A 55507-nucleotide genomic window follows, 5' to 3' on the forward strand; every position below is an offset into this window, starting at 1 on the left:
GGGAATCAGTTCCTTTGTGTACGTTCTAAGTTTGGTTCGAATGGGAGTCAGGACTGGCCTTGAAGCCTTGTTGCACCACAACTTATCGAAAGTCTTTTTGCTCATTATGGACTGGCTCGCGCCCGTGTCCAGCTCCCTGGACACCGGGAGCCCATTTAATTCAACCTTCAGCATTATCGGGGGACACTTTGTGGTAAATGTGTGCACCCCATATACCTCTGCCTCCTCGGTCTGAGGCTCTGGTTCATCGTGTTCCACCGTGGATCTGTCCTCCTCTGCAACAATGTGGTTTGCAGGAGTAGCAGGGTTTGCAGCTCGCCTGCACATACGTTGGAGGTGTCCCATTGTTACACAGCCCTTGCAAACGTACCCTTTGAAGCGGCATGAATGGAATCGATGATCACCAAGATCACCCCAACCTCTGTCGTCGAGCTACAGTACCCGGACGACGCCTGAGTCTGCGCACATTCAGAGGCTGAACTCCAGGATATAGTCAACGTATTTACTGAGGCGTACGAAAGCACTGGCCTTACACTAAACATCATTAAGACAAAGGTCCTCCATCAACCTGTCCTCGCCGCATAGCACTGTCCCCCAGTCAACAAGGTCCACGGAATGGCCCTGGACACCGGGGACCATTTCCCTCCTCATTCTTCAAACACACAGCACTAACTGGGGAATGACCCACAACCCAACTCAGGTGGATCCATAGCTCAGGGGTAAGAGCACTGGTCTAGTAAACCAACGGTTGTGAGTTCAAATCTCACTAGGGCCTACTGAAAATTAGCAAAGTCTTTAAATTCACTGTCAATTAACAAGGGCTTTAATTAAAATATTAAACAGCTCCCAGACTGACTGTGGAACTATTGGCTTGATCTTGACCACATTTAAAAAGTACTTAAAGTGCTGTAACCCACAGACCTCGAGCTGGAAAGTGGGATGAGGCTGGGTTGCTCTTGGCTGGTCGGCGTGGATACGATGGGCCGAATGGGATTATGCCTCTCCCTTACTCTTTTTCCTTCTCACTCAATCTCTCAACCTGACTTTCTCTTTCTCTCTCACTCTTTGTCTCTAACAGCATCAGCATAGGTGTGATATATTCACAGGGCACAGCACACACAGCTTCCTAACATGGCGCGCAGCTCGCTCGGAAGTCTCCGGAAACCCGCCGAATTCTGTTTATTATTAACTCTGCACTTGCAGTACACAATACGTCCACATCCTCAATGTGGAGCTACAAACATTACAAGCTGACAGACATTGCAAGAGGCAGTCCCTCAGAATCGAGGAAGACTTGCTTTCTCTCTTAAAATGAGTTCCCCTTTATCCACCCTGTTGGTTACATCCTCAAAGAATTCCAGCAAATTAGTCAAACATGACTTCCCCTTCATATATCCATGCTGACTTTGCCTGACCAAATTATGCTTTTACCAATGGCCTGCTCCTGAAGGAGTGAGGGGGGAGGGGAGACTGCGAGGAGGAAAGATGGGCAGAGAAGAGAGAGGGAGGAAGGGGAAAGAGAAGTTAAGGGGAGAGAGGGAAGGAGTGAGAAAGAGAGGGGACGGAAAGTAAGAGCGAGGAGAAGGGAAGAGAGAGAGAGGGGGAGAATCTGAAAGGAAAGGGAAAAGAGAGAGAGACAGATATTTAAATACAGAGCTAATTTTGAGTAGGCTCCAGCGAGATTTAAACCCACGATCCCTGGTTTACTTGACCAGTGCTCTAACCCCTGAGCTATAGAGCCACCTACTCTCAGGCTATGTGTTTGAAGAAAGAGGAGGGGTCTGTGAAACGCTCAGATTGTGTCTCATCCCCCAGACTCCTGCCTCCGTCTCTTCAATATTCGCCTCTCAACATCGATATATCGGGTCTTTCACGGAGTAAAACATCCCAAGGCAACTCAGTCACACATTGCCCCAATCTCTCTGTCTCTCTGTCACTCTGTCACTCTGTCTCTCTCTCTCTTTCTCTCTCAATCTCTCTGTCTCTCCATCTCCCTGTCTCTCTCATTCTCTGTCTGTTTCTTTGTCTCTCACTCTCTCTCTCTCTCTGTGTCTCTCTCACCTGTAAGGGTACACCTATTTTTCTTGGAACAAGGCACAGGAAGGGACCACGAACAAACTGTTTTAAAGTAAAAACGTTTGGACTACCTGGGAGGGGGAAGGCAAGTGGTGACACATCACCCATTATAAGCAATGGTTGAGGTCAAGGACTGTACTTGGTTACACATACAGACAAAGAGATTGATACTGTCTATCCGGGGAGTCCCACAGTTGATTGGCCACAGGGGGTAACACAGTTCCCCCCAGAGACTACAGGTCTGCAAGAAAACAGGACTATAAAGGACCCAAGGAAAGGCACATTTTTGGATAACAGGGCATTAAGGATAAGGAGTTATCTTTTGCACTGTCGACTCCGTGTGCAAATTAGTAGCCAGTCAAACTCCTCAGCACAGCCAGTTAAACAAATCACTGCATCGATCCAGATGCATTCATCGGACACCAGCCCAGCAGGGAACTTATTCTTACTGTGGATATAAATATCACCATCATCGGCAGTCCCTCGGAATCGAGTAAGACTTGCTTCAACTCTAAAAGTGAGTTCTCAGGTGGTTGAACAGTCTAATACTGGAATTACCGTCCCTGTCACAGGTGGGACAGATAGTTGTTGAGGGAAGGGGAGGGTGGGACTGGTTTGCCGCACGCTCCTTCCGCTGCCTGCGCTTGGTTTCTGCACGCTCTTGGCGATGAGACTTGTGGTGCTCTGCACCCTCCCTGATGCACTTCCTCCACTTCGGGCGGGACTGGTCTTTGGCCAGGGACTCCCAGGTGTCAGTGGGGATGTTGCACTTTATCAAGGGAGGCTTTGAGGGTGGTCCCTGTAACGTTTCCTCTGCCCACCTTTGTCTCGCTTGCCGTGTGGGAGTTCCGATTCGAGCGCTTGCTTTGGGGAGTCTCGTGTCTGGGGACCATGCGGACAATGTGGCCCTGCCCAGCGGAGCTGGTCAAGCAGGAAGGAGCAGGAAGGTACAGAAGCAGGAGGTGGAAAGATGAAGCAAAAGGACAAACAGAGAGACAGAAGGAGACGAAAGGAAGAGGTGCTGCAGAGAACGGATAGAAGGAGAACCGACTGATCACGGAACCAACAACCACAAACCTACAATAACTACAGCCAGGAATGGCGATTGTATGTCTTCAGTCGATTTCTCTCAGCAGTCTCGTCCTGTAGTTTTTAGTCGGTTTTTTGTTGTGTAAGAAAACGGACCCGGGTTAAGCCTAAAATGTTGTTCCATGTGTTGTCCTCTCCCCAATAGAAGTTCCGAGGTCTAACAATCAGTGAACAACACACACCCCGACACACTCTCTCTCTGTCTCTCAAGGGGGAAGGGCAGAGAGAGAGAGGAGGGAGGGGAGAGAGAGGAAGAATGGCAGAGGGTGAAAAGGGTAAAGGGAAAGTGAGAACGAGAGATGGGTAGAGATAGAGGGGGAAAGGAAAGACAGAGGAAGTGGAGAGTGGGAAGGGTGAGAAAGACAGTGCAAGGGATGAACCGGGACTGGGAGAGAGAAAGGGGAAGGAGAGTGAATGGAACGAGAGAGAAATATAAAGGGCAGTGATGGGGAAGGCAGAGAGAGAGGAATCGAGAGCATGCAGTTCCAGGGTCTGTCTTGGAGCTGTTTAATATTTATAATTGAAGTCCTTGTTAATTGACAGTGAATTTAAATACTGAGTAGGCCCTAGTGAGATTTGAACCCACAACCCCTGGTTTACCAGACCCATGCTCTAACCCTTTAGCTATGGAACCACCTGCCCTGGGATGTGGGTCATTCCCCAGTTAGTGCTGTGTGTTTGAAGAATGAGGAGGGGTCACTGAAACGCTCAGATTGTGTCTCATCCCCCAGACTCCTGCCTCCGTCTCTTCAATATTCACTTCTCAACATCGATATATCGGGTCTTTCACGTAGTAAAACATCCCAAGGCAACTCAGTCACACTCTGCCTCAATCTCTCTGTCTCTCTGTCTCTCTCTCATTCTCTGCCTCTCTCTCTCTCTCTCCGTGTCTCCCTCACTTTTTCTCTGCTTCTGGATGGGGAAGGGGAGAGAGAAAAGGAGAGGGGAAGAGATAGAGGGGGAGGGGGGAGAGAGGGGAAGGAGTGAGAGAGATAGGGGGAAGGGGAAAGAGAAAAAAGGAACCTGTTGTTCCAGGGTCGGTTTTGGAGCTGGTTAATATTTATAATTAAAGCCCTTGTTAATTGACCATGAATTTAAATACTGAGCTAATTTTGAGTCGGCCCTAGTGAGATTTAAACCCACGACTGCTGGTTTAACAAGACCATAGCTCTTACCCCCGAGTTATGGAGCCACCTGCCTTGGCCTGGCTCTCTGTGTCTCTCTCTCTCGTTCTCTCTGTCTCTCACTTTCTCTCTGTCTCTCGAGAGGGAAGGGGAGAGAGGAGGAAAGGGAGAAAGAGAGGGGTTAAGGGAGAGACGGAGGGGAGAGATAGAGGGGGAAGGCGAGAGAGAATGGTACGGTGAGGGAGTGGGGGAAAGAGAGGGGGAAGGGAAACATAGAAACATAGACACATAGAAAATAGGTGCAGGAGTAGGCCATTCGGCCCTTCGAGCCTGCACCACCATTCAATGAGTTCATGGCTGATCATGCAACTTCAGTACCCCATTCCTGCTTTCTCGCCATACCCCTTGATCCCCCGAGTAGTAAGGACTACATCTAACTCCTTTTTGAATATATTTAGTGAATTGGCCTCAACTACTTTCTGTGGTAGAGAATTCCACAGGTTCACCACTCTCTGGGTGAGGAAGTTTCTCCTCATCTCGGTCCTAAATGGCTTACCCCTTATCCTTAGACTGTGACCCCTGGTTCTGGACTTCCCCAACATTGGGAACATTCTTCCTGCATCTAACCTGTCTAAACCCGTCAGAATTTTAAACGTTTCTATGAGGTCCCCTCTCATTCTTCTGAACTCCAGTGAATACAAGCCCAGTTGATCCAGTATTTCTTGATATGTCAGTCCCACCATCCCGGGAATCAGTCTGGTGAACCTTTGCTGCATTCCCTCAATAGCAAGAATATCCTTCCTCAAGTTAGGAGACCAAAACTGTACACAATACTCCAGGTGTGGCCTCACCAAGGCCCTGTACAACTGTAGCAACACCTCCCTGCCCCTGTACTCAAATCCCCTCGCTATGAAGGCCAACATGCCATTTGCTTTCTTAACCACCTGCTGTACCTGCATGCCAACCTTCAATGACTGATGTACCATGACACCCAGGTCTCGTTGCACCTCCCCTTTTCCTAATCTGTCACCATTCAGATAATAGTCTGTCTCTCTATTTTTAACCACCAAAGTGGATAACCTCACATTTATCCACATTATACTTCATCTGCCATGCATTTGCTCACTCACCTAACCTATCCAAGTCACTCTGCAGCCTCATAGCATCCTCCTCGCAGCTCACACTGCCACCCAACTTAGTGTCATCCGCAAATCTGGAGATACTACATTTAATCCCCTGGTCTAAATCATTAATGTACAATGTAAACAGCTGGGGCCCCAGCACAGAACCTTGCGGTACCCCACTAGTCACTGCCTGCCATTCTGAAAAGTACCCATTTACTCCTACTCTTTGCTTCCTGTCTGACAACCGGTTCTCAATCCATGTCAGCACACTACCCCCAATCTCATGTGCTTTAACTTTGCACATGGGACTGGGGTAGTGTGCTGAGAGGGGAAACGGGAGATAGACAGAGAGGGGAGTGGAGAGTGAGAAGGGAGGGGCGAAGGGGAGAGCGAGAGGGGGTCGTGAGAGGGGAAGGAGTGACAGAGAGAGAGGGTGAAGAGAGAGTGAAGGATAAGGAAGGGAGAGGGGAGAGAGAAGGAGGGGGTTGGAGAGAGATAGAGGTGGAAGGAAAGGGAGAGGAAGGGGAGGGGAGGAAGGGGGAGAGAAAGGGGGAGTGAGAAAGGGGGAAGGAGAGTGAGTGGAGGAGAGAGAGAGAGAGAGAGAGCGGGACACAGGAGAGACAGAGGAGGAAAGAAATGGAGCGGGGGAACGGGAGAGGATGGGTACAGAGGGACGGAAATAGAGAGGGGGAAGGGGAGAGAGAGGAAGTGGAGAGTGGGAAGGGAGGGAGAGAGACAGGGGAAGGGGGGAAAGGGAGACAGGGAGAGGGGGGAAAGGGGGACAGGGAGAGGGGGGAAGGAGAGCGAGAGAAGAAAAATAAAAGGCAGCAATGGGGAAGGCAGAGAGAGAGATCAAGAGTTTGAGGGTTGGTCTTGGAGCTGTTTAATATTTATAATTTATCCCCTTGTTAATTGATGGCGAATTTAAATACTGAGTGAACTTTGAGTAGGCCCCAGTCAGATTTGAACTCATGATGCCTGGTTTAGTAGACCAGTGCTCTAACCCCTGAGCTATGGAGCCAGCTCCGCTAGAAAAGACCGGGGAAGGAGCAGGAAAGAGAGTGGAAGGGAAAAGAGAGAGTGGAAGGAATGAGAGAGAGTGGAAGGATGAGAGAGAGGGGAAGGAATGAGAGAGAGGGGAAGGAATGAGAGAGAGGGGAAGGAATGAGAGAGAGGGGAAGGAATGAGAGAGAGTGGAAGGAATGAGAGAGAGTGGAAGGATGAGAGAGAGGGGAAGGAATGAGAGAGAGGGGAAGGGGAGAGAGAGAGGGGGAAGGGGAGAGCGAGAGGGGAGAGAGAGGGGGGGAAGTGGGGAGAGAGGGGGAAGGGGAGAGAGAGAGGGGAGAGAGAGGGAAAGGAAAGAGAGGCAGGGGAAGGGGTGAGAGAGAGAGGGGGGAAGGGGAGAGAGAGAGGGAAGAAGAGAGAGGGGAAGGGGAGAAAGAGAGGGGAGAGAGAGGGGGAAGGGGAAAGAGGGAGGGGAAGAGCAGGATTGTTTCGTCGCGCCTTCTCGTCTCGCACCATCTCGGTAACGTTGACGGAAGGGTGCGTTTGTCTGGTCGATCACCCCAATGAGAAGGGGAGAGAGAGTGTGGAAGGGAGGAAGAGGGAGGAAGGCGTGAGAGAGGGAAGGGGAGAGAGGGGAAGGGGAGAGAGGGGGGGAAGGAGAGAGAGGAAGGACGCAGGGGAGAGAGAGGGAGATGGGGAGAATCTGAAAGGAAAGAGAAGAGAGGGAGAGGGAGAGGAGAGAGGGGGAATGGGAAAGGGAGGAGGGAGAGGGAGAGTGAAAAGGGAGAGGTGGAAGGGGAGAGAGGGTGGAGAGAGAGAGAAAGGAAGAGAGGGGGAAGGAGAGAGGGTGAGGCGATAGGCGGGGAATGAGTGAGAGACGGGGAAAGCGAGATAGTGGGAAAAAAGATGTCGAAGTGGGAGAGAGTGTCTCAGAGAGACAAGCCTGCTGTTCCAGGGTCGGTCTCGGAGCTGGTTAATATTTATAATTAAACGCTTGTTAATTAATGGTGAATTTAAATATTAAGCTAATTTTGAGCAGACCCCAGTGAGATTAAGCCTAAAATTGAGATCCATGTGTTGTCCTCTCCCGACTCTAAGTTCCGAGGTCTAACAATCAGTGAACAACACACACCCTTACATACACACTCTCTCTGTCTCTCAAGAGGGAAGGGTAGCAAGAGAGAGGGGAGAGAGAGGAAGAAAGGAAGGGAAAAGAGAGAGGGGGAAGGGGAGAGAGAGGGGAAGGGGAGAGAGTGAGGAAGGGGAGAGAGAGGGAGAAGGGGAAGAGAGGGAGAAGAGCAGAGTCTAAAAGGAACGGGAAAAGAAAGAAGGGGTGGAGGGGAGAGATGAGAGGGGAGAGTGAAAAGGCAGAAGGGGAGAGAGGGAGGAGAGGAGGAAGGGTCGGGGAAAGAGCTGGGGGGAAGGTGGAAGGGAGAATGGGAGCAGAGAGCGACAGCCACATTCCAGGATCGAATCTAAAACAAATATTTGTGCTCTCAGACTGGATATGAAGAAGACTTGTAATATATCCTTATTATACAGTATAAATGCACTAGAGGCCCATACTTAAGAGAAGGTCACTCTGTGACCAGTTCCCTTTATTACCAACACCTCAAGTGATGAAGGTGGGTGGAACTTCCCCTTTTATACCTGAAAGTCCAGGTTAGGAGTGTCTCCCACAAGCTCACCCCCTTGTGGTCAATGTTCTCAAGGTGTACAACTTAGGTCAGCTTATACATGGGTTACAATGATAGTTGAATACATGACATCACCTCCCCACCAAAATCTTATTGGGATCACAGGTTAAGTCTCTCTGGTGATTTACACTCCCTTGTAGAGTGAGGAGGATCACCCTTCATTTGGCAGTGTTCGCTTCTTCTTCCAGCTCATTGGCCACGAAGTATTGGTCAAGTCGTTCCACGAAGGTTTTCCAATCTTCACCCTCCGAAAATTTCTCCAGGATGCTCACAGTTCTCCGCATTGTTGCATTGGGGTTCGTCATCTGTACCTCGTCGCCTGCTGTTATGTCTTGAACAAAGAGTCAGACTAGATGCTGCGAGCTCAAAGTAAGTGTGACCGCAGTCCTGTATTGCAGATCTCAGAGTGCCTCTCCAGCCTGTGAGGCCTCTTTATATACAGGTGCTCCCAAGGGATTGTGGGATCACTTTGGACTCCAAGCCCTCTGGTGGTTAGACATGGTAGTTACAGGTTTACATACATAACAGAAGGAGTGAGAGAGAGGCGGAAGGGGAGAGAGTGGGGAAGAGGAGAGAGTGGGGAAGGAGTGAGAGAGAGGGGGAAGGGGAAAGAGTGGGGAAGGATCGAGAGAGGGAGGAAGAGAGAGGGAATGGGGAGCGAGAGAGGGGAGGCGAAAGAGAGGGAGGAGAAGGGGAGAGAGTGGGGAAGGGGAGAGAGGGGGAGGAAGAGAGAGGGAAAGGGGAAATAGAGGGAGGGGATGGGGAGAGAGAGAGAGAGTGGAAGGGGGAGCGAGAGGGGAAGGTGTGAGTGAGGGAAGGGGAGAGAGTGGCAAAGAAAAGAGGGTGAGGCGAGGGAGGGGGAAGGGGGAGAGGGGAATGAGTGAGAGACGGGGAAAGCGAGATCGCAGGAAAGGGAGAGAGGGGTAAAAAGATATAGAGCGGGTCGTGATGGGGAAGGGAGAGAGAGATTTGGAAGGGGAGAGAGAGTATATAAGAGAGACGAGAAGAGGAGAGGGGAAAGGGAGAGAGAAAAGTGAAGGAGTGAGAGAGAGGGGGGAAGGAGCGAGAGAGAGGGTAACGAGTTTGTAAGAGCGGGAAGGGGTTAGAGAGAGGGAGGAGAAAGAGGAGAAAGCAGAGGGTGAGAGAGGGGAATGAGTGAGAGATGGGGAAAGCGAGATAAAAATGTAGAACAGGTTGTGCAGATGTGGAGGGCAGAGAAAGATTTGGAGCCTGTTGTTCCAAAGTCCACCTCGGAGCTGTTTAATATCTATAATTAAACCCCTTGTTAATTAATGGTGAATTTAAGTACTGAGGCAATTTTGAATAGATCCAAGTGAGATTGGAACCCACGACCCCTGGTTTACTAGATCAGTGCTCTAACCCCTGAGCTATGGAACCACTTGCCCTGGGCTGTGGGTCATTCCTCAGTTAGTGCTGTGTGTTTGAAGAATGAAGAGGGGTCAGTGAAACGCTCAGATTGTGTCTCATCCCCCAGACTCCTCAACATCGATATATCGGGTCTTTCACGTAGTAAAACATCCCAAGGCAACTCAGTCACACTCTGCCTCAATCTCTCTGTCTCTCTCACTCTCTCTCTGTCTCTCTGTCTCTCCGTCACTCTCTCTCTGGCTCTCTGTCGCTCTCAATCTCACTCTCTAACTTTCTCTCGCTCCTATTTATTATGTGATTATGTTTGCCGCACGCTCCTTCCGCTGCCTGCGCTTGGTCTCTGCACGCTCTCGGCGATGAGACTCGAGGTGCTCAGCGCCCTCCCGGATGCACTTCCTCCACTCCAGGCGGACTGGTCTTTGGCCCAGGGACTCCCAGGTGTAGGTGGGGATGTTGAACTTTATCAGGGAGGCTTTGAGGGTGGTCCTTGTAACGTTTCCTCTGTCCACCTTTGTCTCGCTTGCCGTGTGGGAGTTCCGATTCGAGCGCTTGCTTTGGGGAGTCTCGTGTCTGGGGACCATGCGGACAATGTGGCCCTGCCCAGCGGAGCTGGTCAAGCAGGAAGGAGCAGGAAGGTACACAAGCAGGAGGTGGAAAGATGAAGCAAAAGGACAAACAGAGAGACAGAAGGAGACGAAAGGAAGAGGTGCTGCAGAGAACGGACAGAAGGAGAACCGAACGGTCACGGAACCAACAACCACAAACCTACAATAACTACAGCCAGGAATGGCGATTGTATGTCTTCAGTCGATTTCTCTCAGCAGTCTCGTCCTGTAGTTTTTAGTCGGTTTTTTGTTGTGTAATACAACGGACCCTGGGTTTAGCCTAAAATGTTGTTCCATGTGTTGTCCTCTCCCCACTAGAAGTTCCGAGGTCTAACAATCAGTGAACAACACACACCCCGACACACTCTCTCTCTGTCTCTCAAGGGGGAAGGGCAGAGAGAGAGAGGAGGGAGGGGAGAGAGAGGAAGAATGGCAGAGGGTGAAAAGGGTAAAGGGAAAGTGAGAAAGAGAGATGGGTAGAGATAGAGGGGGAAAGGAAAGACAGAGGAAGTGGAGAGTGGGAAGGGTGAGAAAGACAGTGTAAGGGAGGAAAGGGGACTGGGAGAGAGAAAGGGGAAGGAGAGTGAACGGAACGGAGAGAGACTGGAGAGCACCAGTTCCCACTGTCACAGGACGGGAGAGTGGAGAGCACCAGTTCCCACTGTCACAGGACATAGAGTGGAGAACACCAGTTCCCACTGTCACAGGACGGGAGAGTGGAGAGCACCAGTTCCCACTGTCACAGGACAGAGAGTGGAGAACACCAGTTCCCACTGTCACAGGACAGAGAGTGGAGAACACCAGTTCCCACTGTCACAGGACAGAGAGTGGAGAGCACCAGTTCCCACTGTCACAGGACGGGAGAGTGGAGAACACCAGTTCCCACTGTCACAGGATGGGAGAGTGGAGAGCACCAGTTCCCACTGTCACAGGACAGAGAGTGGAGAGCACCAGTTCCCACTGTCACAGGACAGAGAGTGGAGAGCACCAGTTCCCACTGTCACAGGACAGAGAGTGGAGAGCACCAGTTCCCACTGTCACAGGACAGAGAGTGGAGAACACCAGTTCCCACTGTCACATGAACATCCGGTAGTGCCCACAAAGGAAGTGGAGTTGGGAAATTGCACTCTGCTTCTATTGAAGGGTGGTAAGGCCAATTCTGCGTCGGGAGCAGGACTTCCATGCTGGGGTGGGCTACAATTCCCAGCCCAAGAAGGTTACCACCCCCCAAGGTGGGGGCCTGTGCTGGGTGATGAATGGAGAATGGGGCATGGGATTGAGGGGCCACATTGCAGCAAAGGTGTGGGAGGGGCAGGGGGCAAAGTGTGTTGGACGGTCGGGCCTGGGGGCTCTGTGCCTCAGTGCTGGGAGTGTTCGGGACTCTGCACAGATGGCTATTGGTGGATGTGGTGTGGTTGTCTTCGCGGGGGCTGGGTGCTCGACATCCGAGTGTGTTCGGCATTTGGGAAGGATTCTGACGGGACGGGCCGTGTTGGGTGCAGGGGGGAGCGGTCCCAGTGTTGGATGGGTCCGGAGCCGGGGGGCACGCTCTTGGGATGGGGGTGGGCTGTTTGGGAGAGACGTCTTTATTCAGGGAGTTGTTGGCCTGTGGGGTTCCCTGCCGCGGAGAGTTATTGATGCCAGTTCATTGGATATGTGCAGGAGGGAGTTGGATGTGATATTTTTCAGTTGGGGAGAGTCGGGGGGTGATCAGCCAGGTATTTAAACACTAAACTAATTTTGAGTAGGCCTCAGTGAGATTTGAACCCATGACCTATGATTTACTAAACCAGTGCTCGAACCCCTGAGCTATGGAACCACCTGCTCTGGGAAAGTCAGCGGAAGGAGCAGGAAAGAGAGGGGAAGGGTAAAGAGAGAGTGGAAGGAGTGAGAGAGAGGGGGAAGAGGAGACTGGGAAGAAGTGACAGTGGAAGGGGAGAGAGAGAGAGGGGAAGGGGAGAGAGAGAGTGGCAGGGGAGAAATGGGGAAGGAGAGCGGTTGATACGAGTGAGGGAAAGGAGGGCGAGACGGGGAAAGCGAAATAGCGGGAAAAAGAGCTGTGATGGGGAAGGGAAGAATCTGTAGGAAATGGAGAGGTATTTAAATACTGAGCTAATTTTGAGTAGGCCCCAGTGAGATTTGAACTCACGACCCCTGGTTTACTAGACCAGTGCTCTAACCCCTGAGCTATGGAACCACCTGCTCTGGTAAATTCAGGGGCAGGAGCAGGAAAGAGAGGGACAGGGAAAAGAGAGAGTGGAAGGTGTTCTGTCTTGAATCAAGAGTCAGATGAGATACTGCAAGCTCAAAGTAAGGTGTGACCTTAGTCCTTTATCACAGGTCTCCAGAGTGCCTCTCCAGCCTGTGAGGTCTCCTTAAGTACAGGTGCTCCCAAGGGATTGTGGGATCCCTTGGGACTCCAGGAGATAAGCCCTCTGGTGGTCAGACATGATAATTACAGGTTTACATTCGTAACAACACTTCCCCCCCGCCCCCTGCCCCAAAGTCAATAGTGTAACTGTATACAATGTGAGTCGATCTGGGGCCTTCCTTGCCCTGGTTGATCGTCTCGGTGCAAATGCTGGTGTTGGTGAATCATTTGTTGGGCCCTCGCTGGGCTGCTGTGCAGCTGGCCTTGCTGGACTGCTGGGGGGTGATGGGTTCTGCTTCGTGGTCAACCGCTGGGTCGGTTGCTACGTCTGTGTGTTGGACGGACGGTAGAGTGTGTTGTGGGTTGTTCTGGATAGTCTGTAAATCTGAGTTTGATTTGGTCCAAGTGTTTTCTGCAGGTGAGTCCATTTGCGAGTTTGACCACTAACACCTTGCTCCCCTCTTTGGCCAAAACAGTGCCAGCAATCCACTTGGGACCTTGTCCATAGTTCAACACAAATACAGGATCGTTTACTTCAATTTCACGTGACACATTTGTGCGATCACGTTATGTATTCTGTTGAAGCCGCCTGCTCTCTACCTGTTCGTGTAGATCAGGGTGGACTAACGAGAGCCTTGTCTGAAGTGCCCTTTTCATCAGCAGTTCAGTGGAAGGGACCCCGGTAAGTGAGTGGGGTCTTGTGCGGTAACTGAGCAGGACTCGGGACAAGCGAGTCTGCAGTGAGCCTTCAGTTACCCTTTTCAAGCTCTGCTTGATTGTGTGAACTGCTCGTTCTGCCTGACCGTCGGACGCTGGCTTAAACGGGGCAGGCGTGACATGTTTGACCCCATTGCGGGTCATGAATTCCTTGAACTCGGCACCAGTAAAGCACGGCCCATTGTCGCTTACAAGGACATCAGGCAGGCCGTGCGTGGCAAACACGGCCCGTAGGCTTTCGATGGTGGCAGCGGACGTGCTTGCCGGCATTATCACACATTCGATCCATTTGGAGTACATATCTACAACCACTAAAAACATTTTTCCCCAAGAATGGGCCTGCATAGTCGACATGAACCCCAGACCACGGTTTGGAGGGCCAAGACCATAAACATAGGGGCGCCTCCCTGGGTGCGTTGCTTAACTGGGAACATGTATTACAGTTGTGCACACAGGACTCTAAGTCTGCATCGATACCGGGCCACCACCCGTGGGATCTGGCTATCGCTTTCATCATTACAATGCCTGGGTGGGTACTGTGGAGATCACGAATGAAAGTGCCCCTGCCCTTTTTTGGCATACCTACCCAAATGCCCCATAGGAGGCAATCTGCCTGTCTAAACATTTCATCTTTGTGTCGCTGGTATGGCTTTATTTCTTCGTTCATCTCTAACGGGACACTAGACCAACTCCCGTGGAGCACACGGCTTTTTACTGAGGACAGTAAGGGGCCCTGGCTCATCCAGGTTCTAATCTGTCGGGCGGTGACAGGTGATTGCTCACTCTCGAATGCTTCCATTACCATAACTAAATCTGCGGGCTGTGTCATCTCCACCCCGGTGGTGGGCAATGGCAGCCTACTGAGAGCATCGGCACAGTTTTCTGTGCCTGGCCTGTGGCGGATGGCGGAGTTGTATGTGGACAACGTGAGCGCCCATCTCTGGATGCGGGCCGGTGCGTTCGTATTTATCCCCTAATTTTCAGAAAGGAGGGATATAAGTGGCTTGTGGTCGATTTCCAATTCGAATTTGAGCCCGAACAGATATTGATACATTTACTTTACCCCGTAAACACACACTAACGCTTCTCTCTCGATCATACTGTAGGTCCTCTCGGCCTTCGACAGACTTCTGGTTGCATAAGCAACCGGTTGCAATTTCCCAAATTCATTAGCTTGTTACAACACACACCCGACCCCGTACGACGACGCATCACATGCTCGTACCAAACGTTTACATGGATCGTACAACACAAGCAATTTGTTTGAACATGACAGCTTCCTAGCTTTCTCAAAGGCATTTTCTTGGCTTTTACCCCAGACCCATTCATCTCCCTTACGCAGTGGAGGGTGCAGGGGTTCTAACAATGTGCCGAGACCCGGTAAGAAGTTACCAACATAGTTCAGGAGTCCTAGAAACGACCGCAGCTCCGTCACGTTCCGTGGTCTCGGTGCCTTCTCGATTGCCCCCGTCTTCGAATCGGTGGGCCTGATGCCGTCCGCCGCGATTCTTCTCCCCGGGAACTCCACTTCAGGCACCGGGAAAACGCACTGCGAGCATTTCAGCCCGAGCCCCACACGATTAAGCCGACTAAGGACCTCCTCCACGTTCTGCAAATGCTCGACGGTGTCCCGACCTGTAACCAAGATGTCGTCCTGGAAGACCACGGTGCACGGGACCCACTTCAGCAAGCTTTCCGTGTTCCTCTGGAATATCGCCGTGGCCGATCGAATCCCAAACGGGCATCTGTTGTAAACGAAAAGACCTTTGTGCGTGTTGAGGCAGGTGAGACCTTTCGAAGATTCCACCAGCTCCTGCGTCATGTAGGCCGAGGTCAAGTCCAGCTTCGTGAATGTTTTCCCCCCCAACCAGCGTGACAAATAGGTCATCAGCCTTTGGTAGCGGGTATTGATCCTGCAGGGAGAAACGATTGATAGTTACTTTGTAATCACCACAGATTCTGACGGTGCCGTCTCCCTTGAGGATTGGAACGATCAGACTGGCCCACTCATTGAATTCGATCGGCGAAATGATGTCCTCTCGTTGCAGCCTGTCCAGCTCAATGTCCACCCTCTCTCTCACCATGTAAGGTACCGCTCTCACCTTATGATGGATGGGTCGCGCCCCCGGAATTAAATAGATCTGCACTTTTGCTCCTTGGAACTTCCCGACGCCTGGTTCGAACAGCGAGGGGAACTTGCTTAGGACCTGGGCACATGAGGTGTCGTCGATGGATGTATCTTTCCCAGCCAGCTCCTGCCGAACAGCGTGGGGCCATCGCCCGGTACCACCCACAGTGGTAAATCATGCACCGCTCCATCGTAGGAGATCTTTCCGGAAGCACTGCCGATTACGGGAATCAGTTCCTTTGTGTACGTTCTAAGTTTGGTTCGAATGGGAGTCAGGACTGGCCTTGAAGCCTTGTTGCACCACAACTTATCGAAAGTCTTTTTGCTCATTATGGACTGGCTCGCGCCCGTGTCCAGCTCCATGGACACCGGGAGTCCATTTAATTCAACCTTCAGCATTATCGGGGGACACTTTGTGGTAAATGTGTGCACCCCATATACCTCTGCCTCCTCGGTCTGAGGCTCTGGTTCATCGTGTTTCGCCGTGGATCTGTCCTCCTCTGCAACAATGTGGTTTGCAGGATTAGCAGGATTTGCAGCTCGCCTGCACATACGTTGGAGGTGTCCCATTGTTCCACAGCCCTTGCAAACGTACCCTTTGAAGCGGCATGAATGGAATCGATGATCACCAAGATCACCCCAACCTCTGTCGTCGAGCTACAGTACGCGGACGACGCCTGAATCTGCGCACATTCAGAGGCTGAACTCCAGGATATAGTCAAAGTATTTACGGAGGCGTACGAAAGCACGGGCCTTACACTAAACATCCGTAAGACAAAGGTCCTCCACCAACCTGTCCTCGCCGCATAGCACTGCCCCCAGTCATCAAGATCCACTGCGTGGCCCTGGACACCGGGGACCATTTACCTCCTCATTCTTCAAACACACAGCACTAACTGGGGAATGACCCACAGCCCAGGGCAGGTGGCTCCATAGCTCAGGGGTTAGAGCACAGTCTAGTAAACCAGGGGTTGTGGGTTCAAATCTCACTGGGGCCTACTCAAAATTAGCTCAGTATTTAAATTCACTGTCAATTAACAAGGGCTTTAATTATAAATATTGAACAGCTCCCAGACTGACCGTGGAATGATGGGCTTGTTCTTGACTACATTTAAAAAGTACTTGAAGTGCTACAACTAACAGACCTCAAGCTGGAAAGTTGGATGAGGCTGGGTTGCTCTTGGCCGGTCGGTGTGGATACGATGGGCCGAATGGGATTCTGCCTCTCCCTTACTCTTTTTCCTCCTCAACCTGACTTTCTCTTTCTCTCTCACTCTTTGTCTCTAACATCATCAGCATAGGTGTGATATATTCACAGGGCACAGCACACACAGCTTCCTAACATGGCGCGCAGCTCTCTCGGAAGTCTCCGGAAACCCGCCGAATTCTGTTTATTATTAACTCTGCACTTGCAGTACACAATACGTCCACATCCTCAATGTGGAGCTACAAACATTACAAGCTGACAGACATTGCAAGAGGCAGTCCCTCGGAATCGAGGAAGACTTGCTTCCGCTCTTAAAATGAGTTCCCCTTTATCCACCCTGTTGGTTACATCCTCAAAGAATTCCAGCAAATTAGTCAAACATGACTTCCCCTTCATAAATCCATGCTGACTCTGCCTGACCAAATTATGCTTTTCCCAATGGCCTGCTCCTGAAGGAGTGAGAGGAGAGAGGGGGGAGGGGAGACTGCGAGGAGGAAAGATGGGCAGAGAAGAGAGAGGGAGGAAGGGGAAAGAAAAGTTAAGGGGAGAGAGGGAAGGAGTGATGAAGAGAGGGGACAGAAAGTAAGAGCTAGGAGAAAGGAAGAGAGAGAGAGAATCTGAAAGGAAAGGAAGAAGAAAGAGAGACAGATATTTAGATACTGAGCTAATTTTGAGTAGGCCCCAGTGAGATTTGAACGCACGACCCCTGTGTTACTAGACCAGTGCTCTAACCCCTGAGCTATGGAGCCACCTGCTCTGTGCAAGACAGGGGAAGGAGCAGGAAAGAGAGGGGAAGGGAAAAGAGAGAGTGGAAGGAGTGAGAAAAAGATATCGAACGGGTCGTGATGGGGAAGGGAGAGAGAGAGGGGGAGGAGTGAGAGAGAGAGGGGGAGAATCTGTCGGAAAGGGAAAAGAGAAAGAGGTATTTAAATACTGAGCTAATTTTAGGTAGGCTTCAGTGAGATTTGAACCCATAACCCCTGGTTTACTAGACCAGTGCTCTAACCCCTGAGCTATGAAGCCACCTACACTGGGCTGTGGGTCATTCCCCAGTTAGTGCTGTGTGTTTGAAGAATGAGGAGGGGTCAATGAAACGCTCAGATTGTGTCTCATCCCCCAGACACTTGCCTCCGTCTCTTCTAATATTCGCCTCTCAACATCGATATATCGGGTCTTTCACATAGTAAAACATCCCAAGGCAACTCAGTCACACTCTGCCCCAATCTCTCTGTCTCTCTGTCTCTCTCTCTCTTTCTCTCTCAATCTCTCTGTCTCTCCATCTCCCTGTCTCTCTCATTCTCTGTCTGTTTCTTTGTCTCTCACTCTCTCTCTCTCTCTGTGTCTCTCTCACCTGTAAGGGTACACCTATTTTTCTTGGAACAAGGCACAGGAAGAGACCACGGTAAAACTGTTTTAAAGTAAAAACGTTTGGACTACCTGGGAGGGGGAAGGCAAGTGGTGACACATCACCCATTAAAAGCAATGGCTGAGGTCAAGGACTGAACTTGGTTATACATACAGACAAAGAGATTGATACTGTCTATCCGGGAAGTCCCAGAGTTGATTGGCCACAGGGGTTAACACAGTGCCCCCCAGAGACTACAGGTCTGCAAGAAAACAGGACTATAAAGGACCCAAGGAAAGGCACATTTTTGGATAACAGGGCATTAAGGATAAGGAGTTATCTTTTGCACTGTCGACTCCGTGTGCAAATTAGTAGCCAGTCAAACTCCTCAGCACAGCCAGTTAAACAAATCACTGCATCGATCCAGATGCATTCATCAGACACCAGCCCAGCAGGGAACTTATTCTTACTGTGGATATAAATATCACCATCATCGGCAGTCCCTCGGAATCGAGTAAGACTTGCTTCAACTCTAAAAGTGAGTTCTCAGGTGGTTGAACAGTCTAATACTGGAATTACCGTCCCTGTCACAGGTGGGACAGATAGTTGTTGAGGGAAGGGGAGGGTGGGACTGGTTTGCCGCACGCTCCTTCCGCTGCCTGCGCTTGGTCTCTGCACGCTCTCGGCGATGAGACTTGTGGTGCTCAGCACCCTCCCGGATGCACTTCCTCCACTTAGGGCGGGACTGGTCTTTGGCCAGGGACTCCCAGGTGTCGGTGGGGATGTTGCATTTTATCAAGGGAGGCTTTGAGGGTGTCCCTGTAACGTTTCCTCTGCCCACCTTTGTCTCGCTTGCCGTGTGGGAGTTCCGATTCGAGCGCTTGCTTTGGGGAGTCTCGTGTCTGGGGACCATGCGGTCAATGTGGCCCTGCCCAGCAGAGCTGGTCAAGCAGGAAGGAGCAGGAAGGTACACAAGCAGGAGGTGGAAAGATGAAGCAAAAGGACAAACAGAGAGACAGAAGGAGACGAAAGGAAGAGGCGCTGCAGAGAACGGATAGAAGGAGAACCGACCGGTCACGGAACCAACAACCACAAACCTACAATAACTACAGCCAGGAATGGCGATTGTATGTCTTCAGTCGATTTCTCTCAGCAGTCTCGTCCTGTAGTTTTTAGTCGTTTTTTTGTTGTGTAATAAAACGGACCCTGGGTTAAGCCTAAAATGTTGTTCCATGTGTTGTCCTCTCCCCACTAGAAGTTCCGAGGTCTAACAATCAGTGAACAACACACACCCCGACACACTCTCTCTCTGTCTCTCAAGGGGGAAGGGCAGAGAGAGAGAGGAGGGAGGGGAGAGAGAGGAAGAAAGGCAGAGGGTGAAAAGGGTAAAGGGAAAGTGAGAACGAGAGGGGACGGGGAGAGGGAGGGGGAATGGGAGAGAAAGGGAGAAAGGCAGAGAAAGAGGGGGAAGGAAAGACAGAGGAAGTGGAGAGTGGGAAGGGTGAGAAAGACAGTGCAAGGGATGAACCGGGACTGGGAGAGAGAAAGGGGAAGGAGAGTGAATGGAACGAGAGAGAAATATAGAGGGCAGTGATGGGGAAGGCAGAGAGAGAGGAATCGAGAGCATGCAGTTCCAGGGTCTGTCTTGGAGCTGTTTAATATTTATAATTAAAGTCCCTGTTAATTGACAGTGAATTTAAATACTGAGTAGGCCCCAGTGAGATTTGAACCCATGACCCCTGGTTTACTAGACCCATGCTCTAACCCTTTAGCTATGGAACCACCTGCCTTGGGATGTGGGTCATTCCCCAGTTAGTGCTGTGTGTTTGAAGAATGAGGAGGGGTCAGTGAAACGCTCAGATTGTGTCTCATCCCCCAGACTCCTGCCTCCGTCTCTTCAATATTCACTTCTCAACATCGATATATCGGGTCTTTCACGTGGTAAAACATCCCAAGGCAACTCAGTCACACTCTGCCTCAATCTCTCTGTCTCTCTGTCTCTCTCTCATTCTCTGCCTCTCTCTCTCTCTCTCCGTGTCTCCCTCACTTTTTCTCTGCTTCTGGATGGGGAAGGGGAGAGAGAAAAGGAGAGGGGAAGAGATAGAGGGGGAGGGGGGAGAGAGGGGAAGGAGTGAGAGAGATAGGGGGAAGGGGAAAGAGAAAAAAGGAACCTGTTGTTCCAGGGTCGGTTTTGGAGCTGGTTAATATTTATAATTAAAGCCCTTGTTAATTGACCATGAATTTAAATACTGAGCTAATTTTGAGTGGGCCCTCGGGATATTTGAACCCACGACTGCTGGTTTAACAAGACCATAGCTCTAACCCCCGAGTTATGGAGCCACCTGCCTTGGCCTGGCTCTCTGTGTCTCTCTCTCTCGTTCTCTCTGTCTCTCACTTTCTCTCTGTCTCTCGAGAGGGAAGGGGAGAGAGGAGGAAAGGGAGAAAGAGAAGGGTTAAGGGAGAGAGGGAGGGGAGAGATAGAGGGGGAAGGCGAGAGAGAATGGTACGGTGAGGGAGTGGGGGAAAGAGAGGGGGAAGGGAAACATAGAAACATAGACACATAGAAAATAGGTGCAGGAGTAGGCCATTCGGCCCTTCGAGCCTGCACCACCATTCAATGAGTTCATGGCTGATCATGCAACTTCAGTACCCCATTCCTGCTTTCTCGCCATACCCCTTGATCCCCCGAGTAGTAAGGACTACATCTAACTCCTTTTTGAATATATTTAGTGAATTGGCCTCAACTACTTTCTGTGGTAGAGAATTCCACAGGTTCACCACTCTCTGGGTGAGGAAGTTTCTCCTCATCTCGGTCCTAAATGGCTTACCCCTTATCCTTAGACTGTGACCCCTGGTTCTGGACTTCCCCAACATTGGGAACATTCTTCCTGCATCTAACATGTCTAAACCCGTCAGAATTTTAAACGTTTCTATGAGGTCCCCTCTCATTCTTCTGAACTCCAGTGAATACAAGCCCAGTTGATCCAGTATTTCTTGATATGTCAGTCCCGCCATCCCGGGAATCAGTCTGGTGAACCTTCGCTGCATTCCCTCAATAGCAAGAATATCCTTCCTCAAGTTAGGAGACCAAAACTGTACACAATACTCCAGGTGTGGCCTCACCAAGGCCCTGTACAACTGTAGCAACACCTCCCTGCCCCTGTACTCAAATCCCCTCGCTATGAAGGCCAACATGCCATTTGCTTTCTTAACCACCTGCTGTACCTGCATGCCAACCTTCAATGACTGATGTACCATGACACCCAGGTCTCGTTGCACCTCCCCTTTTCCGAATCTGTCACCATTCAGATAATAGTCTGTCTCTCTGTTTTTACCACCAAAGTGGATAACCTCACATTTATCCACATTATACTTCATCTGCCATGCATTTGCTCACTCACCTAACCTATCCAAGTCGCTCTGCAGCCTCATAGCATCCTCCTCGCAGCTCACACTGCCACCCAACTTAGTGTCATTCGCAAATTTGGAGATACGACATTTAAACCCCTGGTTTAAATCATTAATGTACAATGTAAACAGCTGGGGCCCCAGCACAGAACCTTGCGGTACCCCACTAGTCACTGCCTGCCATTCTGAAAAGTACCCATTTACTCCTACTCTTTGCTTCCTGTCTGACAACCAGTTCTCAATCCACGTCAGCACACTACCCCCAATCTCATGTGCTTTAACTTTGCACATGGGACTGGGGTAGTGTGCTGAGAGGGGAAAGGGGTGATAGACAGAGAGGGAAGTGGAGAGTGAGAAGGGAGGGGCGAAGGGGAGAGCGAGAGGGGGTCGTGAGAGGGGAAGGAGTGACAGAGAGAGAGGGTGAAGAGAGAGTGAAGGGTAAGGAAGGGAGAGGGGAGAGAGAAGGAGGGGGTTGGAGAGAGATAGAGGTGGAAGGAAAGGGAGAGGAAGGGGAGGGGAGGAAGGGGGAGAGAAAGGGGGAGTGAGAAAGGGGGAAGGAGAGTGAGTGGAGGAGAGAGAGAGAGAGAGAGAGCGGGACACAGGAGAGACAGAGGAGGAAAGAAATGGAGCGGGGGAACGGGAGAGGATGGGTACAGAGGGACGGAAATAGAGAGGGGGAAGGGGAGAGAGAGGAAGTGGAGAGTGGGAAGGGAGGGAGAGAGACAGGGGAAGGGGTGAAAGGGAGACAGGGAGAGGGGGGAAAGGGGGACAGGGAGAGGGGGGGAAGGAGAGCGAGAGAAGAAAAATAAAAGGCAGTAATGGGGAAGGCAGGGAGAGAGATCAAGAGCCTGCATTTTGAGGGTTGGTCTTGGAGCTGCTAATATTTATAATTTAACTCCTTGTTAATTGATGGTGAATTTAAATACTGAGTGAACTTTGAGTCGGCCCCAGTCAGATTTGAACTCATAACCCCTAGTTTAGTCGACCAGTGCTCTAACCCCTGAGCTATGGAGCCAGCTCCGCTAGAAAAGACCGGGGAAGGAGCAGGAAAGAGAGTGGAAGGGAAAAGAGAGAGTGGAAGGAATGAGAGAGAGTGGAAGGATGAGAGAGAGGGGAAGGAATGAGAGAGAGGGGAAGGATTGAGAGAGAGTGGAAGGAATGAGAGAGAGTGGAAGGAATGAGAGAGAGGGGAAGGAATGAGAGAGAGGGGAAGGAATGAGAGAGAGGGGAAGGAATGAGAGAGAGGGGAAGGAATGAGAGAGAGGGGGAAAGGGGAGAGCGAGAGGGGAGAGAGAGGGGGGTAAGTGGGGAGAGAGGTGGAAGGGGAGAGAGAGAGGGGAGAGAGAGGGAAAGGAAAGAGAGGCAGGGGAAGGGGTGAGAGAGAGAGGGGGAAGGGGAGAGAGAGAGGGAAGAAGAGAAAGAGAGGGGAGAGAGAGGGGGAAGGGGAAAGAGGGAGGGGAAGAGCAGGATTGTTTCGTCGCGCCTTCTCGTCTCGCACCATCTCGGTAACGTTGACGGAAGGGTGCGTTTGTCTGGTCGATCGCCCCAATGAGAAGGGGAGAGAGAGTGTGGAAGGGAGGAAGAGGGAGGAAGGCGTGAGAGAGGGAAGGGGAGAGAGGGGGGGAAGGAGAGAGAGGAAGGATGCAGGGGAGAGAGAGGGAGAAGGGGAGAATCTGAAAGAAAAGAGAAGAGAGGGAGAGGGAGAGGAGAGAGGGGGAATGGGAAAGGGAGGAGGGAGAGGGAGAGTGGAAAGGCAGAGGTGGAAGGGGAGAGAGGGTGGAGAGAGAGAGAAAGGAATAGAGGGGGAAGGAGAGAGGGTGAGGCGATAGGCGGGGAATGAGTGAGAGATGGGGAAAGCGAGATAGTGGGAAAAAAGATGTAGAAGTGGGAGAGAGTGTCTCAGAGAGACAAGCCTGCTGTTCCAGGGTCGGTCTCGGAGCTGGTTAATATTTATAATTAAACGCTTGTTAATTAATGGTGAATTTAAATATTAAGCTAATTTTGAGCAGACCCCAGTGAGATTAAGCCTAAAATTGAGATCCATGTGTTGTCCTCTCCCGACTCTAAGTTCCGAGGTCTAACAATCAGTGAACAACACACACCCTTACATACACACTCTCTCTGTCTCTCAAGAGGGAAGGGTAGCAAGAGAGAGGGGAGAGAGAGGAAGAAAGGAAGGGAAAAGAGAGAGGGGGAAGGGGAGAGAGAGGGGAAGGGGAGAGAGTGAGGAAGGGGAGAGAGAGGGAGAAGGGGAAGAGAGGGAGAAGAGCAGAGTCTAAAAGGGAACGGGAAAAGAAAGAGGAGGTGGAGGGGAGAGATGAGAGGGGAGAGTGAAAAGGCAGAAGGGGAGAGAGGGAGGAGAGGAGGAAGGGTCGGGGAAAGAGCTGGGGGGAAGGTGGAAGGGAGAGTGGGAGCAGAGAGCGACAGCCACATTCCAGGATCGAATCTAAAACAAATATTTGTGCTCTCAGACTGGATATGAAGAAGACTTGTAATATATCCTTATTATACAGTATAAATGCACTAGAGGCCCATACTTAAGAGAAGGTCACTCTGTGACCAGTTCCCTTTATTACCAACACCTCAAGTGATGAAGGTGGGTGGAACTTCCCCTTTTATACCTGAAAGTCCAGGTTAGGAGTGTCTCCCACAAGCTCACCCCCTTGTGGTCAATGTTCTCAAGGTGTACAACTTAGGTCAGCTTATACATGGGTTACAATGATAGTTGAATACATGACATCACCTCCCCCCCAAAATCTTATTGGGATCAGAGGTTAAGTCTCTCTGGTGATTTACACTCCCTTGTAGAGTGAGGAGGATCACCCTTCATTTGGCAGTGTTCGCTTCTTCTTCCAGCTCGTTGGCCACGAAGTATTGCTCAAGTCGTTCCACGAAGGTTTTCCAATCTTCACCCTCCGAAAATTTCTCCAGGATGCTCACAGTTCTCCGCATTGTTGCATTGGGGTCCGTCATCTGTACCTCGTCGCCTGTTGTTATGTCGTGAACAACGAGTCAGACTAGATGCTGCGAGCTCAAAGTAAGTGTGACCGTAGTCCTGTATTGCAGATCTCAGAGTGCCTCTCCAGCCTGTGAGGCCTCCTTATATACAGCTGCTCCCAAGGGATTGTGGGATCACTTTGGACTCTGGTAAGCCCTCTGGTGGTTAGACATGGTAATTACAGGTTTACATACATAACAGAAGGAGTGAGAGAGAGGCGGAAGGGGAGAGAGTGGGGAAGAGGAGAGAGTGGGGAAGGAGTGAGAGAGAGGGGGAAGAGGAAAGAGTGGGGAAGGATCGAGAGAGGGAGGAAGAGAGAGGGAATGGGGAGCGAGAGAGTGGAGGCGAAAGAGAGGGAGGAGAAGGGGAGAGAGTGGGGAAGGGGAGAGAGGGGGAGGAAGAGAGAGGGAAAGGGGAAATAGAGGGAGGGGATGGGGAGAGAGAGTGGAAGGGGGAGCGAGAGGGGAAGGTGTGAGTGAGGGAAGGGGAGAGAGTGGCAAAGAAAAGAGGGTGAGGCGAGGGAGGGGGAAGGGGGAGAGGGGAATGAGTGAGAGACGGGGAAAGCGAGATCGCAGGAAAGGGAGAGAGGGGTAAAAAGATATAGAGCGGGTCGTGATGGGGAAGGGAGAGAGAGATTTGGAAGGGAAGAGAGAGTATAAGAGAGACGAGAAGAGGAGAGGGGAAAGGGAGAGAGAAAAGTGAAGGAGTGAGAGAGAGGGGGGAAGGAGCGAGAGAGAGGGTAACAAGTGTGTAAGAGCGGGAAGGGGATAGAGAGAGGGAGGAGAAAGAGGAGAAAGCAGAGGGTGGGAGAGGGGAATGAGTGAGAGATGGGGAAAGCGAGATAAAAATGTAGAACAGATTGTGCAGATGTGGAGGGCAGAGAAAGATTTGGAGCCTGTTGTTCCAGAGTCCATCTCGGAGCTGTTTAATATTTATAATTAAACCCATTGTTAATTAATGGTGAATTTAAATACTGAGGGTTCGTCATCTGTACCTCGTCGCCTGTTGTTATGTCTTGAACAAAGAGTCAGACTCGATGCTGCAAGCTCAAAGTAAGTGTGACCGTAGATCTCAGAGTGCCTCTCCAGCCTGTGAGGCCTCCTTATATATAGCTGCTCCCAAGGGATTGTGGGCTCCCTTTGGACTCCACGGGATAAGCCCTCTGGTGGTTAGACACGGTAATTACAGGTTTACATACATAACAGAAGGAGTGAGAGAGAGACGGAAGGGGAGAGAGCGGGGAAGAGGAGAGAGTGGGGAAGGAGTGAGAGAGAGGGGGAAGCGGAAAAAGTGGGAAAGGAGTGAGAGAGAGAGAGGAAGAGAGAGGGAAAGGGGAGCGAGAGAGGGGAGGGGAAAGAGAGGGAGGAGAAGGGGATAGAGTGGAGAAGGGGAGAGGGGGAGGAAGAGAGAGGGAAAGGGGAAATAGAGGAAGGGGATGGGGAGAGAGAGAGAGTGGAAGGGGGAGCGAGAGGGGCAGGTGTGAGTGACGGAATGGGAGAGAGGGGGAAGGAGAGAGGGTGAGGCGAGGAAGGGGGAAGGGGGGAGAGGGGAATGAGTGAGAGACGGGGAAAGCGAGATAGTGGGAAAGGGAGAGAGGGATGAAACGATGTCGAAAGGGTCGTGATGGGGAAGGGAGAGAGAGATTTGGAAGGGCAGAGAGAGTGTAAGAGAGATGAGAAGAGGAGAGGGGAAAGGGAGAGAGAAAAGTGAAGGAGTGAGAGAGAGGGGGGAAGGAGCGAGAGAGAGGATAACGAGTGTGTAAGAGCGGGAAGGGGAGAGAGAGAGGGAGGAGAAAGAGGAGAAGGCAGAGGGGAATGAGTGAGAGATGGGGAAAGAGAGATAAAAATGTACAACAGGTTGTGTGGATGGGGAGGGCAGAGAAAGATTTGGAGCCTGTAGTCCCAGGGTCTGTCTCGGAGCTGTTTAATATTTATAATTAAAGCCCTTGTTAATTGACGGTGAATTTAAATACTGAACTCATTTTGAATAGGCCCCAGGGAGATTTGAACCCACGACCCCTGGTTTATTAGACCATTGCTCTAACGCCTGAGCTATGGAACCACCTGCCCTGGGATGTGGGTCATTCCCCAGTTAGTGCTGTGTGTTTGAAGAATGAGGAGGGGTCAGTGAAACGCTCAGATTGTGTCTCATCCCCCAGACTCCTGCCTCCGTCTCTTCAATATTCGCCTCTCAACATCGATATATCGGGTCTTTCACGTAGTAAAACGTCCCAAGGCAACTCAGTCACACTCTGCCTCAATCTCTCTTTCTCCCTCAGTCTCTCTGTCTCTCCGTCTCTCTCTCTTTCTCACATGGTGTTGGGGGTAATGTACTGACGTGGATAGAGAACTGGTTGGCAGACAGGAAGCAGAGAGTCGGGATAAACAGGTCCTTTTCAGAATGGCAGGCAGTGACTAGTGGGGTGCCACAAAGTTCAGTGCTGGGACCCCAGCTATGTACTATATACATCAATGATTTAGACAAAGGAATTGAATGTAATATCGGAAAGTTTTCAGCTGACACTAAGCTGGGTGGCAGTGTGAGCTGTGAGGAGGATGCTAAGAGGCTGCAGGGTGACTTGGACATGTTAGGTGAGTGGGCAAATGCATGGCAGATGCAGTATAATGTGGATAAATGTGAGGTTATCCACTTTGGTGGCAAAAACAGGAAGGCAGAATATTATCTGAATGGTGACGGATTAGGAAAAGGGGAGGTGCAACGAGACCTGGGTGTCATGGTTCATCAGTTATTGAAAGTTGGCATGCAGGTACAGCAGGTGGTGAAGAAGGCAAATGGCATGTTGGCCTTCACAGCGATATGATTTGAGTATAGGAGCAGGGAGGTCTTACTGCAGTTGTACAGGGCCTTGGTGAGACCACACCTTGAATACTGTGTATTGTTTTGGTCTCCTAATCTGAGGAAGGACATTCTTGGTATTGAGGGAGTGCAGCGAAGGTTCACCAGACTGATTCCCGGGATGGCAGGACCGAGATATGAAGAAAGATTGGATCGACTAGGCTTATATACACTGGAATTTAGAAGAATGAGAGGGGATCTCATAGAAACATATAAAATTCTGACGGGTTTAGACAGGTTAGATGCAGGAAGAATGTTGCTGATGTTGGGGAAGGCCAGAACCAGGGGTCACAGTCTAAGGATAAGGGGTAAGCCATTTAAGACCGAGATGAGGAGAAACTTCTTCACTCAGAAATTTGTGAACCTGTGGAATTCTCTACCACAGAGAGTTGTTGAGGCCAGTTTGTTAGATATATTCAAAAGGGAGTTAGATGTGGCCCTTACGGCTAAAGGGATCAAGCGGGTATGGAGAGAAAGCAGGAATGAGGTACTGAAGTTACACGATCAGCCATGATCATATTGAATGGTGGTGCAGGCTCGAAGGGCCGAATGGCCTACTCCTGCACCTAGTTTCTATGTTTCTGTGATTCTATGTCCGTTGTACCCCGTAGGGGACCAAACCCGCACTGTGACTCCGGGAGGAGCTCCTCGGCCACAGGGAGAAGACGGTTGAGGAGGACTCTAGCGACGACTTTCGCAGGGGATGATAACAGGGTGGTCTTGGACCTGGCCTGGAGACGACGAAGGTTGAACAGGTTCCCGCTGGGTCTGTAGTTTAGTTCCACTCCAGCGGGGAGCTTGTTGACTGTGAGGTGGAGCACGGCAGCGAGGAATATTGAGACCCACGGCAATGTGGGTTTGACTCTTAACTGCCCCGTGTGAAATGGTCAAGTGAGGCCCTCAGTTGTGTTCAAGAAGGCTGCTCACCACGACCTTCTCCAGGGGCAATTAGGGATGGGCAATAAATGCCGGCCTTGCTATCGACGGACATATCCCGCAACGAATCTAAAACAAATATCGGTGGCTCTCAGACTGGATATGAAGAAGACTCGGTTACAGACTGGTCACAGAAAGTGAAAGTGCTGTGGGCTGTATTTAAACTGCGAAGTGAGTCGGTTCCTGTTGATGGTGTCGGCCTGTCGCCGATTGACAGCGAGTTCAGGAACAGAAGCCAAAATTGAGTCGGCCCCAGTGAGATTTGAACTCACGACCCCTGGTTTACAAGACCAGTGCTCTAACCCCTGAGCTATGGAGCCACCTGCAACACCAGCTCATGTTTGCTTCTTACTATTGTTAACAAGGAGGTGGGGCCCGAATATAATCATTCTCGGTGATTCATCCCTGAACAATCATTGGAACATGATTGTTTCTCTGTCTCTCGAGAGGGAAGGGGAGAGAGGAGGAAAAGGAGAGAGAGAGGGGTTAAGGGAGAGAGGGAGGGGAGAGATAGAGGGGGAAGGCGAGAGAGAATGGTACGGTGAGGGAGTGGGGGAAAGGGAGAGGGAAGGGAAGAGAGGGGAAAGGGGAGATAGACAGAGAGGAAAGTGGAGAGTGAGAACAGAGGGGCGATGGGTAGAGCGAAAGAGGTGGGAGTGAGAGGGGAAGGAGTGAGAGAGAGAGAGGGTGAAGAGAGAGTGAAGGGTAAGGAAGGGAGAGGGGAGAGAAGGAGGCGGATGGACAGAGATAGAGGTGGAAGGAAAGGAAGAGGAAGGGGAGGGGAGGAAGGGGGAGAGAAAGGGGGAGTGAGAAAGGGGAAGGAGAGTGAGGCACAGGAGGGACAGAGGAGGAAAGAAATGGAGCGGGGGAAAGGGAGAGGATGGGTACAGAGGGACGGAAATAGAGAGGGGGAAGGGGAGAGAGAGGAAGTGGAGAGTGGGAAGGGAGAGAGAGAGACAGGAGAAGGGGGACAGGGAGAGGGGGGAAAAGGGGGCAGGGAGAGGGGGGAAAGGGGGCCAGGGAGAGGGGGGAAGGAGAGCGAGAGATTTCCAATTCGAATTTGAGCCCGAACAGATATTGATGCATTTTCTTTACCCCGTAAACACACGCTAATGCTTCTCTCTCGATCATACTGTAGGTCCTCTCAGCCTTAGACAGACTTCTGGTTGCATAAGCAACCGGTTGCAATTTCCCAAATTCATTAGCTTGTTACAATACACACCCGACCCCGTACGACGACGCATCACATGCTCGTACCAAACGTTTACATGGATCGTACAACACAAGCAATTTGTTTGAACATGACAGCTTCCTAGCTTTCTCAAAGGCATTTTCTTGGCTTTTACCCCAGACCCATTCATCTCCCTTACGCAGTGGAGGGTGCAGGGGTTCTAACAATGTGACAAGACCCGGTAAGAAGTTACCAACATAGTTCAGGAGTCCTAGAAACGACCACAGCTCCGTCACGTTCCGTGGTCTCGGTGCCTTCTCGATTGCCCCCGTCTTCGAATCGGTGGGCCTGATGCCGTCCGCCGCGATTCTTCTCCCCGGGAACTCCACTTCAGGCACCGGGAAAACGCACTGCGAGCATTTCAGCCTGAGCCCCACACGATTAAGCCGACTAAGGAGCTCCTCCACGTTCTGCAAATGCTCGACGGTGTCCCGACCTGTAACCAAGATGTCGTCCTGGAAGACCACGGTGCACGGGACCCACTTCAGCAAGCTTTCCGTGTTCCTCTGGAATATCGCCGTGGCTGATCGAATCCCAAACGGGCATCTGTCGTAAACGAAAAGACCTTTGTGCGTGTTGAGGCAGGTGAGGCCTTTCGAAGATTCCACCAGCTCCTGCGTCATGTAGGCCAAGGTCAAGTCCAGCTTCGTGAATGTTTTCCTCCCCAACCAGCGTGACAAATAGGTCATCAGCCTTTGGTAGCGGGTATTGATCCTGCAGGGAGAAACGATTGATAGTTACTTTGTAATCACCACAGATTCTGACGGTGCCGTCTCCCTTGAGGATTGGAACGATCAGACTGGCCCACTCATTGAATTCGATCGGCGAAATGATGTCCTCTCGTTGCAGCCTGTCCAGCTCAATGTCCACCCTCTCTCTCACCATGTAAGATACCGCTCTCACCTTGTGATGGATGGGTCACGCCCCCGGAATTAAATGGATCTGCACTTTTGCTCCTTGGAACTTCCCGACGCCTGGTTCGAACAGCGAGGGGAACTTGCTTAGGACCTGGGCACATGAGGTGTCGTCGACGGATGTATCTTTCCCAGCCAGCTCCTGCCGAACAGCGTGGGGCCATCGCCCGGTACCACCCACAGTGGTAAATCGTGCACCGCTCCATCGTAGGAGATCTTTCCGGTAGCACTGCCGATTACGGGAATCAGTTCCTTTGTGTACGTTCTAAGTTTGGTTCGAATGGGAGTCAGGACTGGCCTTGAAGCCTTGTTGCACCACAACTTATCGAAAGTCTTTTTGCTCATTATGGACTGGCTCGCGCCCGTGTCCAGCTCCATGGACACTGGGAGCCCATTTAATTCAACCTTCAGCATTATCGGGGGACACTTTGAGGTAAATGTGTGCACCCCATATACCTCTGCCTCCTCGGTCTGAAGCTCTGGTTCATCGTGTTCCGCTGTGGATCTGTCCTCCTCTGCAACAAGGTGGTTTGCAGGATTAGCAGGATTTGCAGCTCGCCTGCACATACGTTGGAGGTGTCCCATTGTTCCACAGCCCTTGCAAACGTATCCTTTGAAGCGGCATGAATGGAATCGATGATCACCAAGATCACCCCAACCTCTGTCGTCGAGCTACAGTACGCGGACGACGCCTGAATCTGCGCACATTCAGAGGCTGAACTCCAGGATATAGTCAATGTATTTACTGAGGCGTACGAAAGCACTGGCCTTACACTAAACATCCGTAAGACAAAGGTCCTCCACCAACCTGTCCTCGCCGCATAGCACTGCCCCCCAGTCATCAAGATCCACGGCGTGGCCCTGGACACCGTGGACCATTTCCCTCCTCATTCTTCAAACACACAGCACTAACTGGAGAATGACCCACAACCCAGCTCAGGTGGCTCCATAGCTCAGGGGTTAGAGCACTGGTCTGGTAAACCAAGGTTTGTGGGTTCAAATCTCACTGGGGCCTACTCAAAATTAGCTCAGTATCTAAATTCACTGTCAATTAACAAGAGCTTCAATTATAAATATTGAACAGCTCCCAGACTGACTGTGGAATGATGGGCTTGTTCTTGACCACATTTAAAAAGTACTTAAAGTGCTGCAACTAACAGACCTCAAGCTAGAAAGTGGAATGAGGCTGGGTTGCTCTTGGCCGGCTGGCATGGGCCCAATGGGATTATGCCTCTCCCTTACTCTTTTTCCTTCTCACTCAATCTCTCAACCTGACTTTCTCTTTCTCTCTCACTATTTGTCTCTAACATCATCAGCATAGGTGTGATATATTCACAGGGCACAGCACACACAGCTTCCTAACATGGCGCGCAGCTCTCTCGGAAGTCTCCGGAAACCCGCCGAATTCTGTTTATTATTAACTCTGCACTTGCAGTACACAATACGTCCACATCCTCAATGTGGAGCTACAAACATTACAAGCTGACAGACATTGCAAGAGGCAGTCCCTCGGAATCGAGGAAGACTTGCTTTCTCTCTTAAAATGAGTTCCCCTTTATCCACCCTGTTGGTTCCATCCTCAAAGAATTCCAGCAAATTAGTCAAACATGACTTCCCCTTCATAAATCCATGCTGACGCTGCCTGACCCAATTATGCTTTTCCCAATGGCCTGCTCCTGAAGGAGTGAGAGGAGAGAGTAGTGAGGGGAGAATGCGAGGAGGAAAGAGTGGCAGAGGAGAGAGAGGGAGGAAGGGGAAAGAGAAGTTAAGGAGAGAGAGGGAAGGAGTGAGAAAGAGAGGGGACGGAAAGTAAGAGCGAGGAGAAGGGAAGAGAGAGAGAGGGGGAGAATCTGAAAGGAAAGGGAAAAGAGAGAGAGAGAGACAGATATTTAGATACTGAGCTAATTTTGAGTAGGCCCCAGTGAGATTTGAACCCACGACCCCTGGTTTACTAGACCAGTGCTCTAACCCCTGAGCTATGGAGCCACCTGCTCTGTGCACGACAGGGGAAGGAGCAGGAAAGAGAGGGGAAGGGAAAAGAGAGAGTGGAAGGAGTGAGAAAAAGATATCGAACGGGTCGTGATGGGGAAGGGAGAGAGAGAGAGGGGGGAGGAGTGAGAGAGAGAGGGGGAGAATCTGTCGGAAAAGGAAAAGAGAGAGAGGTATTTAAATACCAAGCTAATTGTAGGTAGGCCCCAGTGAGATTTGAACCCACGACCCCTGGTTTACTGGACCAGTGCTCTAACCCCTGAGCTATGGAGCCACCTGCTCTGGGTTGTGGGTCATTCCCCAGTTAGTGCTGTGTGTTTGAAGAATGAGGAGGGGTCAATGAAACGCTCAGATTGTGTCTCATCCCCCAGACACTTGCCTCCGTCTCTTCTAATATTTGCCTCTCAACATCGATATATCGGGTCTTTCACATAGTAAAACATCCCAAGGCAACTCAGTCACACTCTGCCCCAATCTCTCTGTCTCTCTCTCTCTCTCTCTCTTTCTCTCTCAATCTCTCTGTCTCTCCTTCTCCCTGTCTCTCTCATTCTCTGTCTGTTTCTTTGTCTCTCACTCTCTCTCTCTCTCTGTGTCTCTCTCACCTGTAAGGGTACACCTATTTTTCTTGGAACAAGGCACAGGAAGAGACCACGAACAAACTGTTTTAAAGTAAAAACGTTTGGACTACCTGGGAGGGGGAAGGAAAGTGGTGACACATCACCCATTAAAAGCAATGGTTGAGGTCAAGGACTGAACTTGATTATACATACAAACAAAGAGATTGATACTGTCTATCCGGGGAGTCCCACAGTTGATTGGCCACAGGGGGTAACACAGTTCCCCCCAGAGACTACAGGTCTGCAAGAAAACAGGACTATAAAGGACCCAAGGAAAGGCACATTTTTGGATAACAGGGCATTAAGGATAAGGAGTTATCTTTTGCACTGTCGACTCCGTGTGCAAATTAGTAGCCAGTCAAACTCCTCAGCACAGCCAGTTAAACAAATCACTGCATCGATCCAGATGCATTCATCGGACACCAGCCCAGCAGGGAACTTATTCTTACTGTGGATATAAATATCACCATCATCGGCAGTCCCTCGGAATCGAGTAAGACTTGCTTCAACTCTAAAAGTGAGTTCTCAGGTGGCTGAACAGTCCAATACGGGAACCACAGTCCCTGTCACAGGTGGGACAGATAGTTGTTGAGGGAAGGGGAGGGTGGGACTGGTTTGCCGCACGCTCCTTCCGCTGCCTGCGCTTGGTCTCTGCACGCTCTCGGCAATGAGACTTGTGGTGCTCAGCACCCTCCCTGATGCACTTCCTCCACTTCGGGTGGACTGGTCTTTGGCCCAGGGACTCCCAGGTGTAGGTGAGGATGTTGCACTTTATCAGGGAGGCTTTGAGGGTGGTCCCTGTAACGTTTCCTCTGTCCACCTTTGTCTCGCTTGCCGTGTGGGAGTTCCGATTCGAGCGCTTGCTTTGGGGAGTCTCGTGTCTGGGGACCATGCGGACAATGTGGCCCTGCCCAGCGGAGCTGGTCAAGCAGGAAGGAGCAGGAAGGTACACAAGCAGGAGGTAGAAAGATGAAGCAAAAGGACAAACAGAGAGACAGAAGGAGACGAAAGGAAGAGGCGCTGCAGAGAACGGACAGAAGGAGAACCGACCGGTCACGGAACCAAAGACCACAAACCTACAATAACTACAGCCAGGAATGGCGATTGTATGTCTTCAGTCGATTTCTCTCAGCAGTCTCGTCCTGTAGTTTTTAGTCGGTTTTTTGTTGTGTAATAAAACGGACCCTGGGTTAAGCCTAAAATGTTGTTCCATGTGTTGTCCTCTCCCCACTAGAAGTTCCGAGGTCTAACAATCAGTGAACAACACACACCCCGACACACTCTCTCTCTGTCTCTCAAGGGGGAAGGGCAGAGAGAGAGAGGAGGGAGGGGAGAGAGAGGAAGAAAGACAGAGAGTGAAAAGGGGAAAGGGAAAGTGAGAACGAGAGGGGACGGGGAGAGGGAGGGGGAATGGGAGAGAAAGAAAGAGAGAAAGAGGAGGAAAGGGAGAAAGGCAGAGAGGATGGGTAGAGAAAGAGGCGGAAGGAAAGACGGAGGAAGTGGAGAGTGGGAAGGGTGAGAAAGACAGTGCAAGGGATGAAACGGGACTGGGAGAGAGAAAGGGGAAGGAGAGTGAATGGAACGAGAGAGAAATATAAAGGGTAGTGACGGGGAAGGCAGAGAGAGAGGAATCGAGAGCCTGCACTTCCAGGGTCTGTCTTGGAGCTGTTTAATATTTATAATTAAAGTCCTTGCTAATTGACAGTGAATTTAAATACTGAGCAGGCCCCAGTGAGATTTGACCCCACGACCCCTGGTTTACTAGACCCGTGCTCTAACCCCTTAGCTATGGAACCACCTGCCCTGGGATGTGGGTCATTCCCCAGTTAGTGCTGTGTGTTTGAAGAATGAGGAGGGGTCAGTAAAACGCTCAGATTGTGTCTCATCCCCCAGACTCCTGCCTCCGTCTCTTCAATATTCACCTCTCAACATCGATATATCGGGTCTTTCACGTAGTAAAACATCCCAAGGCAACTCAGTCACACTCTGTCCCAATCTCTCTGTCTCTCTGTCTCTCTCTCATTCTCTGCCTCTCTCTCTCTCTCTCCGTGTCTCCCTCACTTTTTCTCTGCTTCTGGATGGGGAAGGGGAGAGAGAAAAGGAGAGGGGAAGAGATAGAGGGGGAGGGGGGAGAGAGGGGAAGGAGTGAGAGAGATAGGGGGAAGGGGAAAGAGAAAAAAGGAACCTGTTGTTCCAGGGTCGGTTTTGGAGCTGGTTAATATTTATAATTAAAGCCCTTGTTAATTGACCATGAATTTAAATACTGAGCTAATTTTGAGTAGGCCCTAGTGAGATTTGAACTCACGACCCCTGGTTTACTAGATCAGTGCTCTAACCCCTGAGCTATGGAGCCACCTGCTCTGGAACAGACAGGGGAAGGAGCAGGAAAGAGAGGGGAAGGAAAAAGAGAGCGTGGAAGGAGTGAGAGAGAGAGGAAAGGGAAAGAGAGGGTGGGAAAGGTGAGAGAGAGAGGGGAAGGGGAGAGGGAGCGTGGAAGGGGAGAGCGAGACGAGAAGGATTGAGAAAGGGAAGGGTAGAGAGAGGGGGGGATGGGAGTGAGTGTAAGGGGAGAGAAAGAGAGGGGAAGGGGAGAGAAGGGAAGGGGAGCGAGATGGGAAGGCGAGCGAGGGAGCAGGCAGGGTAGAGATGGGGAGAAGGGGAAAATCTGAATAGAAGGGGAAGGAAAAGAGAGAGGCGGAGAGAGAGGGGAGTGAAGAGGTAAAGGGAAAGGGGGAATGAGAGCGAGGGGGAAGAGAGTGGGTCAGGGAAAGAGGAGGAGGGGAGAGAGGGGGAGGGGAGAGATGGGGAAGTTATAGGAGGAAGGAGAGAGAGGGGAAGGAATGGGGAGAGAATGAAAGTAGAGAGGGAAGAGGAGAGAGGGGAAGGGGAGAGACAGAGCAAGGGGAAGGGTAACCTGGGAGGGGAAGGGGAGAGAGCGAGAGTGAAAAGGGCGAGGAGAGAGGGGGGAAGGAGTGAGAGAGGGAAGGGGAGAGATGAGGAACGGGAGAATCTGAAAAGAAAGGGAGAAGAGAGAGAGAAGTGGTAGAGGAGAGAGGGGGAGGGGACACGGTGAGAGGGGGGAATGAGTATGAGACGGGGAAAGCGAGATAGCAGGAAAGGGAGAGAGAGGGGAAGGAATGGGGAGAGAATAAAAGTAGAGAGGGAAGGGGAGAGAGAGGAAGGGGAGAGAGAGAGCAAGGGGAGAGTTCCATCTCCTCCCTCTCTTTCCCCTTCCCCTCACTCTCTCTCCCCTTCCATGCTCCCTCTCCCCTTCCCCCTTCTCTCTCTCTCCTTCCCCTCCCTCTCTTTCCCTTTCCTCTCTCTCTCTCTCCTTCCCCTCTCTCTCACTCCATCCACTCTCTCTTTTCCCTTCCCCTCTCTTTCCTGCTCCTTCCCCTCTCTTTCCCAGAGCGGGTGGCTCCATAGCTCAGGGGATAGAGCACTGGTCTTGTAAATCAGGGATAGTGGGTTCAAATCTCACGGGGGCCTACTCAAAATTAGCTCAGTATTTAAATTTACTTTCAATTAACAAGGGCTTTAATTATAAATATTAAACAGCTCCCAGACTGACCCTGGAACAACAGGCTCCTTCTTGTCCACATTAAAAGGTTAACATATTTAAAAAGTACTTGGATGAACACTTGAAGTGCCGTAACCTACAGGGCTACGGACCGAGAGCTGGAAAGTGGGATTAGGCTGGGGAGCTCTTGGTCAGCCGGCACGGATACAATAGGCCGAATGGGATTATTTCCTTTCCCGACTCTCTCACTCTCTGTTTCTAACATCATCATAGGCAGTCCCTCGGAATCGAGGAAGACTTGCTTCCACTCTTAACATGATTCCCCCTTTATCCACCCTGTTCGTTACATCCTTAAAGAATTCCAACAAATTAGTCAAACATGACTTCCCCTTCATAAATCCATGCTGACTCTGTCTGACCGAATTATGCTTTTCCCAATGGCCTGCTCCTGAAGGAGTGAGGGAGAGGGAGCGGGGAAGGAGTGTGAGAGAGGGGGAAGGGGAGACTGCGAGGAAGAAAGAGGGAAGAAGTGAGAAAGATTGGAAAGGGCAGGGGGGGAAGAGAGAGAGAGAGAGAGAAAAAGCAGAAGAGAGTGGGCAAGAATGAGTGACAGGTATTTAAATACTAAACTAAGTTAGAGTAGGCCCCAATTAGATTTGAACCTACGACCCCTGGTTGACAAGACCAGTGCTCGAACCCCTGAGCTATGGAGCCACCTGCTCTGGGAAAGACACTGGAAGGAGCTGGAAGGAGAGAGAGGGATGGGAAAAGAGAGAGTGGGGGAAGAAGAGAGAGTGGAAGCGGGTAAGGGGAGGGGAAAGACTTGGAGGGGAAGGGGAGAGAGAGAGGGGAAAGGGAGAGCCGGGGAATGAGAGCGGTTGAGGCGAGGGAGGGGGAAGGAGGAGAGGGGAATGAGTGAGAGAGGGGTAAGCGAGATTGTGGGAAAGGGAGAGAGGGGTAAAAAGATGTAGAATGGGTCGTGAGAGAGAGAGGGGGAAGGGGAGAAGGTATAGGAAAGGGAAAAGTATTGAAACCCTGAGCTAATTTTGAGCATGCCCCAGTGAGATTTGAACTCACAACCCCTAGTTTACAAGACCAGTGCTCTAACCCTTGAGGTATGGAGCCACCTGCTCTGGGAAAGACAGGGGAAGGAGCAGAAAAGAGAGGGGAAGGGAAAAGAGCGAGTGGAAAGAGTGAAAGAGATGGGGAAGGAGAGAGAGAGGAGCAAAGGGAAAGAGAGGGAGGGAAAGGAGAGAGAGAGAGAGGGGGGAAGGGGAGAGGGAGCATGGAAGGGGAGAGAGAGGGAGGGGAAGGAGAGAGAGAGGGAGGGGAAGGGGAAAGAGAGGGAGGGGAAGGAGCAAGAGAGAGGGGAAGGGGAGAGGGAGCGTGGGAGGGGAGAGCGAGACGAGAAGGATTGAGAAAGGGAAGGGTGGAGAGAGGGGGGGAATGGGAGCGAGTGTAAGGGGATAGAAAGAGAGGGGAAGGGGAGAGAGGGGAAGGGGAGCGAGGTGGGAAGGAGAGCGAGGGGGAGGCAGGGGAGAGAGGGGGAAAAGAGGAGAATCTGAATAGAAGGGGAAGGAAAAGAGAGAGGAGGGGAGAGAGGGGAGTGGAGAGGGAAAGGGAAAGGGGGAAAGAGAGCGAGGGGGAAGAGAGTGGGTCAGGGAAAGAGGGGGAGGTGACAGAAGGGGAGGGGAGAGATAGGGAAAACAAAGGAGGAAGGAGAGAGAGGGGAAGGAATGGGGAGAGAATGAAAGTAGAGAGAGAAGGGGAGAGAGGGGAAGGGGAGAGAGAGAGAGCAAGGGGAAGGGTAACGTGGGAGGGGAAGGGGAGAGAGAGAGAGTGAAAAGGGCGAAGAGAGAGGGGGGAAGGAGTGAGAGAGGGAAGGGGAGAGATGAGGAAGGGGAGAATCTGAAAAGAAAGGGAGAAGAGAGAAAGAAGTTGATAGAGGAGAGAGGGGGAGGGGACAGGGTGAGATGGGGGAATGAGTGAGAGACTGGGAAAGCGAGATAGCGGGAAAGGGAGAGAGGGGTAAAGAGATGTAGAACGGGTCGTGATGGGGAAGGGAGAGAGAGATTTGGAAGGGGAGAGAGAGTGTAAGAGAGACGAGAAGAGGAGAGGGGGAAGGGTGTGAGGGGAGCCTGTTTAGAAATTTACAATTCAGCAGAGGAGGACAAAGGGTTTAATTAGGAGGGGGAAAATAGAGTATGAGAGGAAGCTTGCAGGGAAAACAAAAACTGACTGCAAAAGCTTCGACAGATATGTGAAGAGAAAAAGATTAGTGAAGACAAATGTAGGTCCTGTGCAGTCAGAATTTATAATGGGGAACAAAGAAATGGCAGACCAATTGAACAAATACTTTGGTTCTGTCTTCACTAAGGAAGACACAAATAAACTTCCGGAAATACTGGGGGCTCGAGGGTCTAGCAAGAAGGAGGAACTGAAGGAAATCCTTATTCGTCACGAAATTGTGTTAGGGAAATTGATGGGATTGAAGGCCGATAAATCCCCGGGGCCTGATAGTCTGCATCCCAGAGTACTTAAGGAAGCGTGCCCTAGATATAGTGCACGCATTGGTGATCATTTTCCAACAGTCTATCGACTCTGGATCAGTTCCTATGGACTGGAGGGTAGCTCATGTAATAACACTTTTTAAAAAAGGAGGGAGAGAGAAAACAGGGAATTATAGACCGGTTAGCCTGACATCGGCAGTGGGGAAAATGTTGGAATCAATCATTAAAGATGTAAAAGCAGCGCATTTGGAAAGCAGTGACAGGATCGGTCCAAGTCAGCATGGATTTATGAAAGGCAAATCATGCTCGACAAATCTTCTGGAATTTTTTGAGGATGTAACTGGTAGAGTGGACAAGGGAGAACCAGTGGATGTGGTGTATTTGGACTTTCAAAAGGCTTTTAACAAGGTCCCACACAAGAGATTAGTGTGCAAAATTAAAGCACATGGTACTGGGGGTAATTACTGACGTGGATAGAGAACTGGTTGGCAGACAGGAAGCAGAGAGTCGGGCCCCTTGGATCGGAGACATAGCTTGCCACTTCCTGGCCTTCAGACCTCTTGTACGTGTAGAACCGGTACCTCGCCATCAGAACGCTTTCCTTTGTATTTAGATGCTCGCGGACCAGTGTGCACAACTCATTGTACGACGTGTCTGTGGGTTTTGTTGTAGCGAGCATGTTTTTCATGAGGCCATATGTTGATGCCCCACAAACGGTGAGGAGGATCGCCCTTGGTTTGGCAGTGCTCGCTTCTTCTTCCAGCTCCTTGGCCACAAAGTATTGCTCAAGTCGTTCCACGAAGGTTTCCCAATCATCTCCCTTCGAAAATTTCTCCAGGATGCCCACAGTTCTCCGCATTGTTGCATTGGGGTTCGTCATCTGTACCTCGTCGCCTGTTGTTATGTCTTGAACAAAGAGTCAGACTAGATGCTGCAAGCTCAAAGTAAGTGCGACCGTAGTCCTTTAGTGCAGATCTCAGAGTGCCTCTCCAGCCTGTGTGGCCTCCTTATATACAGGTGCTCCCAAGGGATTGTGGGCTCCCTTTGGACTCCACGGGATAAGCCCTCTGATGGTTAGACATGGTAATTACAGGTTTACATACATAACAGAAGGAGTGAGAGAGAGACGGAAGGGGAGAGATTGGGGAAGAGGAGAGAGTGGGGAAGGAATGAGAGAGAGGGGGAAGCGGAAAAAGTGGGAAAGGAGTGAGAGAGGGAGGAAGAGAGAGAGAAAGGGGAGCGAGAGAGGGGAGGGGAAAGAGAGGGAGGAGAAGGGGATAGAGTGGAGAAGGGGAGAGGGGGAGGAAGAGAGAGGGAAAGGGGAAATAGAGGAAGGGGATGGGGAGAGAGAGAGAGTGGAAGGGGGAGCGAGAGGGGAAGGTGTGAGTGAGGGAAGGGGAGAGAGGGGGCAGGAGAGAGGGTGAGGCGAGGAAGGGGGAAGGGGGGAGAGGGGAATGAGTGAGAGACGGGGAAAGCGAGATAGTGGGAAAGGGAGAGAGGGATGAAACGATGTAGAAAGGGTCGTGATGGGGAAGGGAGAGAGAGATTTGGAAGGGCAGAGAGAGTGTAAGAGAGATGAGAAGAGGAGAGGGGAAAGGGAGAGAGAAAAGTGAAGGAGTGAGAGAGAGGGGGGAAGGAGCGAGAGAGAGGGTAACGAGTGTGTAAGAGCGGGAAGGGGAGAGAGAGAGGGAGGAGAAAGAGGAGAAGGCAGAGGAGAAGGCAGAGGGGAATGAGTGAGAGATGGGGAAAGAGAGATAAAAATGTACAACAGGTTGTGTAGATGGGGAGGGCAGAGAAAGATTTGGAGATTGTCGTCCCAGGGTCTGTCTCGGAGCTGTTTAATATTTATAATTAAACAGCTCCGTATTTAAATTTACTTTCAATTAACAAGGGCTTTAATTATAAATATTAAACAGCTCCCAGACTGACCCTGGAACAACAGGCTCCTTCTTGTCCACATTAAAAGATTAACATATTTAAAAAGTACTTGGATGAACACTTGAAGTGCCGTAACCTGCAGGGCTATGGACCGAGAGCTGGAAAGTGGGATTAGGCTGGGGAGCTCTTGGTCGGCCGGCACGGATACAATGGGCCGAATGGGATTATTTCCTTTCCCGACTCTCTCACTCTCTGTTTCTAACATCATCATAGGCAGTCCCTCGGAATCGAGGAAGACTTGCTTCCACTCTTAACATGATTCCCCCTTTATCCACCCTGTTCGTTACATCCTTAAAGAATTCCAACAAATTAGTCAAACATGACTTCCCCTTCATAAATCCATGCTGACTCTGTCTGACCGAATTATGCTTTTCCCAATGGCCTGCTCCTGAAGGAGTGAGGGAGAGGGAGCGGGGAAGGAGTGTGAGAGAGGGGGAAGGGGAGACTGCGAGGAAGAAAGAGGGAAGAAGTGAGAAAGATTGGAAGGGGGGGAAGAGAGAGAAAAAGCAGAAGAGAGTGGGCAAGAATGAGTGACAGGTATTTAAATACTAAACTAAGTTAGAGTAGGCCCCAATTAGATTTGAACCTTCGACCCCTGGTTGACAAGACCAGTGCTCGAACCCCTGAGCTATGGAGCCACCTGCGCTGGGAAAGACACTGGAAGGAGCAGGAAGGAGAGAGAGGGATGGGAAAAGAGAGAGTGGGGGAAGAAGAGAGAGTGGAAGCGGGTAAGGGGAGGGGAAAGACTTGGAGGGGAAGGGGAGAGAGAGAGAGGAAAGGGAGAGACGGGGAATGAGAGCGGTTGAGGCGAGGGAGGGGGAAGGAGGAGAGGGGAATGAGTGAGAGAGGGGTAAGCGAGATAGTGGGAAAGGGCGAGAGGGGTAAAAAGATGTAGAACGGGTCATGAGAGAGAGAGGGGGAAGGGGAGAAGGTATGGGAAAGGGAAAAGTATTGAAACCCTGAGCTAATTTTGAGCATGCCCCAGTGAGATTTGAACTCACAACCCCTAGTTGACAAGACCAGTGCTCTAACCCTTGAGGTATGGAGCCACCTGCTCTGGGAAAGACAGGGGAAGGAGCAGAAAAGAGAGGGGAAGGGAAAAGAGCGAGTGGAAGGAGTGAGAGAGAGGGGGAAGGAGAGAGAGAGGAGCAAAGGGAAAGAGAGAGAGGGGGGAAGGGGAGAGGGAGCATGGAAGGGGAGAGAGAGGGAGGGGAAGGAGAGAGAGAGGGAGGGGAAGGGGAAAGAGAGGGAGGGGAAGGAGCGAGAGAGAGGGGAAGGGGAGAGGGAGCGTGGGAAGGGAGAGCGAGACGAGAAGGATTGAGAAAGGGAAGGGTAGAGAGAGGGGGGGAATGGGAGCGAGTGTAAGGGGATAGAAAGAGAGGGGAAGGGGAGAGAGGGGAAGGGGAGCGAGTTGGGAAGGAGAGCGAGGGGGAGGCAGGGGAGAGAGGGGGAAAAGAGGAGAATCTGAATAGAAGTGGAAGGAAAAGAGAGAGGAGGGGAGAGAGGGGAGTGGAGAGGGAAAGGGAAAGGGGGAAGGAGAGCGAGGGGGAAGAGAGTGGGTCAGGGAAAGAGGGGGAGGGGACAGAGGGGGAGGGGAGAGATAGGGAAAACAAAGGAGGAAGGAGAGAGAGGGGAAGGAATGGGGAGAGAATGAAAGTAGAGAGGGAAGGTGAGAGAGGGGAAGGGGAGAAAGAGAGTGCAAGGGGAAGGGTAACGTGGGAGGGGAAGGGGAGAGAGAGAGAGTGAAAAGGGCGAAGAGAGAGGGGGGAAGGAGTGAGAGAGGGAAGGGGAGAGATGAGGAAGGGGAGAATCTGAAAAGAAAGGGAGAAGAGAGAAAGAAGTTGATAGAGGAGAGAGGGGGAGAGGACAGGGTGAGATGGGGGAATGAGTGAGAGACTGGGAAAGCGAGATAGCGGGAAAGGGAGAGAGGGGTAAAGAGATGTAGAGTGGGTCATGATGGGGAAGGGAGAGAGAGATTTGGAAGGGGAGAGAGAGTGTAAGAGAGACGAGAAGAGGAGAGGGGGAAGGGTGTGAGGGGAGCCTGTTTAGAAATTTACAATTCAGCAGAGGAGGACACAGGGTTTAATTAGGAGGGGGAAAATAGAGTATGAGAGGAAGCTTGCAGGGAAAACAAAAACTGACTGCAAAAGCTTCTACAGATATGTGAAGAGAAAAAGATTAGTGAAGACAAATGTAGGTCCCGTGCAGTCAGAATTTATAATGGAGAACAAAGAAATGGCAGACCAATTGAACAAATACTTTGGTTCTGTCTTCACGAAGGAAGACACAAATAAACTTCCGGAAATACTAGTGGATCGAGGGTCTAGCGAGAAGGAGGAACTGAAGGAAATCCTTATTAGTCACAAAATTGTGTTCGGGAAATTGATGGGATTGAAGGCCGATAAATCCCCGGGGCCTGTTAGTCTGCATCCCAGAGTACTGAAGGAAGTGTGCCCTAGGTACAGTGCACGCATTGGTGATCATTTTCCAACAGTCTATCGACTCTGGATCAGTTCCTATGGACTGGAGGGTAGCTCATGTAATAACACTTTTTAAAAAAGGAAGGAGAGAGAAAACAGGGAATTATAGACCGGTTAGCCTGACATCGGCAGTGGGGAAAATGTTGGAATCAATCATTAAAGATGTAATAGCAGCGCATTTGGAAAGCAGTGACAGGATCGGTCCAAGTCAGCATGGATTTATGAAAGAGAAATCATGCTCGACAAATCTTCTGGAATTTTTTGAGGATGTAACTGGTAGAGTGGACAAGGGAGAACCAGTGGATGTGGTGTATTTGGACTTTCAAAAGGCTTTTAACAAGGTCCCACACAAGAGATTGGTGTGCAAAATTAAAGCACATGGTACTGGGGGTAATTACTAATGTGGACAGAGAACTGGTTGGCAGACAGGAAGCAGAGAGTCGGGCCCCTTGGATCAGTGACATAGCTTGCCACTTCCTGGCCTTCAGACCTCTTGTACGTGTAGAACCGATACCTCGCCATCAGAACGCTTTCCTTTGTATTTAGATGCTCCCGGACCAGTGTGCACAACGCATTGTACGACTTGTCTGTGGGTTTTGTTGTAGCGAGCAGGATTTTCATGAGGCCATATGTTGATGCCCACAAACGGTGAGGAGGATCGCCCTTGGTTTGGCAGTGCTCGCTTCTTCTTCCAGCTCCTTGGCCACAAAGTATTGCTCAAGTCGTTCCACGAAGGTTTCCCAATCATCTCCCTCCGAAAATTTCTCCAAGATGCTCACAGTTCTCCGCATTGTTGCATTGGGGTTCGTCATCTGTACTTCGTCGCCTGTTGTTATGTCTTGAAAAAAGAGTCAGACTAGATGCTGCAAGCTCAAAGTAAGTGTGACCGTAGTCCTTTAGTGCAGATCTCAGAGTGCCTCTCCAGCCTGTGTGGCCTCCTTATATACAGCTGCTCCCAAGGGATTGTGGGCTCCCTTTGGACTCCACGGGATAAGCCCTCTGGTGGTTAGACACGGTAATTACAGGTTTACATACATAACAGAAGGAGTGAGAGAGAGACGGAAGGGGAGAGAGTGGGGAAGAAGAGAGAGTGGGAAGGAGTGAGAGAGAGGGGGAAGCGGAAAAAGTGGGGAAGGAGTGAGAGAGAGAGAGGAAGAGAGAGGGAAAGGGGAGCGAGAGAGGGGAGGGGAAAGAGAGGGAGGAGAAGGGGATAGAGTGGAGAAGGGGAGATGGGGAGGAAGAGAGAGGGAAAGGGGAAATAGAGGAAGGGGATGGGGAGAGAGAGAGAGTGGAAGGGGGAGCGAGAGGAGCAGGTGTGAGTGAGGGAATGGGAGAGAGGGGGAAGGAGAGAGGGTGAGGCGAGGAAGGGGGAAGGGGGGAGAGGGGAATGAGTGAGAGACGGGGAAAGCGAGATAATGGGAAAGGGAGAGAGGGGTGAAACGATGTAGAAAGGGTCGTGATGGGGAAGGGAGAGAGAGATTTGGAAGGGCAGAGTGAGTGTAAGAGAGATGAGAAGAGGAGAGGGGAAAGGGAGAGAGAAAAGTGAAGGAGTGAGAGAGAGGGGGGAAGGAGCGAGAGAGAGGGTAACGAGTGTGTAAGAGCGGGAAGGGGAGAGAGAGAGGGAGGAGAAAGAGGAGAAGGCAGAGGATGAGAGAGGGATAAAAATGTACAACAGGTTGTGTAGATGGGGAGGGCAGAGAAAGATTTGGATCCTGCAATTCCAGGGTCTGTCTCGGAGCTGTTTAATATTTATAATTAAAGCCCTTGTTAATTGACGGTGAATTTAAATACTGAATTAATTTTGAATCGGCCCCAGTGAAAGTTGAACCCACGACCCCTGGTTTACTAGACCAGTGCTCTAACCCCTGAGCTATGGAACCACCGGCCCTGGGCTGTGGGTCATTCCCCAGTTAGTGCTGTGTGTTTGAAGAATGAGGAGGGGTCAGTGAAACGCTCAGATTGTGTCTCATCCCCCAGACTCCTGCCTCCGTCTCTTCAATATTCGCCTCTCAACATCGATATATCGGGTCTTTCACGTAGTAAAACATCCCAAGGCAACTCAGTCACACTCTGCCTCAATCTCTCTTTCTCTCTCAGTCTCTCTGTCTCTCTCTCTTTCTCACATGGTATTGGGGGTAATGTACTGACGTGGATAGAGAACTGGTTGGCAGACAGGAAGCAGAGAGTCGGGATAAATAGGTCCTTTTCAGAATGGCAGGCAGTGACTAGTGGGGTGCCACAAAGTTCAGTGCTGGGACCCCAGCTATGTACTATATACATCAATGATTTAGACAAAGGAATTGAATGTAATATCGGAAAGTTTTCAGCTGACACTAAGCTGGGTGGCAGTGTGAGCTGTGAGGAGGATGCTAAGAGGCTGCAGGGTGACTTGGACATGTTAGGTGAGTGGGCAAATGCATGGCAGATGCAGTATAATGTGGATAAATGTGAGGTTATCCACTTTGGGGGCAAAAACAGGAAGGCAGAATATTATCTGAATGATGACGGATTAGGAAAAGGGGAGGTGCAACGAGACCTGGGGGTCATGGTTCATCAGTTATTGAAAGTTGGCATACAGGTACAGCAGGCGGTGAAGAAGGCAAATGGCATGTTGGCCTTCACAGCGATAGGATTTGAGTATAGGAGCAGGGAGGTCTTACTGCAGTTGTACAGGGCCTTGGTGAGACCACACCTTGAATACTGTGTATTGTTTTGGTCTCCTAATCTGAGGAAGGACATTCTTGCTATTGAGGGAGTGCAGCGAAGGTTCACCAGACTGATTCCCGGGATGGCAGGACCGAGATATGAAGAAAGATTGGATCGACTAGGCTTATATATACTGGAATTTAGAAGAATGAGAGGGGATCTCATAGAAACATATAAAATTCTGACGGGTTTAGACAGGTTAGATGCATGGACCTGGCCTGGAGACATCGAAGGTTGAACAGGTTCCCACTGGGTCTGTAGTTTAGTTCCACTCCAGCGGGGAGCTTGTTGACTGTGAGGTGGAGCACGGCAGTGAGGAATATTGAGACCCACGGCAATGTGGGTTTGACTCTTAACTGCCCCTGTGAAACGGTCAAGTGAGGCCCTCGGTTGTGTTCAAGAAGGCTGCTCACCACGACCTTCTCCAGGGGCAATTAGGGATGGGCAATAAATGCTGGCCTTGCTATCGACGGCCATATCCTGCACCGAATCTAAAACAAATATCGGTGGCTCTCAGACTGGATATGAAGAAGACTCAGTTACAGACTGGTCACAGAAAGTGAAAGTGCTGTGGGCTGTATTTAAACTGTGAAGTGAGTCGGTTCCTGTTGATGGTGTCGGCCTGTCGCCGATTGACAGCGAGTTCAGGAACAGAAGCCAAAATTGAGCAGGCCCCAGTGAGATTTGAACTGACGACCCCTGGTTTACAAGACCAGTGCTCTCACCCCTGAGCTATGGAGCCAGCTCCTCTAGACAAGTCAGGGGAAGGAGCAGGAAAGAGAGGAAAAGGGAAATGAGAGCGTGGAAGGAGTGAGAGAGAGGGGGAAGGGGAGAGAGTGGGGAAGGAGTGAGAGAGAGGGGGAAGGGAAAAGAGAGAGAGGGAGGGGAGAGCGGGGGAATGGGAAAGAGATTAGGGAGAGGAAGAGTGAAAAGGCTGAGGTGGAATGGGAGAGAGGGAGGAGAGAGTGGGTCGGGAGGGGAGAGAGGGAGAAAGGGAGAGAGGGCGAAGGAGAGAGGGAGAGGCGAGGGAGGGGGAAGGGGGGAGAGGGGAATGAGTGAGAGACAGGGAAAGCGAGATAGCAGGAAAGAGAGAGAGGGGTAAAAAGATGTAGAACGGGTCGTGATGGGGAAGGGAGTGGGGGAAAGGGAGAGTGAAGGGAAGAGAGGGGAAGGGGAGGCAGGCAGAGAGGGAAGTGGAGAGTGAGAAGGCAGAGGGGAAGGGGAGAGTGAGAGGGGGCCGTGAGATGGAAAGGAGTGAGCGAGAGATGGGAAAAGGGAGAGAGAATGAAGGGGGACGAGAGAGAGAGGGGGAGGGGAAGGGAGAGTGAGGGGGGAGTGGAGAGAGAGAAGTGGAGAGAAGGGAGGGAGAGAGAGATGGGACTGGAGAGAGAGGGGGAAGAGGAGAGAGGGATAAGAGTGAGAGAGAGGAGGAGGGAAGGGAGAGAGAGGGGTTGGAATGAGAGAGGGGAGGTGAGAGAGAGATGGGGGTGGAGAGAGGGGGGGAAGGGGAGAGTGAGAAGGCGTCATGAGAGGGAAAGGAGTGAGAGAGACGGGAAAAGGGAGAGAGGGGGAAGAGAGAGTGAAGGGGAAGGGAAGGAGATAAAATAGCCTAAGGCAACTCAATCACACTCTGGCTCAATCTCTCTCTGTCTCTCTCTCTCTCTCTCTCTATCTCTCTTTCTCTCTCTCTGTCTCTTTCGCTCACTCTCTCTGTCTCTCTCTCATTCTCACTTTCTCTGTGTCACTCTCTCTCTGTATCTTTTTCACTTTCTCTCTGTCTCGTGAGCGGGAAGAGTAGAGAGGGAAAGAGGAGGGAGGAGAGAGAGGAGAAGAAAGGCAGAGGCAGAGAATGAAAAGGGTAAAGGGAAAGCGAGAGCGAGAGGGGAATGGGGAGAGGGAGGGAAAGGGAGAGAGAGAGGGGGGAAGAGGAGCGAGAGATGGGAAGGGGAGAGAGAGAGAGGGGAAGGGGAGTGAGAGGGGAAGGGGAGCGAGAGATGGGGAGGGGAGTGAGAGATGGGGAGGGGAGTGAGAGATGGGGGGGGAGAGAGAGATGGGGAGGGGAGCGAGAGATGGGGAGGGGAGCGAGAGATGGGAAGAGGAGAGAGAGAGAGAGGGGAAGGGGAGAGAGAGGGGAAGGGGAGCGAGAGATGGGGAGGGGAATGAGAGATGGGGGGGGAGAGAGAGATGGGGAGGGGAGCGAGAGATGGGGAGGGGAGCGAGAGATGGGAAGAGGAGAGAGAAAGTTCGAGTCAGAAGGGAAAAGGGAGAGAGTGAGAGGGAAGGAGAGAGAGAAGGAGAAGGGGATGGAGAGAGATAGAGGGGGAAGGAAAGGGAGAGGAAGGGGAGAGAGAGTGGGAAAGGGGGGAAGGGAGAGAGAAAGGATGAAGGAGAGTGAGCAGAGGGGAGAGAGAGAGAAAAATAAAGGGAAATGATAGAGAGAGGAGGAAGGGAAGAGATAAATCGAGAGCCTGTAGTTCCAGGGTCGGTCTCAGAGCTTTTTAATATTTATAATTAAAGCCCTTGTCAATTGATGGTGAATTTAAATACTGAGCTCAGTTTTAGTAGGGCCCAGCTACCTGCTCTGAGCTTTATCTCTCTCTCTCTCTCTCTCTCTCTCTCCCTCTCTCTCGAGGGGGAAGGGGATATAGAGGGAAAGGGAGAGAGAGAGAGAGAGGGGTTAAGGGAGAGAGGAAAGGGAGAGATAGAGGGAGAAGGGGAGAGTGAATGGCAGGGTGAGAGAGTGGGGGAAAGGGGAGAGCCTGTGGTGTCTGGGGGAAGGGAAGAGAGGGGAAAGGGAGATAGACAGAGAGGGAAGTGGAGAGTGAGAAGGGGGGAGCGAGAGGGGGGAGTGAGAGCGAAAGGAGTGAGAGAGAGAGACGGGAAAAGGGAGAAGAGAAAGTGAAGGGGTACGAGAGAGAGGGGCAGGAGTGAGAGAGAGAGAGAAAGAGGAGGGAAGGGAGAAGGTGAAAAGGGATTGAGAGAGGGGGAAGGTGACAGAGAGTAAGAGTGAGAAGGGAAGATTGGGGGAGAGGAGAGAGCCTGTTGTGCCAGGGTTGGTTTCATATTTATAATTAAAGCCCTTGCTAATTTAAACACTGAGCTGAGTAGGCCCCAATGAGATTTGAACCCACTACCCCTGGTTTACTACACCAGTGCTCTAACCCCTGAGCTATGGAACCACCTGCCCTGGGCTGTGGGTCATTCCCCAGTTAGTGCTGTGTGTTTGAAGAATGAGGAGGGGTCAGTGAAACGCTCAGATTGTGTCTCATCCCCCAGACTCCTGCCTCCGTCTCTCAATATTCGCCTCTCAACATCGATATATCGGGTCTTTCACGTAGTAAAACATCCCAAGGCAACTCAGTCACACTCTGCCTCAATCTCTCTGTCTCTCTGGCTTTCTGTCTCTCTGTCTCATTCCCTGCCTCTCGCTCTCTCTCCGTGTCTCTCTCACTTATTCTCTGCTTCTGGATAAGGGGGAGAGAAAAGGAGAAGGAAAGAGATAGAGAGGGAGGGGGAAGAGATCGGGGGGAGGGGAGTGAGAGGGGAAGGAGTGACAGAGATAGGGGGAAGGGAAAAGAGGAAAATAAGCTTGTTGTTCCAGGGCGACCAGTTCCAACTGTCACAGGACAGAGAGTGGAGAGCACCAGCTCCCACTGTCACAGGACAGAGAGTAGAGAGCACCAGCTCCCACTGTCACAGGACAGAGAGTGGAGAGCACCAGTTCCCACTGTCACAGGACAGAGAGTGGAGAGCACCAGTTCCCACTGTCACAGGACAGAGAGTGGAGAGCACCAGTTCCCACTGTCACAGCACGGGAGAGTGGAGAACACCAGTTCCCACTGTCACAGGACAGAGAGTGGAGAGCACCAGTTCCCACTGTCACAGGACGGGAGAGTGGAGATCACCAGTTCCCACTGTCACAGGACAGAGAGTGGAGAGCACCAGTTCCCACTGTCACAGGACAGAGAGTGGAGAGCACCAGTTCCCACTGTCACAGGACAGAGAGTGGAGAACACCAGTTCCCACTGTCACAGGACAGAGAGTGGAGCGCACCAGTTCCCACTGTCACAGGACAGAGAGTGGAGAGCACCAGTTCCCACTGTCACAGGACAGAGATTGGAGAGCACCAGTTCCCACTGTCACAGGACAGAGAGTGGACAGCACCAGTTCCCACTGTCACAGGACGGGAGAGTGGAGATCACCAGTTCCCACTGTCACAGGACAGAGAGTGGAGAGCACCAGTTCCAACTGTCACAGGACAGAGAGTGGAGAACACCAGTTCCCACTGTCACAGGACAGAGAGTGGAGAGCACCAGTTCCCACTGTCACAGGACAGAGAGTGGAGAGCACCAGTTCCCACTGTCACAGGACAGAGAGTGGAGAACACCAGTTCCCACTGTCACAGGACAGAGAGTGGAGAGCACCAGTTCCCACTGTCACAGGACAGAGAGTGGAGAGCACCAGTTCCCACTGTCACAGGACAGAGAGTGGAGAACACCAGTTCCCACTGTCACAGGACAGAGAGTGGAGAGCACCAGTTCCCACTGTCACAGGACAGAGAGTGGAGAGCACCAGTTCCCACTGTCACAGGACAGAGAGTGGAGAACACCAGTTCCCACTGTCACAGGACAGAGAGTGGAGAACACCAGTTCCCACTGTCACAGGACAGAGAGTGGAGAGCACCAGTTCCCACTGTCACAGGACAGAGAGTGGAGAGCACCAGTTCCCACTGTCACAGGACAGAGAGTGGAGAACACCAGTTCCCACTGTCACATGAACACCGAGTCGTGCCTGCAAAGGAAGTGGAGTGTGGGAAATTGCACGCTGCTTCCATTGAGGGGTGGTCAGGCCAATTCTGCGGCGGGAGCTAAAATTCCCAGCCCCAGAAGTTTACCACCCCCCAGGTGGGGGCCTGTGCGGGGAGACAGAGGGAAGAATGAATGGAGACTTGGGTGGGGGATTGAGGGGCAGGGGATAGGAGGGGCTACATTGCAGCGAAGGTCTGGGCAAGGGGGCAAAGTGTGTTGGACGGTCAGGCCTGTGGGCTCTGTGCCTCGGTGCAGGGAGTTTTCGGGTTGACTGCGCAGATGGCGATTGGTTGATGTGGTGTGGTTGTCTTCGCGGGGGCTGGGTGCTCGACATCCAGGGGTGTTTGGCATTTGGGGATGATTCTGATGGGACGGGCCGTGTTGGGTGTTGGGGCAGTCGACCCGGTGTTGGATGGGTCCTGAGCCGGGGTGGGGCACGCTATTGGGATGGGGGTGGGCTGTTTGGGAGAGACGTCTTCACTCGGAGAGTTGTTGGTCTGTGGGGTTCCCTGCCGCGGAGAGTTGTTGATGCCAATTCATTGGATATGTTCAGGAGGGAGTTGGATGTGGTCCTTGCGGTAAGGGGAGAGTCAGGGGGTGATCAGTCAGGTATTTAAACACTAAACTAATTTTGAGTAGGCCCCAGCAAGATTTGAACCCCTGACCTCTGATTTACCAGACCGGTGCTCGAACCCCTGAGCTATGGAACCACCTGCACTCGGAAAGTCAGCGGAAGGAGCAGGAAAGAGAGGGGAAGGGTAAAGAGAGAGTGGAAGGAAGTGAGAGAGAGGGGGAAGGGGAAGGAGAGAGGAGGAAGAGGCGAGAGAGGGAGGGGATGGAGTGAGAGAGGGGAAGGAGAGAGAGAGAGGGGAAAGAGGAGACTGGGAAGAAGAGACAGTTGAAGGGGAGAGAGAGAGAGGGGAAGGGGAGCGGTTGATGCGAGTGAGGGAAAGGAGGGCGAGACAGGAAAAGCGGTAAAAAGAGTTGTGATGGTGAAGGGAAGAATCTGCAGGAAAGGGAGAAGAGAGAGAGAGGTATTTAAATACTGAGCTAAATTTGAGTAGGCCCCAGTGAGATTTGAACTCACGACCCCTGGTTTACTAGACCAGTGCTCTAACCCCTGAGCTATGGAACCACCTGCTCTGGTAAAGGCAGGGGCAGGAGCAGGAAAAAGAGGGACAGGGAAAAGAGAGAGTGGAAGGTGTTCTGTCTTGAATCAAGAGTCAGACGAGATACTGCAAGCTCAAAGTAAGGTGTGACCTTAGTCCTTTATCACAGGTCTCCAGAGTGCCTCACCAGCCTGTGAGGCTTCCTTGAGTATAGGTGCTCCCAAGGGATTGTGGGATCCCTTGGGACTCCAGGAGATACGCCCTCTGGTGGTCAGACATGATAATTACAGGTTTACATTCGTAACAACACTTCCCCCCCGCCCCCTGCCCCAAAGTCAATAGTGTAACTATATACAATGTGAGTCGATCTGGGGCCTTCCTTGCCCTGGTTGATCGTCTCAGTGCAAATGCTGGTGTTGTTGAATCATTTGCTGGGCCTTCGCTGGGCTGCTGTGCAGCTGGCCTTGCTGGACTGCTGGAGGGTGATGGGTTCTGCTTTGTGGTCAACCGCTGGGTCGGTTGCTACGTCTGTGTGTTGGACGGACGGTAGAGTGTGTTGTGGGTTGTTCTGGATAGTCTGTAAATCTGAGTTTGATTTGGTCCAAGTGTTTTCTGCAGGTGAGTCCATTTGCGAGTTTGACCACAAACACCTTGCTCCCCTCTTTGGCGAAAACAGTGGCAGCAATCCACTTGGGACCTTGTCCATAGTTCAACACAAATACAGGATCGTTTACTTCAATTTCACGTGACACATTTGTGCGATCACGTTATGTATTCTGTTGAAGCCGCCTGCTCTCTACCTGTTCGTGTAGATCAGGGTGGACTAACGAGAGCCTTGTCTGAAGTGCTCTTTTCATCAGCAGTTCAGTGGAAGGGACCCCGGTAAGTGAGTGGAGTCTTGTGCGGTAACTGAGCAGGACTCGGGACAAGCGAGTCTGCAGTGAGCCTTCAGTTACCCTTTTCAAGCTCTGCTTGATTGTGTGAACTGCTCGTTCTGCCTAACCGTCGGACGCTGGCTTAAACGGGGCAGGCGTGACATGTTTGACCCCATTGCGGGTCATGAATTCCTTGAACTCGGCACCGGTAAAGCATGGCCCATTGTCGCTTACAAGGACATCAGGCAGGCCGTGCATGGCAAACACGGCCCGTAGGCTTTCGATGGTGGCAGCGGACGTGCTTGCCGGCATTATCACACATTCGATCCATTTGGAGTACGTATCTACAACCACTAAAAACATTTTTCCCCAAGAATGGGCCTGCATAGTCGACATGAACCCCAGACCACGGTTTGGAGGGCCAAGACCATAAACTTAGGGGCGCCCCCCTGGGTGCGTTGCTTAACTGGGAACATGTATTACAGTTGTGCACACAGGACTCTAAGTCTGCATCGATACCGGGCCACCACCCGTGGGATCTGGCTATCGCTTTCATCATTACAATGCCTGGGTGGGTACTGTGGAGATCACTAATGAAAGTGCCCCTGCCCTTTTTTGGCATACCTACCCAAATGCCCCACAGGAGGCAATCTGCCTGTCTAAACATTTCATCTTTGTGTCGCTGGTATGGCTTTATTTCTTCGTTCATCTCTAACGGGACACTAGACCAACTCCCGTGGAGCACACGGCTTTTTACTGAGGACAGTAAGGGGCCCTGGCTCATCCAGGTTCTAATCTGTCGCGCGGTGACAGGTGATTGCTCACTCTCGAATGTTTCCATTACCATAACTAAATCTGCGGGCTGTGTCATCTCCACCCCGGTGGTGGGCAATGGCAGCCTACTGAGAGCATCGGCACAGTTTTCTGTGCCTGGCCTGTGGCGGATGGTGTAGTTGTATGTGGACAACGTGAGCGCCCATCTCTGGATGCGGGCCGATGCAGTCGTATTTATCCCCTAATTTTCAGAAAGGAGGGATATAAGTGGCTTGTGGTCGATTTCCAATTTGAATTTGAGCCCGAACAGGTATTGATGCATTTTCTTTACCCCGTAAACACACACTAATGCTTCTCTCTCGATCATACTGTAGGTCCTCTCGGCCTTAGACAGACTTCTGGTTGCATAAGCAACAGGTTGCAATTTCCCAAATTCATTAGCTTGTTACAACACACACCCGACCCCGTACGACGACGCATCACATGCTCGTACCAAACGTTTACATGGATCGTACAACACAAGCAATTTGTTTGAACATAACAGCTTCCTAGCTTTCTCAAAGGCATTTTCTTGGCTTTTACCCCAGACCCATTCATCTCCCTTACGCAGTGGAGGGTGCAGGGGTTCTAACAATGTGCCAAGACCCGGTAAGAAGTTACCAACATAGTTCAGGTGTCCTAGAAACGACCACAGCTCCGTCACGTTCCGTGGTCTCGGTGCCTTCTCGATTGCCCCCGTCTTCGAATCGGTGGGCCTGATGCCGTCCGCCGCGATTCTTCTCCCCGGGAACTCCACTTCAGGCACCGGGAAAACGCACTGCGAGCATTTCAGCCCGAGCCCCACACGATTAAGCCGACTAAGGACCTCCTCCACGTTCTGCAAATGCTCGACGGTGTCCCGACCTGTAACCAAGATGTCGTCCTGGAAGATCACGGTGCACGGGACCCACTTCAGCAAGCTTTCCGTGTTCCTCTGGAATATCGCCGTGGCTGATCGAATCCCAAACGGGCATCTGTCGTAAACAAAAAGACCTTTGTGCGTGTTGAGGCAGGTGAGGCCTTTCGAAGATTCCACCAGCTCCTGCGTCATGTAGGCCGAGGTCAAGTCCGGCTTCGTGAATGTTTTCACCCCCAACCAGCGTGACAAATAGGTCATCAGCCTTTGGTAGCGGGTATTGATCCTGCAGGGAAAAACGATTGATAGTTACTTTGTAATCACCACAGATTCTGATGGTGCCGTCTCCCTTGAGGATTGGAACGATCGGACTGGCCCACTCATTGAATTCGATCGGCGAAATGATGTCCTCTCGTTGCAGCATGTCCAGCTCAATGTCCACCCTCTCTCTCACCATGTAAGGTACCGATCTCACCTTGTGATGGATGGGTCGCGCCCCCGGAATTAAATGGATCTGCACTTTTGCTCCTTGGAACTTCCCGACGCCTGGTTCGAACAGCGAGGGGAACTTGCTTAGGACCTGGGCACATGAGGTGTCGTCGACGGATGTATCTTTCCCAGCCAGCTCCTGCCGAACAGCGTGGGGCCATCGCCCGGTACCACCCACAGTGGTAAATCGTGCACCGCTCCATCGTAGGAGATCTTTCCGGTAGCACTGCCGATTACGGGAATCAGTTCCTTTGTGTACGTTCTAAGTTTGGTTCGAATGGGAGTCAGGACTGGCCTTGAAGCCTTGTTGCACCACAACTTATCGAAAGTCTTTTTGCTCATTATGGACTGGCTCGCGCCCGTGTCCAGCTCCCTGGACACCGGGAGCCCATTTAATTCAACCTTCAGCATTATCGGGGGACACTTTGTGGTAAATGTGTGCACCCCATATACCTCTGCCTCCTCGGTCTGAGGCTGTGGTTCATCATGTTCCGCCGTGGATCTGTCCTCCTCTGCAACAAGGTGGTTTGCAGGATTAGCAGGGTTTGCAGCTCGCCTGCACATACGTTGGAGGTGT

General features: G+C 51.3%; 10 non-coding genes across 10 annotated transcripts; 1 reads left to right on the plus strand and 9 right to left on the minus strand.

The window, feature by feature from the left end:
- Nucleotides 1-12233: 12233 nt before the first annotated feature.
- Nucleotides 12234-12306, minus strand: trnat-agu (transfer RNA threonine (anticodon AGU)). The gene has a single exon. It is a non-coding gene; the product is annotated as a tRNA-Thr (tRNA).
- Nucleotides 12307-17482: 5176 nt separating this feature from the next.
- On the minus strand, nucleotides 17483-17555 carry trnat-agu (transfer RNA threonine (anticodon AGU)). Its single transcript has one exon. It is a non-coding gene; the product is annotated as a tRNA-Thr (tRNA).
- Nucleotides 17556-28322: 10767 nt separating this feature from the next.
- trnat-ugu (transfer RNA threonine (anticodon UGU)) lies at nucleotides 28323-28395 on the minus strand. The gene has a single exon. It is a non-coding gene; the product is annotated as a tRNA-Thr (tRNA).
- A 2767-nt stretch (nucleotides 28396-31162) lies between these two features.
- trnat-ggu (transfer RNA threonine (anticodon GGU)) lies at nucleotides 31163-31235 on the plus strand. Its single transcript has one exon. It is a non-coding gene; the product is annotated as a tRNA-Thr (tRNA).
- An 898-nt stretch (nucleotides 31236-32133) lies between these two features.
- Nucleotides 32134-32206, minus strand: trnat-agu (transfer RNA threonine (anticodon AGU)). Its single transcript has one exon. It is a non-coding gene; the product is annotated as a tRNA-Thr (tRNA).
- A 204-nt stretch (nucleotides 32207-32410) lies between these two features.
- On the minus strand, nucleotides 32411-32483 carry trnat-agu (transfer RNA threonine (anticodon AGU)). Its single transcript has one exon. It is a non-coding gene; the product is annotated as a tRNA-Thr (tRNA).
- A 2623-nt stretch (nucleotides 32484-35106) lies between these two features.
- On the minus strand, nucleotides 35107-35179 carry trnat-agu (transfer RNA threonine (anticodon AGU)). The gene has a single exon. It is a non-coding gene; the product is annotated as a tRNA-Thr (tRNA).
- A 9902-nt stretch (nucleotides 35180-45081) lies between these two features.
- trnat-agu (transfer RNA threonine (anticodon AGU)) lies at nucleotides 45082-45154 on the minus strand. The gene has a single exon. It is a non-coding gene; the product is annotated as a tRNA-Thr (tRNA).
- A 1495-nt stretch (nucleotides 45155-46649) lies between these two features.
- Nucleotides 46650-46722, minus strand: trnat-ugu (transfer RNA threonine (anticodon UGU)). The gene has a single exon. It is a non-coding gene; the product is annotated as a tRNA-Thr (tRNA).
- Nucleotides 46723-51850: 5128 nt separating this feature from the next.
- trnat-agu (transfer RNA threonine (anticodon AGU)) lies at nucleotides 51851-51923 on the minus strand. Its single transcript has one exon. It is a non-coding gene; the product is annotated as a tRNA-Thr (tRNA).
- Nucleotides 51924-55507: the final 3584 nt, after the last annotated feature.

Source organism: Pristiophorus japonicus, unplaced genomic scaffold (genome assembly GCF_044704955.1).
Source record: "Pristiophorus japonicus isolate sPriJap1 unplaced genomic scaffold, sPriJap1.hap1 HAP1_SCAFFOLD_288, whole genome shotgun sequence".
NCBI lineage: Eukaryota > Metazoa > Chordata > Chondrichthyes > Pristiophoridae > Pristiophorus > Pristiophorus japonicus.